The sequence below is a fragment of the Malus domestica genome, chromosome 12 (assembly GCF_042453785.1).
Source record: "Malus domestica chromosome 12, GDT2T_hap1".
Taxonomy (NCBI): Eukaryota; Viridiplantae; Streptophyta; class Magnoliopsida; order Rosales; family Rosaceae; genus Malus; species Malus domestica.
Window position 1 is genome coordinate 17,441,910 of NC_091672.1, and position 72,089 is coordinate 17,513,998.

The 72,089-nt window shown below is 36.0% G+C and overlaps 4 protein-coding genes and 1 long non-coding RNA gene across 6 annotated transcripts; 2 read left to right on the forward strand and 3 right to left on the reverse strand.

Annotated features, from left to right (window-relative positions):
* Positions 1-3,225: 3,225 nt before the first annotated feature.
* LOC103430308 (uncharacterized) lies at positions 3,226-5,129 on the reverse strand. Its single transcript, XM_008368443.4, has one exon. The coding sequence runs from the start codon at positions 4,993-4,995 to the stop codon at positions 3,610-3,612; it is 1,386 nt and encodes a 461-aa protein (XP_008366665.3). The 5' UTR covers positions 4,996-5,129; the 3' UTR covers positions 3,226-3,609.
* Positions 5,130-14,633: 9,504 nt separating this feature from the next.
* On the reverse strand, positions 14,634-17,701 carry LOC103430312 (adenosine kinase 2). 2 transcript variants are annotated; one of them, XM_008368450.4, is made up of 12 exons: positions 17,389-17,701; positions 17,094-17,147; positions 16,711-16,757; positions 16,570-16,601; positions 16,383-16,484; positions 16,088-16,155; positions 15,865-15,941; positions 15,674-15,771; positions 15,510-15,580; positions 15,358-15,424; positions 15,073-15,256; positions 14,634-14,940 (listed from the first exon to the last, which is right to left on the reverse strand). In XM_008368450.4, the coding sequence occupies exons 1-12, from the start codon at positions 17,487-17,489 to the stop codon at positions 14,798-14,800; spliced, it is 1,044 nt and encodes a 347-aa protein (XP_008366672.2). In that variant the 5' UTR covers positions 17,490-17,701; the 3' UTR covers positions 14,634-14,797. The 2 variants fall into 2 exon arrangements, with proteins under 2 accessions (XP_008366672.2, XP_008366671.2); XM_008368449.4 differs by having other exon boundaries at positions 15,510-15,598; positions 17,389-17,672.
* Positions 17,702-34,069: 16,368 nt separating this feature from the next.
* LOC103429587 (isocitrate dehydrogenase [NAD] catalytic subunit 5, mitochondrial-like) lies at positions 34,070-37,293 on the reverse strand. The gene is made up of 7 exons (XM_029090823.2): positions 36,963-37,293; positions 36,111-36,431; positions 35,865-36,026; positions 35,702-35,776; positions 35,305-35,414; positions 35,148-35,220; positions 34,070-34,548 (listed from the first exon to the last, which is right to left on the reverse strand). Exons 1-7 carry the CDS (start codon positions 37,155-37,157, stop codon positions 34,357-34,359), a joined length of 1,128 nt encoding a protein of 375 aa, XP_028946656.1. The 5' UTR covers positions 37,158-37,293; the 3' UTR covers positions 34,070-34,356.
* Positions 37,294-41,034: 3,741 nt separating this feature from the next.
* Positions 41,035-42,370, forward strand: LOC108174856 (uncharacterized). Its single transcript, XM_017336390.3, has 2 exons — positions 41,035-41,184; positions 41,575-42,370. Exon 2 carries the CDS (start codon positions 41,594-41,596, stop codon positions 42,152-42,154), a length of 561 nt encoding a protein of 186 aa, XP_017191879.1. The 5' UTR covers positions 41,035-41,184; positions 41,575-41,593; the 3' UTR covers positions 42,155-42,370.
* A 2,205-nt stretch (positions 42,371-44,575) lies between these two features.
* On the forward strand, positions 44,576-45,084 carry LOC139190071 (uncharacterized). The gene is made up of 2 exons (XR_011574060.1): positions 44,576-44,715; positions 44,963-45,084. It is a non-coding gene; the product is annotated as an uncharacterized lncRNA (long non-coding RNA).
* The last annotated feature ends 27,005 nt before the right edge of the window (positions 45,085-72,089 follow it).

The following is a 72,089-nucleotide window of genomic DNA, read 5'->3' on the forward strand; positions in this document are numbered from 1 at the left end:
GCAGTCTGCAGATGAGTTTTTAGTTTCGGCAGATTTATATATTAAATTTAGAAAAAAATTTATTTTATTTTAAATTGGAGAACAAGTGAGTGGGATCGCTACTTTGTCCAAGAAGCTTATCCCAACCTACTTTCATATCTTATCTTTTCCTCTCACAATTTGTGGGGTCTTAACTTTGAGAACTTCAAAAAATCACTCTCAAGCACCATGCTTTCTTGTGAAGAACAAAAGGGCAAAAAAGTCTGCTGCCAAATGTGCCATGTTTTATAGATTATAATCTTTGAGTTGAGATGCATGTTCGTACAATTTCGTATCAAGGTGCATGACTATAAAGTAAGTGTAGGGTACAGCACGGTACAGCAAAGAATATACCGTTACACTTATATGATCACACTGACTACTTAATCTGTATATTTACAATAAAGTGTTGATAATATGTCAATAAAATTTGTTGGTTATCAGTATTTTATAACACATATGGATAACTTAATAAATATTGACATACTATTATCGTGATCTATTACCAGTACTTCAAAATAGTTATTTTATATATTTTTGATTTTTTTTATGTGCACTAAGAATGATTGAAGAACAATTTTTTAGAGTGCAAATAACATATCCAGCTGATCATAGCAAATATGGAAATTTGAAAGAAAAAGAACATCATCTCTTAGAAGTTGCCCCATGATATTGATCACAATTATCGCATCTCAGCTTTCCTCATATCTAACCTATCATTTCAACCCTTTAATGCTCCAAAATAGTGCTTCCTCTCCACACCTATATATACCTTTCATCTTTGTACTAACACTACCACCTCACCTATTTCAACTCTCTCTCTCTCTCTCTCTCTCTCTCTCTCTCTCTCTCTCTCTTATTGTTTGTGTGGGTATAAATAGCAACAAAAAAAAAAAAAATGTTGAAGGGGAAGTTTGTAAGGGTGTGTGCTAACAAGTGGAGGAAGATAGGGAGTAGAGAAAACACACCTTCTTCCTCATGCTGTGAAAACTGCTGCCAATGGGCTCTCTGGCCTTCCATGCAAGAAGAAAACTCAATCCCCAAAGATGTCCCAAAGGGTCACTTAGTAATCTATGTTGGTCAAAACCACAAGAGGTTTGTGATCAAAATCACCGTGCTTAACCACCCTCTCTTCAAGGCATTGCTCGATCAAGCTCGAGAAGAATACGATTACAATGCTGATTCAAAGCTCTACATCCCGTGCGACGAGAGCCTCTTCCTCGACGTTGTTCGCTGTGCTAGCTCGCCGGATGACCATCGAAGGATTCCTCTGTGTCTTTGAGAATTCAAGTGAATGTACTAACAGAGAACACTCTGGTATTTAATTGATTCATGATAAATCGGGAGAGAGATATAGCCTTATTTTATATATGTAGAGTTCTAAGACATCAGTATTATCCTAATTTGTAGAGTTCTTCTTCCTCTTGCTGTTTTATAAGCTTGGAAGCAGAGTACTGGACCACTGCTCAAAATTTATGAGCTAAACTCCCACTTCGACTTCCATTAATATGACAATTTTAAGGGAAAATCGTTATCAGCACTCTAAATTAGTCATCCTGCAGTCTTCACGAAGGAGCATTGACAAAGTGTTTTAGACCCCCTCCTTCCTCTATAGTTCATTGTTTCACTAGTTATTCCTCTGGTTAGCAGTGTGGGATCTACAGATCTAGTGAGAGCATACAGTCATTGTTTTGTATTTGGGGCTGCAGAATTCTCCAAACTTTGACAAAAAATTTAATAAAAATAAATTATAATTACCAAAATCCTGGTTTCCAAGTTTCCCAACTAACCAAGGTCTTGTTGCCAGCAAGTGATCCTTTACCATAATGGTGAAAAGGATTTGTATCCTTGCATGGTGGCTGGGTTTAAACTTTGTCAGCTCTCTAATCTAACATTTAATCTAACAAATCTATCGTTTGACAAAAAAAAAAAAAAAAGCCAAACTAAGGTCTTATTGCCATGAAATTCCAAAAAGGAATGCTGCCAATTAGGAAATGCACAAATAAGCCAAGGACAATTTAAACCTAGAAAACTGATCACTTGTTCAAACATAAAATCTATCCAATTCAACAGTGGAAGATGGAAGAAATTTCAAAGCACCGCAATGATCAGGTTACATTCGAACTTCTCGACATCTTAGACAAGATTGTCCAACAAACAGATTCGAAATCTTGCTTCTCCTAAGGAAGCTGCAATAGTTAGTACCTTGAAATTTCAAAGACCTCATAAAACGATTAGACTTGCCCTCTTCAATGCCAGTGTCTTTTTATACATAAAACAGGCATTAGAAACCTCGAATTATATTCCGACCGAAAAAGAAGAAAAGAAACTTCAAGTTATATGTTCATAAACTATTTTCACCAACATTTCGAGCACCAGACCTCTCAAACTGTTTAACTCAACTTTGCATTTTTTGAGCGACTTAAACTGCGTGCCGAATTCGCATAGCCTTGACATATGCAGCTTGAAATGCAAGATGAATAACAAACGAGCACATTCAAGATAGGAAAAATAAGCTTGCAGTGATCTAAAGGATCTAACACCAAAGTCAGGGGGTCCTAATCCTGTCTAAATAACGGTCTTTCTTGTAAATAATGCATGTATATATATATGGCAATATTATCAATGACTCTACACACAAAGCTTTCAGAATTTTCATTTTCCACAGCATCCACCATCCCTAAGAAAGTCGCAAGGAAAGCAGGGGAACTCTAATATCTACATATACATGGTGATCTCCAATTGTGGCCGGTCAAGTTTATTCCAACATGAATTCTCCATCCTTGAACAAGACCAGAAATGAATCCTTGCATCTTATCAAAATTTTCACTGCTTAAATACTTCTTAAGAGTAAAAATACATTAAACCAACAATCGGCATGTCCGACACAAACCCTATTCAATCAGTATAAACCATATCAAAAGTACATAGTATTCAGAGTCTACCGCTGAAAAAGGTCCTCGATAACTTATACGCATTTCATATCATTGTTGTAGCAAACTAACCCTAGACTCGTCTACCTGCACAGCATACCTCAAGAATACCCAAAGATATACACTCCCAAAGGTCATCTACTTTTCTCATCACATTTGTATCACAGCAAGAGAAACATTAATACATCCATATATGGTGGTCCATAAAAGTAAATTAAGGCACATTCAGATATCCTGTGCAATGTGTATAACAAAAATGAAAAAAAATGGTATCTTTAAAAAGAATTTCTTCCATAATAAAGCGACAGAAAGATCAATACTACAACAATCTAAGTCAGTCTCACACTGACGACTCTGATTTCTTTCATTATCATCATCAAAAGTAACATACAATGCAGAGAATTAAAACAATGATTGCAACGTCATTTACACATGAAGTATTCTTGTGCAAGGCAATACACAGATTGTATACTGCCTTGAGGTAAAGTACATGCAACAACATCTGTCTAGCAAACTACACCAAACAATGGCAGTGCGGAATATCAGGGAATCCAAAGCAGGAACACGGAGCACTGAAAGATTACCAGTAATGTAGTGTTACAATCGAAGTCTGCAAGAAAAACTGCAAGCCAATACTGCCAAGTATCATCTAAGGCCCTCAATCTAGGGCTCCAATCCTCTCCCCCTGAGAACTAGCATCTCTACTCCTCGCCCTCGCTGCAAAGTAAAATATGAGCCAAGCCACCATAAAGTAAACTTCCACAGTCGACTGAAAGAGCTTGGCAAACGATCTTCCACAAATTCGAGTTAAAGCCCATCTTACAGATCCCCCACAAAATATAGATTCTAAACACTTAATTTGGATAGCTTGGCTCAACATTGACAACATTAAATGACAGCCTTCCTTGACAATCTCTCTCCCACTCTTCCTTGAATCCACTATGGCAACCCATGCATCGACAGAAAATACGAATGCCACCAATGTATCCAAGAAGTACCACATAAACAAAAACCCAGTAATCTCCTTCTCATAACCTCGAATCCAGGGAGGCATAACCGAAAAAGGCATCAACTTTAACCTGATAAATAGCTTGAAAAAAGAGTACTGGTCCTCAATTTCGCTGAAATACCACAATCCCAGAAGCTGAGTGAGAGCATCTCTCACCGCCCACCTCATGAGAATGAACCCAGAGAGCCTCTTGATGCCCAATCTGGACCCATCCCAAACCAGACCAATAAACGAAGTAAACCGCCCGATCAGATCATTCACAACTGTGGTAAAAACAATGCCAAGAACCCATGAATACGTTACAAGAAACCCTAGAATTACCCAACCGTAAGCTGCGGATAAGAAACTCACAAGGAAGAACAACGTCGCCACGTCCTGGCGACCTAGCTCCAATCCCTTGATGAAGAATTGCAAATCGACAGCCCGATTGTCCATGTCTTCATCGCCGCCTTTCTCTTCTCGGTCCTTGCTATCTCCGTCGCTATCTCTGTCTCTAGCACTATCATCGGAAATGGTGAATTTCTCGGCCTTGAACGTGAGGCCGGAGCGCACAATTTCAGAAACCCTAGTCCCGTAAGTTCCATTAAACCCTAATTTGGAGGTGGAGTGAGAGGAGGAGGAGAAAATGAGGATGGGGGCGATCCGATTGGGGCCGAAGAGGGAGCGGGCGTCGTCGTCATCACCGGAGAAGAAATCCTCGTCTAAGGTTCCGACCCGGGTGAGGTGGAGAAATGGGCGGTGTCGGCGGCGGAGAGTGATTGGAGAAGGGGACTCGGCCGGAGATCGGGGAGACCGGTGGTTGGGATTTCCGGCGCCAGCGAGATCGAGGCGGGAGAGGAGGGATTTGAGAGAAGGGTCGCGGTCGACGAAGGATGTGAGGAGGTGGGTCCCATTTTCGATGACCGTACGGAAGGAGAAGATGAGGAGGGAGAGGAAGACGAAGGTGAAGAGGTTGCCGGCGAACGACGTCGTGGCTTGTCGGAGGAGCTGGGAGGTGCTGCGGAGGTGGTTCAACCGTGGATGCTGATCGCTCATCGCGGTTTTTTTTCTTTTTTTCCAGTATTTCTCGGCGTTTTTATTTTTTGTTTTTGTTGTTCGTTGTCGTGGTGGTGACTCGGTGAGGAAAGAGAGCGGGGCGATTGGTGTGTTTTAGTTTTACAACACCGATGCAAACGCGTCCTGTTGTAGATGGCATTACACGCGCTACAAAGTGGAAAATTTTATTTTAATCCTTGGAAAATTTTATTAAAATCTAATTTCCCTCTATTGATGTAAAAAATAAAATTGACTGTAAAATAGTTTTTGTTGTAACAATATTTCCTAATTTTTTGGACGATGATTATTCAGTTTAGTTGGTAAACTTTTGGGGTGCTTTTGTTGCACCGGACTATTTCGGACTCGATTAGCTTTAAGAACTAAGCTGGACTAGCTTAGACTAGACTAAACTGGATTATCTTTGTGAAACGTTTGATGTAGTGTCGGACTAAAAAGTAGGATAATGAAAATAATAATTATTAATTCTGTTATTTTTTTTTTCATTTTCTGTTTCTTGTTCTAGAACACACTCCCTGGACTAAGAAACCTCTCTCTTCCCTCAGCATTTTTTCCTTCCAAATTCCACAACTCTGGACTAAGAATCTCTCTTCCCTCTCCTTTTTTTTTTGTCCAAATTCCACAACTTTCTCCCTCCATTCCAATCAATAAAGCTTCAAAATCACAAAACGCAACACAATCACGAAATTCAATTGAAATCAAAATCAAAATCGCAGCTGAATCTCCTGTATTCACGACGGTGATGCTTTGATTCCGATCCCGACTCAAGTCTGGGTTGCATGTCACACCCCGATCCCAACGTACATCGCAAATCGACAAATGGCAAAGGAAAAATAACATTCGTTGAATATGACATACCATACGGAATGAAATACTTTAACTGAAACCCAAACTAAAAAGAAGGTGGGTAAGTTCTTCACAAGATATTTACAAATATGTACATCCCAAAAAGAAGCATAATCTTTGCTTTACTAAGAACAACCCCTATGGGTTTGCTCTCCAGTGCGAGAGAATAAACTAATTGCTTTCTAGTGGAAGAGGGTAAACTAATTGCTCTCTAGTGCAAGAGGGTAAACTAAATCCCTGACACCCATTTGGGTAAGCTCTCAAGTGCGAGAAGGCCACATAGTTCAAAAGATCGAATGCTTGAAGATCAACTAAGCAACAAATGGTTATGGGGGCAGTAGCCACTTTTACACTTAACAGTTTGCTCATCTGGCACTTCATCTTTAACAACTCTAATCTTGGCAACTTCATCCTTGACTGCTCCATCTATGGCAGTTGAAAAATCAAACTCAAGCAGTTTCCTCATTTTCAGCAGGCATCCTAGACGTGGCAACCCAAACAATTGCCTATTCCACGCCACTTCCTCGACCCATGCCAAACCAATCATTAGCTTCAATCAAGTCGAGCTGCTCAAGCAATGGCCCCTGCCACATCACCTCCTTGGCTCATGCCAAGCCGACTCCTGGCCCTTGCCAGCCTATGTGCCCACCACCCTGACGTTGCCCCGTGGCAGCACCACCCAAGAAGAAGACAAGAAGAAATTAAGTTTTTATTACATTGGTGCGGCACGAAGAAGACGAAGAAAACAACAAAAGATGGTCCTTTGCACGAGCAAGATGTAGAAGATTGCTAGAGGAGGGGGAACAAATATCCTCTAAGCTCTCTCTCTCTCTTGTAGGATAGAATAAATCACTCTCCAAAGTTGATTTAATAACCCACTTAAGGTGGACTTAAATAGGTTTTAAGAGAAATTTATTTCCCTTTCCTAGAAGGATCTAATTTCATATTAAAGAGGGAATCTATATCAAAACAGGAAGCAGTCCTAAGTTTCTTAGAGCAAGAAGATCTCTACACCTGCTGCTATTTCTTATGAGCAGCCCAGTAGGTGTGGGGGCATTTGTTGAGCAAAAAATAATCACAAAACGACACATGAATTTTTGATAAAAAGGACAAAGTTACCCCTAAGACACACCGGTTCTTCTATGCGCGAGCAGTGGACAATCATTCTTTAATCAAGCCAAGAATGTCCAAAAAAGGTAACCAATTCCAAATTATCTCATCCATCCTCATCTTAGGTAATTACTTCATAACCTACAAATTATTTCATATAAATGGAGATTAATTGGCTAATTAATGGATTAATTTCTAATTAATCCATTAATCACCAATTAAATCATCCATTTTCACACAAAAAACCTCTAAGGGCCGGCCACCTCCATTCCCTTGTTGTAAAGGTGACTGGATGGCTGGCCACTAATCCACTAGTTTGCATTTCACTATGTTGCTCGTGATTTGCTTCTATAAAAGCAAGTCTTATGGAACACAACACACAAGAAGATAAGAAGTGAGAGACACACAGAAGAGGAAGAGAGAAAAGAGAGGAAGAGGAGAGGAGATAATAGAGAGAGTTATTTATGTACTCTTATTATTCCAAATTATAATGAAAGCACCACTGTTGCCCCAAGGATGTACTCCAGTCACACTGATTGTAGAGGAACCTCGTAAATTTTGTGTCTTGTTTATTTATTCCACTGCACACACCGTCAATTTTACAACGTGTTATCAGCACGAGAAGCTTTCATGTCAGTGGAAAACATCGCGCCACAAATCATGTTCACCTCTTTCAGCTAGAATCTCGTAGATAAGAAATCTTTTCATTTCATGTTCAGATCTCATTACAATTGATTTTCTTGAAAGCAACTATATATGTTGTTGCATGACTGTATATCATCTTTTGCAGAAGCAAAAGAGTACAAACTCAAAATTCGTAGAGAATTTGACAGTCATGTAAACAGCCTCAGAACTCCAACTTGTGGACCTCGGATTGAAATACTTTCTTCTTGAAAGTTGTTTGTCCGCTCAGTATCTACAACATATCAAAATTTTAGAAAACTTTAACCGTGTTATCATTGCAGATGTTTGAAATACAAAACCAGTTTCCAATTTCCGCAGAGAACTGGACAGCCACCTTATGAGTACCACAACTCCATTTTTGTAGGTCAAATCAAAATTGTTTCTTCACAAAAGTTGTTCGGTATCCTCTTATCCATATCATACTAAAATTTGAGCTAAATCTAATGGTTTGATCTTCTCATAAGTTGCAGACACTCTTGACTCCAAAACTTATGGGAACCGTTTCGACTTTTTTCGAAACTCACGGAGGAGGAACACCAATTGGAACTTATTGTTACTATTATTTCCTAAGTAACCAAAATAACTTCAGAACTGTGAAAACAAAAATAAAAAGCAAAATGGGGTCAAAGCCTTGAAAATATATGTTGCACCATGTGAAAGAAAACAAAAGACAAAGTTGTTTTTTTGGAATTGTGCAGCATGTGAGAAAAGAAAAGGTTTTGAAGCTTGGTGCTGACAAAAAGAAAGAAAAAAAATTAATTAACAAATAAAAGGGACAAAAGGAAGTGGCAAAATAAAAGGTTCTGATACTATTTATTTATGTAAATGGTGTTGGCTTACAATCATTTCACAAGTTCTATCTATTTAAAACAATTTATTCACAGTGGGTAGAATTATTACCCTTTGCTTTAAAGCTTTGATATTTATGTGAATGGTGCTGAATCAAAGTCATTGTCACAAGCTTTATTTACTTTAAAGCAATTTATTTACCATGGACGGTTTTATCACCTATTGCTTTAAGTTTTGATTTATGTGAATGGTGTTGAATTAAAGCCCTTGTCACAAGCTTTATTTACTTAAATGCAATTTATTCATTATGGTTGGAATTACCGCATATTGCTTTAATTTATTTATTGTACTTATCTTGTGTTACAATGAGTATATATAGGACCTGAAGTTCCTTGATCAGATCAGAATCTGCAGTTTCTTGATCTTCATCATATAAAATGATTGGACCCAAAGTTCCATCACTCAAAAAGATCAGGTATGAAGTCTCTTGATCTTGAAGATCAGGACATGAAATTCCTTGATGAGTAGCGTAAGTTTGAAGTGCCGCAGTGCCTCAACTTAATTGTAATAAAAGTCATAAAAGTCTCAATCTACAGACTATTAAATAAGGACCAGAAGTTCTTTATGTCCATACTCAAAATGGTTTAGCAGAAGCATTTATTAAGCAGATGAAATTGATTACCCACGCTCTGCTCATGAAAAAGAAATTACAAGATGGGAACATGTCATTTTACATAATTCATTATTTAGTTCGGTTAAGACCAGTTGCTAACCATCAATATTTCTTAGCACAACTCGTGTTTGGGCACCAGCCAAACGTTACACATTTACGAGTTTTTGGTTGTGTTATCTATGTGCCTATTGCACTGCCACAATATATTAAAATGAGGCATCAACACAAACTGGGAATTTATGTTGGATTTGATTCACCATTTATCATTCAATACCTAGAACCCTTGACTGGGGATATGTTTACCGCATGGTTTGCGGACTGTCATTTTGATAAGACAATTTCCCCGCTGTTAGGGGGAGAAAATATCATTCCAGAAGAATGATGAGAAAAGACCGTTCCAGAAGAACGAAGAGAATTTGTCATATTTTGATTCACAAAGCAATCAATAAGAAAATGAAATAGGAATAATTGAATGATGCAACAAAAGTGATGAAATCATATATACTTACTGCAAATGTGCCTACAAGAATTGATGTCCCTGTTGAAAAAAAAAATAATATGGCAGCAAATGATTTATCTGTTGCACGCCTAAAGCGTGGTAAACCCTCAGACTCAAAAGGTTCAGTCATTTGAAAGAAGAAGAATATGGCATTACTGAACTATTGCATTCCTGTAACATAATTGTTGCATGCCAGAAGCATGACAGTTGCCGCATGAATACATGGTCCAAAAGGACAATCTGTAGACATGGGAATTTTGATGTCTCATGCATGAAGCATGATAGACGTATAGGTTCCAATGACTCAACTCCCAGAAGTGGAGATTAAAACCCAAGCTCTATAACGCTCAAGAAGAGGTTATGATCTACATTCTCTAAATTACGACTATCCTAGAAGAGATAGTGTAATTCCCTTGAAGAGGCAATGGATATCCAAAAGAAATGAAAAGCTTTTATGCATGCGCATGCACATGAGAATATGGGATCATAGATTGATGATAACCAATAGTAATTTTGGTTTTTACAAGTAGCTACTAAATTCATCAATGAGCTGTGTTGATATTAAGTCTCGTTCTTTTTCGTCAACAAAATTATTGGCCAAAATGGAGAAAGGCAATTCCATTACAATTTTGTAAGAAAGTGAAGAAATGAACCTATATATATATATATATACACACATACATACATATATATATACATACATACATACATACATACATACATACATACATACATACATATATATATATATATTTGAATAGAATACAAATAGCCAAAAAGATGTTGAACCAAGGAGGTTACATATGGACATTTGTAATACAGTGAATTACACTCACATGATATGACATAAGGTTACTAATTGAAACCTAAAATTATACTCTTGTAAACGAGTTCATATGAATGGAGAATTATATACGAAGGGTTGTGCGTCGCCCACATCATATCTCCATAAGTAAATCCCTCAAGTATACATCGGAGCAAATTGCTCTGTATAAATTCCAAAGGAAAATGTGTCATGAAGTGTAGAAAATCCCTGAAGGATTCAAATTGCTTGAAGTAAGCCCCCGAAGGGTAAAGCATAAATTATGTACTCAATACCAATGGATGGTATAAATTGCCTTAGTGAGTACTATCATTATGATATTGTTGCAACATACTAAAATCTCTTGCAAGAGTCAATGACATTAAATTAGAACTCTTGAAGAGTTGATGATATTAAATTGGGACTCCTGAAGAGTCAAGAAAGATTATAAAGTGTTGAGAGAAATATTGTCTCGAGCTGCAGATCGAACAATCTACCAACACGAATCTTATCCATGATGTCTATGATATTAAAAGAACCATATGGATTGAAGATTATGAGTTGAATACTCAAATGATGTAGACACTAAGAAAGATCATTTATCTTTGTGAGGGTAAAGATAAATGAATGTTTGGTCCAAAAGTACCACATCTTAGTGAAGCATATGCTTTATTGTATTTGGCACAATACACTTAATGAAATAAAGCTTATCTATTAATATCTCCGAGAAATTACAGGTATGTGTATACACATGAGTTAAAACAAATAAACAGGATGGAGCCTTCACAAAGGTTGCTCATGTGAAGCCTCAGTACTCGGAAGTACCCCATAATGAGGAGGCACTGGAGATTGATCATATGGCACCCTAGTACTCAACAAAACGCCAGAAGGGGAAGACATCAGTTGCTTTCGAAATCTAACAACGAACCTTTGGTGATCACTTTGAGTCCGACTTTCGGATTCTTGCAGCTGGTCGAGCTTTCTTTTCATGCTCGTAGAGTAATTATTTGCAAGCATGTGTAACACTCTATTCTCGTGTTTGAGCCCTCTGATATCTTGTTTAATACTTGTCACCTCAGCCATTAATAATTCAACTTGGCGAGTTTGAGCAAGTAGGTGTTGGCCCATACTGGAAACAGAGCCATCACATTGAACATTGAGAGCCAAAGAGTCTTGAACGACCGACTCATCAGACAATTTTGAAATGATTCTTTTATCCTTTAGAGTGAGAAGATTCCTAGCTACCACAGTAGCGGTTATGTTATTCTTCATCACAGAGTCCCCAACTGTAAAAGGACTATTAGAAGATAAGAAGGACGGGCGCCATATGTTATCCTGACGCTGCTCGTCTGTATCACTCCTAAGCCTCAAATCTAAGCAAATGCTAGATGGACAAGCCATTTTAAAAAATGATGAAAAAAAAAAGGTCAAATAAAATCTCAGAAGTGCAAGAAGGGGAAAATTTCTACAGGCAACAACTTTCTGAGCATACTCTTGAACACAATTGATGTCTTTATAAAAGAAGAGGCAACAAAGCTACTTGTTCAGAAATCGAAGAGGCTCCGCTCTTCGAATTTCAAAAGCCAGATTTTCCTAAATAAAGTTCGTTGGCATTTTCAGATGCAATCTCAGCTTTTTCTGCTATCGCGTGCAACTTTGTCAAAGATCTATGACAAAGCTGAAAACGTGTAAATCTTACTGTTCTAATTACACCACAGTTGCTGACAAGAGTAAAGGCACATCACCACTGCCTGCTATTGGGGAAATCCCTATATATGTCGACCTTCATCGTCCATGGCAAGGCACACATCCAAAACTCCTAACTTTCTCTCATCTCCGAGAATGCATCTTCAACAAATCATCTCGAAATACTCAGTTTTCTTCCTCTTCAAGAATACCTCTTCAAACAAATCACACCAGTGCAAGAGTATCTCATATCTTCAAGGACAAGAGTAAGAGTATCTCATATTATGCAATCTCCCTGTCCTTTCCTTTGTCCTTGTTCTTACCTACAAAGGCAAGGATAAAGAAAGCAATATGTCAGAACCTCCACTCAAACTCCCGGTAAGGAACCGACTGCCTGGAACCTTTCCTGATTGCTTACCTAGTATTGCTCTCGAGTAGCCATCTTCAACTGTTGTTGGAGCTGGGTCTCCAGTCACCAAAAAGTGATGAACCATCCAAATGCAAGGGTTGCATTCCACTCTTGCATCAGAAGGCAAATACTGCAAGAGAATATGCCACACATGCATAGGAGAAACCAGGGAAAATACTACTTAAGCAAGGGGAGCAAGTAAGGTAAGTGAAAATGATACATTGAAGCATGTGGAGACAAGCGCAACAAACACGTGTTGATTCATCCCCAACAAAGCCGAAGATCACTTGCCACGTGAAGCTCCTCACTGTACAACTTCATTCAAAATCAAGCTTCGAAGGTCCTTGAAGAAATCACAAGTTTGATTCAAGATCAAGTGTCCACCACCCTTGAATTAAATTTAGCTCTAGATAAAAGAAGTAAATACAGACCTTTAGAGGCCCTCCAGCTTAGTTCAAGAACAAGCCTGTGGAAGTTAACAACAAGTAAAGTACCTCGTTCGGCAACTATTTTTGCTAAGAGACTGAAGCGGAATGATAAACAATCAGCCTAAATGATTTGAGATCAGGGGGAGATACTCATCAGGAGGAGCATCCAAAACAGATCAAGATTTTAACGAGTCAATCGAAGACTTGTGACCATCCAAGGGGCAGTGTTGTAAAGGTGACTGGATGGCTATCCACTAATCCACTAATTTGCATTTCACTATGTTGCTCGTGATTTGCTTCTATAAATGCAAGTCTTATGGAACAATACACACAAGAAGATAAGAAGTGAGAGACACACGGAAAAGGAAGAGAGAAAAGAGAGGAAAATGAGAGGAGATAATAGAAAGGGTTATTTCTGTACTTTTATTATTCCAAATTATAATGAAAGCACCATTGCTGCCCCGAGGATGTACTCCAGTCACACTGACTGTAAAGGAACATCGTAAATTTTGTGTCTTGTTTATTTATTCCACTGCACACACCGTCGATTTTATAACATCCCTATATATATGACCCTATTTTTTCTAAAAAAAGAGTTCCACTCTTGCAAAACTTCCAAAAACTTTTCTCTCTAAATTCTAACTTTGGTATCGGAGGTTTTTCAGCCAAAGCCCCCCATTTATCGTGGGTGCGTGAGGCTCTTGGCATCTAAGGTGTTAATTGTTTTGTAGGTGCAATTTTGTCCAAGAAGAAGAATGCGGAAATTTGCATCCACAATGGATATATTTAATGTTGATGCACAAAATCGAGTCGCCTTTGGCAAACTGTAAATCAAACAAATACACAAGAATGTACAGTGATTCACCTTGAGTTTGGGCTACATCCATGTTGGTGTAGCTTCCTATTCCACTATTTAAATGTAGGTTAAATTGTACGTGGAGACTTCTTGTCTTTGAGAGAGTGAAGTAGCTAAAGTTTGGAATGAGAGGCTCTCCTAGAAAGAGAGTGTGGGAGCCTATTTATAGGACAAACTTTTCCCTCCCCTTTTATATAGTCCATGAGCCAAATAATAGCGTGGCAAAGAAAGTGATAAAAAAAACCCCAAGGACTTATCCTCGTTCGGTTTTGCAGCCTACATCTATTTCCGAGACAGCAAAAAAATTCCATTAGTAACAAAGAAGAATACAAGAGTGTTCAAGTTCTCACAAACACGAGTCCCAAATACACTCAAATTCGCTCACACAAATGAGCCAACAAGATATTGAAAGGAAAATGTTAGAGAGACCATCTTTTTATACCACATTTTGTAAATCACACGACATGACAATAAAGACTTCATGGTTTAAAGAAATTAGAAAAGAAGACCAACCGTCAGCAATCATATCATGTGGGTTACATTTCTTCACCTTCAAAGATTTTGCAAACCATAGAGGCCGACGAGAACCCCCCCCCCCCCCCCCAAAAAAAAAAATCACACAGCACCGTTCAAACAATCAAAGTTCCCTTAGAAAGGATGCTTTGCAAACTGTTGATTGTCTAGAATCAACTGTTTTAGTATGTCTTTGGTTGGACGACTTCCAATTCGAACTATTTGAACTATCTATGACCAACATCAGATGTTCAAACCTGCTACTGGACAGACATCAAGCAGAACTGCAAAACTACATTTAATTTTCTACTAACACTATTTAACATGTATAAACTTTTAAGTTTTAATCCCCCCTTGTTCAAAGGGGGTGCAGGATCAAAATCTGATTCCAAATAAGCAAATACAACGATAGAACCTTGGCAATCAATAGACATCCTCAGCAATCAAAATTTAAATAATACTTAGTAGAGAACAAAGGGAATGAATAACTTAATTGAAATCAGGCTTCTCCGGGTAGGTGCAGCCAGACCTCTGGATGACAACATTTGCAGCATAGTTGCCAGCTTTCACGCAGTCTTCAATGGCTTTCTCTTGAACCAATTGAGATAGAAAACCTCCAACGAATGCATCCCCTATATAAAAAATAATACAATAGATTAGTAAATAACTCGCAATGGACTGTTTCCAATTGTTGGTGTGTTACTAGATGTTTTCAAATGTATTAATTTTACGATACATGCTACAAATTGTCACAGAACACGTACCCGCTCCATTGGTATCAACCAATTTCTCTTTGGGCAACTTGTCCACTGGGAACTTTTTCACTTTGCCATCCTCAGCAACAACCACGGGATCTGCGCCCTGAGTAATAACAGTAATCCTCTTGTGTGTCCCTGACGCTTTGGGCCATTGGGAGATCTTTAGAGCTATTTGCTCGACATCATCAATCTGTGAATTCAACCAGTCAAAATAAATACCAACATATGAATGTAAACCATTTCCAAAACATAGAATAACAGTAATCCTCATGCGGTAATAGGCTTTGTTACCTCCCAGCCATGAACTTTCGAGAAGGTTCTTGCTTCCGTCTCATTTCCAAAAACATAGTCCACATACCTACATTTCAATAAGGAAAGTCATGCCCTAAGTATGTACTTATTACTTGATTATTATGCCTTTCAAAACAAAATGAAAAGCTTACGGTAAAGCTTTATCCTGAGCATCCTTGAAAAACTCACAGATAAATGGAGCAGAAAGGTTCATTGAAAAAACCTGCAGGTAACGGGAATTCTGAAGACTCTGTCTAGCAAACGCTATTGAAAGCAGCAAAAAGACGACAATTCGAAGAAATAACATTTCAAATACCTTGTTATTTGCAGCAGCGTGTTCAGCAACAAGCTGGATGGAGTCTGGGGATACAGTTAGAAAAAAACCAGCAATGTAGATGTATTTGGCCTTCTCAACTGTCCAAACAAGAATCAGTGAATCAAGTCACAAGAATGAAGTAATTTACTACATAAATGAAGTACAAGCCTAAACACAGCTTGAAAGAGTACCCAGTGCCCAATTTTCGGGTTTCTTTAAATGCTCAAATTTGTAGCAGTTAGCGGCTGACAAGTTGGCAATAAGGGACCTACATATACACACGGTAGAATTGTTGTCAGTCCAATAGGTTGAGAATTATGAGTGTACATTTCAAACTATATCAACAGTTAACGGATGACTAGCAAATTGGAAAGCAAAATTTGAAATTTCAAAAAATGCTTGACATAAACTGACCTTTCACCACCAACAACACAGACAGCACAAGTTCCCGTTGGTGCAGTCTCATCCACATAATAGTGAACCTGATTAAGAAAAGCAACTGGTGTAGCGATATTGGGCAGTAAAGGTGGAAATGCAATTTAGAAGGAAAAACACTACTTTACTTTTTCAATCCACAACTTAAAAGAACATAAAGAATATAAAATCCGTCATTTTTTTTTATGGCTGATAAAAATTCCTATCTTTGTATGCCTACATAGTAATATATTATATAATGAATAAAGCAAGAGCGATATAAGAAGAAACTTGCATTAACACCAGCAAGTTTTGAGTTCTTCTTCATCTCTTCACCATACTTGTCCTTTCCAATGGAACCCATATAACTTGTTGCACCAGGTACTTGAAGCATCCACTGCAGAAGGTAGAGAGATATACGTTCAATGGTGATACCAATTGATTAAGGATAAAAATGATCAAATGAGAAATTCAGCAAGCACCTGAGCAACTCGAATGGAATTCTGAGTAGCACCTGCATAATTCAAAAGTTAAACTCAACTTATTGTCGTAGTAATCACAAATTTAGCACATCTACAACAATATTTATTTGAAAACCAGACAAAATACAATCAGCGTTCTACCTCCAGCAATGTACTCCACGTTGTACTTGGAAGACATTTCGTCGTACCTGAGACAAACATTGTGTATGAACTATGTTTAGCCACAAACAATTGTTTTGCGGTCAGACAGAAGCGTGGAGGACTTATCTTCATTAATGGAACTACATCTATTTGACAACACTGTGTATGAACATAATCCTTTTATGGTTGTTACTCAGATAAATTAGGCATTAAACTTTAGCACATTTTAAAGTGTCGGTGCAGTTTAACCAAAGCACAATCCAATATCCCTCACTTTGAACAGGAGATTAAGTAAAAAAAAAACAATTACCCACAAGACCTCTACAGACTCGTATTTATGCAAGAAAAGTAGAAATTCGAAAGGCGAAAACTAAATCACTTACATGGGCAGGTGCTTGTCCTCTGCAAGAATCGCATTGTTGGGCTTGAGGTCATATCTGTGACACAAAAAGCAAACAAAATCAATCCCACCACACCAAATTATGTGTTCTTGTAGCTCACAGTACAGTGAACCAAAGCGTAGAGTATAAACTAATCTACACACTTGAGCTAGAAAGCCCAAATATTGCTTAGGCAATAGATCAAACATCTGGCGGGCAACATAAAGGTTCATGCATCAGAGTTTTGTGCAAAAGAAAGAAAAAAAGAGCAAAAGGGGTTTGAGAGAATGCGACGTGCTTCTGCAAGAACTCCTCGTCGACGACGGCGGAGATGTCTAGCAGTGGGTTTCCCATCCCCAACAGAATTCCCTCGGACGCCATTGAGAGAGAGAGCTGCATCTGGAGCTTAAGAAACAGTAGCACTTACAAAGATGGAGAAATCAGATCAGATCTATGAAGGTTGGTATTGGGATGGAACCAAATGTGTATGTTTATAGCTACGAGTGGCTGTGACTACGGTGCTGCGGTGAAGTAGGTTAGTGGGTCTCTCGCAATTTTACCAAACCCAGTGGGCTCATTTGGGAAAGGGCAAAAGGTTGATCCCACTATTTGTAGTCAATGGTGTTTTAATCTTATGAAATATCTCCGTCACTTAGAACTACGATCTGATGTTATTCTTCTTCGTTTGTAAGTAAGAGGTATTAAGTTTGATTCTCATCAAAGGCGAATTTGAACCATATTATTGTTAGCACATTGTAAAGCTAAGCCCACATTCTTAGTATATATGATATCGTTTGTTACAAAAATAAAATAAAATCTTATGAAACATCCCCAATTATGTTTTTATTCTTTTTTTTCAAGTTTAGGTGGTACCAAATAATACCCAGTGTAGTCGTATTTATCTTTTTAATGTTGAATATAACTCAAATTTGAGTCGCTGCTCTCTATGACCACGAAAAGTATGCGACATAATTAGAAGAGAATGCTTTTTGGAATTGTACTGTCTCTATTCATATCTCAAGGAGGAACTTATAAGATGGTACAATCATATCAATAAGGAAAGAACTAATTTACATGAAATCATGCTAAACTAAGAATCCCGAGATTATAGGAATATACAAAAGTAAACACTCCCCCTCAAGTTGGTGAATATATGTTGCACATGTCTAACTTGTGTAATAAAACTTGAAAACTTCTGACTTCAAACAGTCTTTGTGAAAATATCTGCTAATTGATCTTCCATATTCTTATTGCCAGTACCTCAATTATTTTCCCTTCAAATTTTTCTTTAATGAAGAATTGATCAACTTCAACATGCATTGTTCTATAATGTTGTACAAGATTATGGGCAATGCCATAGGCAATTTTACTATCACAAAATAGTTTCATGGGATGATCATACTTTATACCCAAATCGCTTAACAAAAGTTTAAACCACAAAATTTCACAAATCCCCAAAGTCAATACCTTTGTATTCAACTTCTGCACTGGAACGGGCAACCACATTTTGTTTCTTACTTCTTCATGTAACCAAACCTCCAATGAATGTAAAGTAACCAGATATTGAGTGCATATCATCCACCGAACCTGCCCAATTTGCATCAGTATAACTTCAACTCTAAGATGGTTATTCCTTTTTAAAAAAAATTCCTTTGCCTAGACTTCCCTTCAGATCTCGCAAAATCCTCATTACTGCATTCATATGTTATTCTCCAGGATCATGCTTGTATTGACTTACCACACTCAAGGCATAAGCAATGTCTGGTCTTGTGTGTGCTCAGTACATTAAACAACCTACTAACTTTTGGTATCTCCCTTTGTCAACCGATACTTGATTAGGATCAACACTAAACTTCAACCCTTTCTCCGATGGTGTAGCTACTGGCTGACAAGCTGACATGTCAGTTTCATGCAGTAAATCAATAATATACTTCCTTTGAGACAAGAAAATCCTAGAACTGCTTCTTGATACCTCAATCCCTAGAAAATATTTCAAGGATCCAAGGTCCCTCATCTCAAATTTTGTAGACAGGTATCTTTGCAAGGCTACACTATTTTCCAGATCTTTCCATTTTACCACCATATCATCTACTACACAATAAGCGCAGTTAGCTTCCCATTTTATCTTTCAGAAGCAAAGTATGATCGGAGTTACTTTGTCCGTAACCAAAGGCTCTCATAGACTTTGTGAATCTTCCAAACTATGCTCGAGGGGACTGCTTCAAACCATACACGGATTTCTTCAACCTGCACACCTTTCTTTCGTACTTATTTGGAATGTTACATCCTGGTGGAAGATCCATATAAATCTGTTTTATCAAATCCCCATGCAAGAGGGAATTCTTCACGTCAAACTGTTGTAAGGGCCAATTAAGATTTGTAGCCGAGAAAACAAAAAACAAACTGTGTTGATCTTGGCCACAGGAGCAAATGTATTTGTACAGTCGATTCTATATTTTTTTACTGTACCTTACGCTACCAATCTTGCCTTAAAGCGATCCACCATCCCATTAGCTTTATACTTCACAGTATAAACCCATTTTCATCCCACAACTTTCTTGCCAGCTCGCAAGTTTGTGATCTCCTAGGTAGCATTCTTCTTTAAAGACTTCAACTCTTTATTCATTGCTACTTGCCAACATGGATCAACTAAAGCCTTCTGCACACTGTTAGGAATAGATACAATAGATAAATGATGCACAAATGACTTATTTGATTATGATAGGTGACTTGTAGATGCATAATTGCTTAACAGGTATAACACATTAGACTTAGGGTTGAGAATACCTCGGTTGACATAGTCAGGAAGACGATGTAGTGGTGGTGCGTTCGGGATCAAAGAAAATTAATTATAATTATTGGGGCTCAAGGGTGGCGAGACTGACTATGAGATGGCTGGCGGCACTTAGCTATTTGGCAGTGAGGTTTCTTGCATTGGCTCATTCCTTTCAAGGTTTTCAACATTATTTTCATGTGAATGATCACCACCTGTCTCCAAGATATTGCCACTTAATTCAAAGTCATTCACATCAGTATTTTATTATGAATGATCACCACTTATTTCCAAGACATCACCATTTGAATCTAAATCATTCACAATATTTGTATTCGGAATAGTATAATCAAGAGTTTGAACTTCTGTTTGATTCTTCCCTTGAAATGAAGACTCAGGATTGCCAAAGTACATATCAGTCTCATGAAATGCAACATCCATAGTGACAAACAACTTTTTCGACGGAGGGTGATAATATCGATATCTTTTTTTATTTGAGGCATATCCTATAAACACACATTGCAGGGCCCGAGGTTCAAGCTTACTCCTTTATTGTTTATGGAGATGAACGAATGCCACACTGCCAAACACGTGAGGTGGAAGATTAGGGACTGCATAAGCTTCAACATGTCAGGATAGAGCTTGTTGTGGCGTCTGAAAATCAACTGATCAAGATGGAACATTATTAATGAGATACGTGGCTGAGGTAAAAGCTTTTCCCTAATAAGATAAGGGAAGATGCGCCTCTAGCAAGGAAGCATGAACAACCTTCAAAAGCTGACGATTCTTTCTTTCTGCAACCCCATTTTGTTGTGGAGTAGATGGACATGTGGTTTAATGAACAATACCATGATGATCAAGAAAGACACGAAGTTCAGAGTTCACATACTCGCTGCCAATATCACTCTTGAGAACCTATATTTGTGACTTATACTGTACTTGCACCATTTTGTGGAATTGTTGAAACAAAAAAGGAACTTCACTTTTGGACTTCATTAAACAAACCCAAGTCATACGTGTGGAATCATCAATAAAAGTAACAAGTCATACATGTGGAATCATCAATAAAAGTAACAAACCAATAAGCACCACCAAATGTAGTAGCTTTATAGGGTCCCTAAACATCAGAATAAATTATCATAAATAAAACTCAACTTTTATTCAAATGTGACGAAAACGAAATATGATGACTTATAGACAGTTCACAAACACAACATTAAAGCTAGACACATCATGCTTAACAAATAGGCTAGGACACAACCTCTGTAAATACCCGAAAGAAGCATGTCCAAGGCGACAATGCCACAACCAAACCTCCGAAACTTTATTTCCCCTCATCTTGAGATCCTTCCATGGCAAGTGCTTGAGTCAACATTCGGGTACTGTTCGTTGTCAGCTCCAAGTAATAGAGCCTCCCCTTTCTAACACCATAACCAATCATCTTGCGAGTCCGAATGTCTTTAAAAACATAAAAAGAAGACCAAAAAATCACAAGACAATGTATGACTATGGTTATTTAAGCAACAGATAACAAATTATAATCAAGGGAATGAACAAGTAGTAAGACATCAAGATTAAGGGTATCAAAAAGGGAGACAACACCTTCCCCAGTAATGGGGACAACATTACTGTGACAGCCAATCCCTAATTTTACGATTTTATTAATTTTTAAAAGAGTGAATTGATGAAAATGCCCCTACTGGCGAGATTGTTGATTTTCGTTGACCGTCATTTAGTGACGCGTGCAAGTTACTATTTTATCGTACTCTCAAAGTTCTCGACGAGATGATCTCGTAAGCATAATCTGAATCGAAGCCAGAGTTACGATAAGGGTTTTACGGAACTACAAATCCAAAAAGTACTTTTGTAAAGATTACTATTTATTATTTTATATATCTCTCATAGTTATTATATTATTATTTTAATATTAATTGAGAGAAAGGAATGAAAGAAGAATGATGGACGGAGGAAAAAAAGGAGAAAAAAGAGAAAAAAAAGGGTTGCTACCCAATCAAAGGAGATAATGGAGAAAAGAGAGAGAGGATGGTGGATGCCTAATCACAAAAAAGAGAAGGAGATAGTGACCAACCAGAGAAGAGAGAAATGAGAAGAAATGAGAGAGTTAAGGAGCACCGGATCACCCTTGACCTGGTTCCTCCAGCCGACCCGATTTTGAAACACCCAAATGCCGATTCTGCTGTTTTCTCGACGAGATGATCATCGCCACTACCTAAAACCAACTCCACAACCTTCCTTCTTCAAGTTCCACCAAAAACCCGACCGTTTTTTGTCTCAGTTTCGTGGGGATAGCATCGACGACACCGTGGGGGAGATCGGCGGAAATCCGCCATTTTTGAAGGTGATTCCTTCGACCACCACCACCATTAGCCTCCTCATGAACCCAGGAACAAGTCCCAAGCCTTGGTTGGTGCGGCAGAGCACCAAAGATGACAAATAGAAGTGCAACCTTTATAGGGTTTCAGGCGGTTCGTGGTAATTTCAGGCCACTTCCCGGCCGAATTGGACTTTGGCTTAGGTATAAAAGTTGTTCCTCTCATCAAGATCTTCATTTTTGTAAAATTTAGGAATTTTTGGAGTTGTTCGATTTTCTGGCAAATCGGGGCGGCCGACTGCCACGTGCAGCAGCATGTGCAGCGGTGCATGGCTAGTGGGCCGATGCTACCTTTTTAAGTTAAATTCGAAGTTCTAATTTTAATTTGATAACTGCTTGTTATAATTCGATAGTTTGAACCTAGTATGGAATACTATGCCACTTGATCATTTTATGATTCGATGATCCGATCATTGGATCGTCACCAAACTTTAATACATTATAGTACATAATAATTAAGGTCCAAATTGAATTTCTAAGTTTGTAAAACAAACGTTGATAGCAACCTAATTTTAGCAATTGGTGGAGATCCGACTATTGGATCGTAAAGAAGTTTTAGCATGTTGTTATAGAAGCATAGTGTGAATTTTGGGAAGTTACGGATTGGAAATCCATGGGCGGATGTTCCAGATTGACTTGTATAGGGTTGTGGACCCTTATTAGCATATTTCTACGCCCCAATTCCAAATTCACGCTCTGTTTTTCCAAATTTAATTGTTTTAGTGGAGTTTTCCTAATGGGTCCTAATATTATGCTTAGTTGTGATTATTATCGGTGACTTCGGCTATTCTAGTTCGAACAGGTTTGACTCAACGACATTATCTGTGAGTGGGTCTTTACTTTTAATATTATATATCTATTTAGTTTCCAATTATACATTTGAAATAGAATCTCCTACGCATGCCTAGATTAGACTAATGCATAAGAATTAGCGAAATAACGGAAAATTTTGAAATTATCAAAAATCCTATGGGATGCACATGTATGTGCACTTTTATGGGGTTTTGATTTTGGCCATGAGTAATATCGTATTTATTACTATTATGTTGACTTGAATTATGGAATTAGTATGGCATGACTATATTGGTGTTATTTGCTCATCGTTTGCTACACCGGTGTTGGTACTCACTCGGGCCAGGGCTAGTCTTTCACGTGTATGTGCACATCGCACCGTATGCTCACTTTGGATCCATTGTAGGTGCCAGTCCTGTCGTAAAAGTTGCAATAGGCAATTCCGACTCGTATGTGCTGCACATAGCACCAGACTTCACGTGATTGTAGTACTAGAGCGTATATTATGATTACACCCAGTCATGTTCATGTCAGAATAGCTCTGCATGAACTCGTGTGTTAGCATGTGTCAATGAGCACTCATTATGATATGTATGTTTGCTTATGCGAGATTATGTGATTACGGATGTCTTGCATATTGATGAAGTATTGTGTCGTATTGAATTCTTGGGATTTTACGGGCTATGGTAAGTATTTTCATACTATACGTAGTATGTATATTTTGAAAACTATACTTATTTTACGGCGAGGGGTTATTAATGTTTTCAGAAAGGTTTTTATAAAGCTTTATTTTTAGGCACACTCACCCTTGTTTTTCACCCATCTAGGTTTTATTGCTAAGCTTACATGTCGACGAGGATTCTTGGCAAATCTTGGTGTAGACGATTACCTTCGATGGTATAATTCTCACTCGATTGTACTGTACTATACTGTACTTATGCTCTGTCATCACGTGTGAAATGGATTCATTCCCCGTCACAGCGCACTCTTATATTTAGGCACTTTTACGTTTAAATTTATTCACATTTTCCACTACACTACACTTTATGGCTTCGTCACCTTCCAGGTGTCAGCCATCAAAGCTCGATTTAGATTTCCAAGTGGACATTCCGGGTCGGGGTGTCAATTACTGTTGGCAACACTCACGAACATGGACAAAGCTAGAAATCTATATGAATAGAGGCATCTTCAAACAACAAAGTCACGAATTAAAAAGACTTAAGAATTTACTAAACAAAACACTTATATATTAATCCATAAGATTTTTCATACAATATATAACAATAGCACTTGACACATTTTCTTAATTACCAATACCATTAAATATCTCTCTATAAAAATAATCATGTTATTATTCATCTATTGATCTCCCATCCAATTTTCAATTGATTCTTCAAAAACTTCATAGCCATTATGTGCATCCTTTTTATTTATAAAAAAATAAAATAAAATAATAAAAAAAACTGAGTGGGGCCATCCGCTCCGCTCCCTCTGAGCCCAACGTGTCTCCATCCATGCTCACGAAAGTTTTGGTGGGCGATTTTAAGGCTTGTACATGTTTAGAATCACAAGTCATATGTTTAGTAGCACCATAATCAATTATCCATGTATTATTCATAACAAATGTAAAAACTTGAAAAGCCTTACAAGTTACAATTGATCATACTCTCATGTCTTGTTCGGTTGGATTGATTCAAATGGACACAAACCTCTGATGTAATTGCACTAAGTAGTTGGGTGCAACGCGGGAGAATGATGGATAAGGCCCAAATTTGCAATCAAATCAGGCCATTTCCAATCAGGCCAGCCAAAGGGCTATAGGCCAAAACATGATCCATTTGACACAAAACTCATCTCCAATGGAGGGTTGGCAAAAACAATTTGGGATCTACAAGGCCAAAATCCAGCCAGCTAGCCTGAAAAGTCAACAACCCACTTACTAGCTAACGTTGTATAAAGATTCTATGCTCAGTACATAGACAGAAGAGTATTGCGAATAGGAAATTATGTAATATTGACGATGTTGCCTGAAAGGTAGTATATGAGCGCGATCAGGGCGTTAATCGGTTAATTTATGTGTATTTCCTAATGAGGGGTATGATGGTAATGTTGCACCCTTGTGAATTTGTTACTTGCTTATTGAGACAACAGTCAATTGCTGGTATTGCTGGCTGCAAACCGTAGTATCGATAACTTATTCGTTGGATTTGTTAAGCAAGTGGACAAGTAAGCCCGTTTACGTTAGTATTGTTATTTATTTATTTATTGCTTGGGCTTGACCCAAAGATACTACACGCATATTATCGGAGTACATGACACTACGAATGCGTAGGTGAAATTTTTCTATGTTCGGTTTTAATTTCAATACAACTATTTTAATTCTACATTATTGTATATAGGTATTTTTTTTAAGTTGTTATATATTTATTTTTGACTTTATGTTTTTATACAAGTATTGCATTATAGTATTGTACTGAAGAAGAATGAAATTTTGAGTTTAGAGGCATGAAAGAGGAATCATTACAATCCGATCGCGACGGAATGATATTCTCTTTTATGCAACCATTGTAGCTTGATTTTTTCTATATATATTTTCTTTCTATCTTTGAGTATTTTATGTATAACAACTTATTTCAAATTTTGGGGACAAATTTTTTTAAGGTGGGTAGATTGTAACAACTCATCCCTAATTTTATGATTTTATTAATTTTAAAAGAGTGAATTGGCAAAAATACCCCTAGAGGCAAGATTGTTGACTTTCGTTGACCGTTACTTCGTGACACGTATGAGCAATTATTTTATTGTATTCTCGAAGTACTCAACGGTACGAACACGTAGATGCAAGCGGAATTGAATTCAGAGTTACAACAAAAATTTTACGAAACTATGAACCAGAAAGGCAAATTGGTAATTTCACGTTGCGTAGGACATATTTTCTGTCTTTCCTTTTGTAGCCTTGTTTTGTGAGCCATGTGGGGCCCACACCATTCCTCTTCCTCTCTCCAGTGTCTCTTCCTATATTTCTGGGACCTCTCTTTTGCTGCCACCTCATTTTTCTTCTTCATCTCTTTAACTCTCTCTTCTCCACCACTCCCTCTCCTTTGTAAAGCCGAGGAGACCATACAACCTTCCCATTTCCGACGAACTCCAAACTCCCATCACAATCTCACCGTCTCAATGTCTCACAAAACCAGGAAATGAGGGTGGAAAACCCCTAAACTCCCTTAAACCTCTCATTTTTCTCTTTGTACAAAAATGCACAGCGGCACCACCTCGCTGTACTGCAGCGAGCCTCACAACCAAACCACCTCCACATCACTCCCTTCACTACTTATTTGTATGGCCAAAATCAAAGGAAATAGCTTTGAGCTCACTATCTTTCCCTCGTTTCTCTCTCCTTTGTAAGCTAATGGAACCACCGTCGGTGCCATGTTTCCCGGCGAGCTTTTTGAACTTCCAACCAAGGTAAGCCTCGGGTCATCTCCGTCCTTCCTCCTTTGTGATTTAGAAACAATGTTAAGATGTTGGATGTCTAAATTGGTGAGGTTTGATACGGAAACATGACTGGGAGGAAAGAGTTCCCTGAATTCCAGCGAAATCTGTGACCATTTGGTCATTTTCAGATGTTATTTTCGGCCATCTTCGGTTATGAGTCGGTCCCATGTAGGTATATATCGATTCCCCTTATTCCCAGCTTCACATCTATATATAAATTACTGTTTATGGTTAAGATTTGAGCTAGTTTAAAGCTCTAAAAGTTGGCCATGCAACCTGCAAATTTGCAAGCTTCACAAGGAAGGCGAGTACCAGTGTACCAACAGGTGCGTGGGGAGCCACCGCGAGTGGCGTGTGGCTTTTAATGCAGTCACCTTGTGGTGGCTCGTGGAGGAACCCAAGGTTCCTTTTTAGGTTTCTTGACGTGTTGAATTTGAATCCGCTCTCCATTTTCCGAAATTCCATTGTTTTAAAATAGTTCCTTTATTAGCCGTACTTTGTACTAAAACCCGTATATACATTAGTACGTTAAATATTTATGTAAATGGTTTCATTTTTAGGTGAAGTGCATCAACAACATGATTTGTGAGTGGGTATTTTCTTTTATATAGTATATATATTTGTTTAGTTTTCACATATATATTTAATAATGAATTTTCTACGTGATTGCCAAAATTAAATTAACGTTTATAAGAAAGGTCGTAATGCTGAGAATTATGAAATTATTCTTAATCCAGCAGGATGCACATGTATGTGTACTATTATGGAATGCCTTAATTGTTGTACTTTTATGCGCAAACGGAAACGAATTATAACAAAGTACCAAATATCAAAGTCGTAGAAGAAAGCTAAAACAAACAATCTCAAACTAACACAAGAGATTTACGTGGTTCGGCGTAAAGCCTACTCCATGGGCGTAGCACGGAAAGGAATTTCACTAAACAAACGGAGATTACAAAAGAGTGTTTAAACTCTCACAACCCAAATCCCACAAATTACAAACCCTAAACCAAACGAGTAGAGAACTCAAAACAAAAGGAGAAGATTCTCCCAAATTGCTCTCTAACTCACAAATTGACTCTCACCAAATTGCCACACGAATGAGTCACACAAAATACACTAACCCTAAGGTCCTATTTATAGTGCATAGGACTTAGGTTACAATAGGAATCCTAATAGGAAATAAATCCAAATCCTAATCAAATAGGTAATTAACAAAATCTCTCCACCAAGGAAACTAACTAAGAAGTCAAAACTAAACCCAAATAGGACACCAAAACCAAATAGGTAACACAAACCTAATTTATTGCATCATCCTAATTTTGAGCCAAAAACCCAACATTAATTATATTTGCAGCCACAAATATTGCTATGTTGACTAGAATTATCGATTTACCGTTGCATGATCATATTTATGTTATCTGCTCATTGTGTGCTACACTCGTGTTAATACTTGCCTAGGCTAGGGCCAGTCTTTCACATAGATGTTCATATCGCATCATACGCTTACTTTGGATTCATTGTAGGTGTCAGTCATATCCTAGATTGCTATAGGAAATTAGGACTCGTATGTGATGCACATAGCGCTAATCTTCACGTGATTGTAGTACTAGAGCGTAAATCATTGTTACACCTAGTCTTGTTCATGTGAAAATTCCTCAGCATGAACTCGTGTATTAGCATATGTCGATGAGCACTCGATATGATATGTTTGCTTATGCGAGATTATGTGATTACAGACGTGATGTGTTTATTTACAAAATACGGTAATGTATTGAATTATTGAGATACTGCAGGTTATGGTAAGTATTTTCATACTATACATAGTGTGTATATTTTGGAAATTATACTTGTTTTATGGCGAGGGGTTTTACGTTTTGAATTTTTTTTACAAAACTTTATTTTTAGGCCCACTCACCCTTGTTTTTCGCCCTCCAGGTTTTAATGGCAAAGCTTTTGTGTTGACGAGGATTCTTGGAATATGTTGGTATAGGAGTGTACCTTCAATGGTATAATTCTTATCCTACTTTTATTATACTTTACTTTTGCTCTGACATCACGTGTGAAATGAGTCCAATCCCACTCATAAGCACACTCTTATATTTAGGTGCTTTTAGGTTTAAATTTATTCCCATTTTCCACACCACTACATTTTATGGCTTCGTCATCCTTTGGATGCCGACCAGCACAGCTCTATTTGGAGTCCAAGTGTACATCTCGGGTTGGGGGTGTGTCATTCTATTCACCTTAAACACTATTTTAATATTTAAGTTGTTGTAATCTCTAGTATTTAAGTTGTTGTACTTTTTGTATTTAAGGTGTTGTATTTCAATGAAGTTGTATTAAAATTAAAATATTTAATAACAAGAAACTTAAAACATTTAACAAATAACAACACAATCTCCACTCTAAGGAAAAGTGACACTCAAAATATGTCCGAAAATCTTATTTTAATATGGTAGTTTAATTCAATTATTCTATAAAATTAAATAACAATCTTTAAATAATAAATTATTGAGGGGGCTAAAAAATTGCCCCCTTCGATTGAACATGATATATAAATATGGCTTGATATTGTTCATTAAAAAATAATTTTTTGCAAGCTATAATCTAGACGGGTCTTAAAAACCCCATTGAATTGGAGATGGCCTCAAGCCCTGGCAATGAGCCTATACTGGCCAAAAAACAAATCAAATATTTTCTTTTCTCCTTTTCTTTTCTTCCTATTTTTCCTTTGTTTTTCCTTTGTTTTTCTTTTTCCCTTTTCTTTTTCTTTGTTCTTCTTTCTTTTTCTTTCTTCTTCTGTGAGAATGCGTGCAAGCCGATGGGTCTCGGTTCATGCTTTCTGGCTTGCTGGGCGTGACGGCGATGTGGGTTCAGGTGACAACTTGGGTTCGTCGGATCGAGTTCTTCAAGTTGTGGATCGGGATTTCTAGCAACACGGATTGAGGCTATGCATGGGTCGTCGGGTCTCGAGCAAGGCCGACCCAGGCCCAGTGCGGGCAAGGCGATCGTCTGGGGCCTAAAAAAATTTGGGGCACCAAAATTATTAGGGTGGTATATTTATATATGTTTTCATAAGAGTATAAATTTATAAAATTTGGTTTGATGACAAAGAAATTTAACTAGAAGTGGTGGTTTTGTCATTTGGAAATAATAAATAGGTCTTGGGTTCAAAACACTACCTGTGCTTATTTACTTTCTAATTTTTACAAATTTCTTTTCATAAGAGTATAAATTTATAAAATTTGGTTAAATGATCAAGAAGTTTAATTAGAAGCAATGGTTTTTGTTGTTGAAAATTAACAAGATTTTCTAAGTTCGAAATGCTATATGCTTGTTTATTCTTTACAATTTTTATGAATATTTGTTTGGTTGTTAATTTATTTTTAGTAACTAGCTAGTAGCTATGTAGGTTGCTATTTTTAAATATTCATTTGAAATTCAAGTCTAATCTTCTATAAAGAGTAATACGTAGACCAAATTAGAGCAAATTTGTAAATCATATGACGTGTCATCAAAGGGTTTAATTTAGTGCTCATTCATTATTTATACATATTAATTAAAGACTCGAAAACATCATTATTTTTTTAGTCTCATATTGACAAGATTAGTAAATAAGAAAAAACACCTCACGATTTATACAAAAACATTTTAACAGTTCATATGGAAAACAAAACTCATCGTCTATCTACATATAAGCTTGGAGTTTTTTGGTTTCCTTCTTTGGATACAAAATAAATTAGTCTTTATGTGTTTCTAAATTATTGAGTTTGAACTGCTTTTCTAAATATAATTTTATCGATGTCTTACATGTGAAAATAAATAATTTTCTTATATGAAGTTATGGCACATTTTTTTGCATTGCCCTGGGCCTAAAAAATCTTTGGACCGGCCCTGGTCTTGAGTTGGGTGGAAGGTGGTGCGATAGCAAGTGGCAGCATGGTGTGGGCACAAGTTTGTCATCTGATGATAGTGCAAGATTTTTGGGTTCCCGTCGATCGTCAGGACGCAGCAAATCTTTCACAACTTCAGATTAGAAGCAAAAGTGAACGGGTATGGTTGTCACCTAGTACAATGAAACAACACAGTGGGTTCAGGTCAATAACGATGGCCTCGCTCACTGGCGGACAACACATTGCACAGAGAGTGGTGGGCTAATGATTATGCACCCACAAGATTTTCGAAATTTTTCTTAACCTGGCTCTAATACCAAGAAGATAATGCTTTTTACAATTGTATATTGTGTGTTTATTCATCTCTCAAGGAGAAGCTTTTAAGATGATACAATCATATCAATAAGGAAAGAACTAATTTACATAAAATCATGCTAAACCAGGAATCCAAGATTATAGACATATACAAAAGTCAACATAATTTAACTTTTGAGTTGGAACATGACAAATCAAAGAGGTCGTCACTTAATACTACAGTCTAGTGATATTCCTCTTCTCTTGTAAGTGAGAGATCTTAAGTTCGATTTTCGCCAAAAACGAATTTGAACCATTATTATGGCTAGCCCATTATAAAACTTAGTCCACTCAGTTTTAATTCGACAAAAAAAGACAAATCAAAGAGGTCAAAAGGGTAATCTGAAGAAAAAAACTAACTTCGGTAACTTTTACATTTTATAAAAAATTTGTAGGCAAAAAAAAAAAGAAAAAAAGAGAACTCTCCACTGAGATACATAAGAAAAACGTTCATACGCTCATCTTTAAGTGTTTGGACAATTTTTTACTTTTTAAAACAAATCAACAGGCGCACAATGAAGATATGCCACAATTATCAAGTGGGGACAACTGCTACTAATACACAATTTGGTATTATCTAACATCCAGTGGAATTGTTGATTAAGCATATCATGTTTGAATGTGGATGTGTTAAATACTTAACGAAGGTCATTATTATTATTGAACCGAACCCCTTAAGCATTAAAAAACAGAATATCATTTGGGCCCGTTTGTTTTGCTTCACTAGGTTTCACTGGACTAGACTTGACTAGCATTTAGTCTAGTCCAATGTTTGTTAGCATGCAGGGCTAAGATTAATGAGATTAGCCCAAACTCATCTGGACTAGCAACATAACTAGAGGTTCTTAGCTAGAGTCCCCAAAAACCATGGAACTAGCTAAGACTTGCTTCGTTCCTCTGTCGCTTGTTTGCTTCCCTTCGCCAACTCCACCGGAAAATGAGTTTGATTTTCCCAAAAAGAAGCTCGATGACTTCGCCGTTGAATCACCGCATGCCTGCCACACATACATTGAAAAAGCCTGGACTTTCACACCCTCTGCCGTTGAATCGTCGACTCAACTCACCAACTCCCCCAGCAGGTCTCAAATCGTTGGGCTCCAACTCCAAGAAGAGTCTGGATCGACCGGATCTGGGGCCTGAGAAGATGACAGTGAATTGACAAAAAAGCAAAAAAACAAAAACAAAATCGCTCAAGACTTTAGGTCCTTCTTTAAGCTCAAGTGCAAGAGAATTAGAGCAAATTTCTTCATTTTCTGTGACTTGAGATAGGAGGCAAAGAAGGAGAAGGTAGTGAAAGAGGAATAGGGGGGACTGAGAAAAATGAGAAAGAAAAAGAGGTTGATGGACAAAGAGGTTTTTAGAATTTGAATAAAATATTAATAAAATATGAATTGATAATATAATATTAGAATTTATTATTATTCTGTTTTTTAATCCGACATTACACCAAACGCTTTACTAAATTAGTCCAACTTAATTTAGTCTAAGCCAGTCTAGATTAGCCCCAGAAGCTACTCCAGTCTGAAATAGTCTAGTGCAACAAACGCACCCTGTAAGTTTTAAATAGGTACAACGTGTGCCCCCAGAAAATGGTCTCCATCCGGACTCTCCACTTTAAATGCAACTAGCATGCAAAATTGCAAACTACAATCTTTATAAAATCATGGCTTACTTTAGCTACCGCTGCTTAGAACTTGATTTTAATCTCATTTTGTTCTCTATAACTTAAAAATCATCACTTTATTTTCTAGTACTAAAAAATTGTTCCACTTTGACTTGTGGACTCTCTCTTTTCTCCATGTAACTCAAAAGTCGCCCCCTAGAACATATGTAAAATCCACCACCCAATAAGACTATGCCACATGTTCCAATGAATTTGATTGTAAATTTCTACTATTCGTTAACTTTCAACAATCCGAAAATATTAAGTTTAAAGAAAAAAAAAATTAAGAGTTGGACTTTTTTGTTGTTATTATGCTTGAGTTGCAGAGAATTAATAGACTTAAGACAATGTGATGCGAATTTTGAGCTTTATATGGTAGAATGACGATTTTTAAGTTTCAAAATAGAGTTCCGAAGTGCAAGATGGAGCAAATTTTCAAAGAGCAATATGGCGACTTTTGAACTACAGGAGAGTAAAGTGAGATTAAAATCGAATTCTAAAGGGAGTAGCTAAAAGTAGAATCCGGATCCTTGCCGGATCCTCTTTGTGAGGATCCCAGGGATCTGTGAATCATATCCGTTTATCGTACATTGCGGGGTCATAAATTATTATATTTTTATTTAAAATTAAATACAAGTAGTACCTGGCAAAAACTGATTGCACGATGTACGATGAACGGATACGATTTACAAATTCTCAGAATCCTCAGCAAAAGGATTAAAAAAGGATCCTGTTGGGTAAAAGTAAGCATAAAATCATCCATTGACACTTTTAGAGGGTGTATTGTATGCACAATTTCAAACAGCAAGTTTGAATACTAATCCATCTAAGAAAGACAAAATTGTAGCAATGGTCCCTCAACTTTAATTCAATTGAAGTAATGGTTTCTTAACTAAATATCCATATCATTGGTCCCTTACCTCATCAAAATGTGCAGCTATGGTCATTTTTGTTAACTCCGTCATAATTATGTCAAAATGAGTTATGTTGGAAGGACCATTGCTATAATTGAGTTAAAGTTGAGGGATCATTGCTTCAATTGGGTTAAAGTTGATGGACCATTTCTCTATATGGGTTAAAGTTGAGGGACCATTGCTATAATTTTTCTAATTTGGTATTCCATATTTGCCTCTTGATTTAGACTCATGTGCGTGGTACATGACTCATTTTGACGGAAGTTCTAACATAATTGAATAAAATGACCATATGTGCACATTTTGAGGAGTTAATAGACTAATGGTCATGAATTTTAAGTTGGAAGACCATTACACCAATTAAGTTACAATTGAGAGACCATTGCTACAATTTTTTTCTCTAAGAAATGATAGACAAGTGATTAGGCTTTTCCTCTTCAATCCTAAGTTCCAGGTTCAAACCTCCTCCTCCGTTAGTTTTGAAAACGATATATTTACATTAAGAGGGTGAGAAATAAATTGATTGCGGACTCACTATTCTCGAAATTTAAACTTATAATTTCTCACATACAAGTAAAAAAAAAAAAATATTACTAGACAATAATACTAAGTGTTCCCTTCCTGTTAGTTTAAATTAGTAGTATTAAAAATAATAACAATAAATGAATTATGAGATTAAGTTGAGGGGAGAGAGCAAAAATAAAACATACCATCGTGGTAATTATTTAATGTATAGGAGAAAGCCCCTAGAACATAACAAGTTTATTTTGAAAAATATTGTATAAGATGAATATGTGAAATATCAAAATATGTTGATTTCACCACTTTTGCCCTTTATATCTCTCCACGACTGGGCAAATCTCTTTTGGATCATCGAAGCAAAGGGATATTATTCCCCTTAAAAAACAACTGAAAAAACCAAATAGGGGTCGCAACAATCTGTTGACTACAAATCCAAAAATGCAAATCCTACTGAGCCGCGTCCTTTCAAAGATGATCGATGATTGCCTGCGTAAAGTCAGAAGTTGATGAAGAGCCACCAAGGTCAGCAGTTCGGAACTTCCCCTCAGAAATTGTGCCGAGGATCGCATTTTGGATCCGATCAGCTTTATCATGGAGCTCCAAATGGCGTAGCATTGTAACAGCACTCAGAAGCAGGGCAGTTGGGTTGGCCAAATTCTACGAAATTTCAATCAAATAATGAATTAGGAGGAAACGTATTGATAAAAGATAATTCTACGGGAGAGCTTCATAAGTAATGAAACAAATCGCAATAAAATGTAATCAATGATTTGAATCCTAGAATGGCTTTCATTATCATGGTACACCACGACATAACTCTGAGCAACAAATTTCAGAGCTTGCCTCCAATCCACTCATGGGACCAGATGTGCCAAACACCGCCAGAGTACCCAAAAGGATAAGAGGCCTTTCGGAATCTTGGTAGTGTAAAAAACAAATCTATGCAGAATCTCAGGCAGAAGGCAACAGAAGAAAAGCGTCCAAAGCATTCAATTTCATGCAACTTTTGTTACAAGGAAAGACAATTCCTCCCATCCAAGGGCCACACCAAGTTTGTTTCTATGTTAATCCTCTTAAGGACGGCTACATCTACAGTTAGTAAATACCAAACTATGGGATTGAAGTTGGGACAGATGAGAAGATCCTCTCCCTGAAGAAAAAGACACTCGGGCCTAACACAAAGCGTTTTCCTTAACTGCGGAGAATGGATTTATATATAAAGTAAATTGAACGTCTAAAGGTTCAGGAATGCCAACCTTTCCAGCAATATCAGGTGCTGAACCATGTACAGCTTCAGCAAGGGCTATGCCTCCCTCACCAATATTGCAGCTGTAAAAGCAAGGCAAACGATGTCAGATGATTTGTTATTCTTATTACAAAAGGGAAAGAAAAAAATGCATATATACAACATACCTTGGTGTTAACCCCAAACCACCTATCAACCCAGCACAAAGATCACTAATAATATCACCATAGAGGTTAGGCATCACTAACACATCAAAAAGTGCTGGATTCTTCACAAGCTGCATAAAACAAAATCACTAGTTAGCATTGCCTTACTTTTATCATTAGATAGTGTTGTGTTGACTTAGTTCTATTCTTTTTTTTTTTCCAAAGAAAAATCCAAAACTACATGTTTAATGTGATTTTTTCAAAATTCTCAATGTATTGTTGCTAAAAAGCTGCGAGGCACATCATAAATGTTCCCTTAGATCAAGGACTATGTTGCATCAGTTGACACCAAGTACCAAGTTACGCATGCACACAAATAGTATTTCCATAAAACTTGAATCAAGAAATTTATTCATACCATCATACAGCAATTATCGATGACGACTTCCTCATATTTGATTTCAGGGTACTTCTCTGCAACCTCACGACAACACTGAAACAATGACCAAACCAGTTTTGATATGAGCATACTTTAAAAGTGATAAAAAGCAATAAAACTTGTGCATTAACAATTGGCGAACCTTAAGAAAAAGACCATCAGTTTTCTGCATAATGTTTGCTTTGTGAATTGCAGAGACTCTATCTCTTCCATGGGACTTAGCATAATGAAAAGCATACTCAGCCACCCTCAAGCTTGCCTGACGGGTGATGATCTTGAGGCTCTCGACAACACCTCTCACCACCTACCACCAAAACAAAGAACCAAATCAAACTTATGTAAATTGAAAATCTGACTATATTCATCCGCTTATTCTTTAAACACTTACTTGATGTTCAAGTCCACTATACTCTCCCTCTGTATTTTCACGAATAGTGATAAGATCGACATTGTCATATCGAGTTTTGTAGCCAGGGAGGCTGTAACAAGGCCTGACATTTGCATACAAATTAAGTTCCTTCCTTAGAGTAAGGTTCAATGAACGATGACCCTTCCCAATTGGTGTGGCCATTGGACCTTTCAAGCCTACCCCATTTTTCCGCACTGACTCTAAACTTTCCCATGTTAGGAAACTCTGTGTTCTAGGATCGATTTCAGTCCCAACGTAATGTTCTTCCCATTCAATTGGCACGTCAGCTTCTCTGAACACCTGCACCAGTGCAAATTGCGAACTGTATCAACACTTCAAACCAAAACAGAGTAAAATACAATCAACGGCCCTTGCACACTGAATAGTTATTCTCCGAGGACACTGTACTAAGCACACACATTGCCTTTTCGCACTTGAACTATCTATTTTTGGGAAATGTAATCACATTTTTACGATGTGTAGCTAGCTCCTGAATTCGCATTTGCGAAAATGAATAAACACATCAACAAACAAAAACAATTCGGCTGGAAACTTTCACAACAGATCATATCATCCAAATACAAAACCGTTTTGAATAAACGACAAATATACATAATCGATCAACCAAAATAATAATGTTATGTTAATTCCATTCTAATATTCCATGAAAGATATACTTTCCAATAGATTTCTAAACCCTAAATTTAAAGTTGATTTGACTTGTGAGCGTGTGTATTGTGTAACACAAAATTATACATACAATCTTGACGGAAAAGAAACGGAGTTTAAACGGAAATTTGATAAGAAGGAGGCGATGGATCTGATAAGGACCTGTTTGACGGACTCGGCGATCTCGGGACCGATACCGTCGCCGGGGAAGAGGGTGGCTCGGATCGGAGTGGAAGCGGAGGAGAAAACCCTAGCTGCCTGAGATAACGGGGATGATGACGACAGCAAGCTATGGCCAGGGTTCACGGCGCCGGAGAGGAAGTGGCTGGAGGCGCGCCTCAATAGGTGGGAAGCCATTGTCGCTGATTGTGTGTAATTTGGCGATCGGAAAAGAATAAGTCCCGACTTTTGGTCGTCTTCTTATAAGTTATAACCAAATGACCAGTCTGAGTGGAGGAATATGTCTGTTTTTTTTTTTTTTTTGATATAGATATACAAGTAGATATTTTTTTAATGTGTCGGAACCCTTCTTGGCATTTTAAGTGCCTACAATTAGTTTAAAAAAAAAATTACAATCAATTGTAATATGGCGTTTGATGTACTGGTAGTGTTCTCCACACACCAAATTTTTTTTTCATATATAACAATATATTTAGGGGAAATTTAAAAAAATAACCAAAATTAGAACTCTATATAGAATTATAGTCATCCTTTTAAATTTATGATAATTATAGCCAAAATTTAATATAAAAGTACTAATACACCCTTATGATTAAAACTTTTTAGAAAACAAATCCAAAGAAATTCAAAGCCTCACTTCAGCAATCTAGACAATTCTAGCCCTCTCAAAAAGCTCAAAAGCTCAGCCAATTTCTGATGAGAAGTTTTATTAAGCTCTTGGTTATTTTTCCATCTAATATTAACAGTTACTTTTGTAAAGTTTTCAAAAATCCTAGTCTTTGTCATCTTCTTCCCATCCCAGCAAAACCCAAAGGTTGGAGCCTCATGCAACGTTACAATTTGTTTTTCGAAGACAATCATATCATTTATTCAAGGTAACCACTAAGCAGTAAGCTCTCCCCCTTTCTTTCCCTCTTGCATTTCTCTTTGTTGAAGATCAAATTGGATTTAAGTACATGTTAAAATTAAATTGGGCTCTAATCTGTAACAAGATTTATAGAAAAAGGATTGTGCTTTTTGTAGATCAACTGTTTGCAGAGTTGATTTCCAGAAGAAAAGGTGTTGGAATCAGATAACACCAAAACGGGTTTTGTGGTTACCGCTCTAATCTTTGCAATGGGGGGGGGGGGGCATAATTGCTTCCCTCATTGTTAAAATGGTATATTAGTATTTTTATATCAACTTTTGGTTCTAATTATAATAAATTAAAAGGATGGCTATAATTGATTGCAATCTCGTTAAATATTTAGATTCGAACATAAGACTTAACACTTTAAGTGAATAAGAATATCACTATACTATAACACTGAATGATGCTTTTGTTATTATTTTTTGTTTTATCCTTTCATTCAATCAGAATATAAAAAAATTACACGTTGATATGGTAGAAACTAACACACAAATTAAACTCTATAAATTATGCAATTGTAGTATGAGTAAGTAGGGATCGTTCTATTCCGAGGATTAGAAGGGATGCTAATCAATACAAATTAAACTTATAAAACTGAAAACTAAGTTAAATTAACATCAAAACAATGACTGGGGGATTTTGGACGAATTTAATTAAAACAAAAGTAATGGCAGCAAGTAAATTAAGTTATGAATGAAATATGGATGAAATGATAGCTAAAAGATTCTTCTCCACACATGAAACATATGCATACAAATCGATTTCCAGTTATTCTTCCTACAAACCATGAATGACAATGCCCCAAATTAATTGTAAACCAAATTATTATTCTCAAGTTCCCTAACTATGAAAAACATGATAAAGATACATCTCAAAGATCATTAAGTTCTGTGAAAATATAAGCATTCACAAAGCATTCGTAACTATGAAAAGTATGATACTCCTACCATGGATTTACTTAACTCAATCATAACTAGTGACTTTTACTACTTACAAATATAAGTTCATAACGATTAGGTGAAATTCCCTTATATTTTAGCATCAAATCCTGCATGCAAACTAAGTATGCATCCTTAATAAACATACAAGAATAAGTTTTCTATAAAGCCGATAAGTAAATCACATTCATGTTTTATGAAACAATAACTGGATGTAATCAATTTATATAAAACATATGATCATGGCTTCGAATTCACCTCTAGCTAAAAAGAAACTTAGTTACATATGTTCATCATAGCTGAAAACAATCTAAAATAAACATTGAAACTTAAAACAAAGATAGAAAGAACTCTGAAAACTCCAGCAACTTCAATGGATGAATGGCAGGCACGGCGCACCCTAAATCGCTACAGGAATTTCATATATATATGGGATAACGACTGAATCCAAGGAGGAAAGGGATTAGGCATTTTGAATTATTTTAGAACTCTAAGAATCAGGTAGAAAGTGTTGGAATGTGATTAGGATTCCTCATTGATGTTGGAGATAAGATAAAATAATGTTGGATAAAATAGGATAATATAATGTTCCTCTCCAACTAGGATTGATTCCTCTTTCTTGTGTAATTCCTTGCCTTCCAAGCCTCAACTTTAATTTCTACAGATTTTAGCACATGTTTAACACCATTTAAACACCAAAAATGTCCAACCCATATGCTATCCACGCCTGCTATCCAATCCAAGTCCAAAACTATTCCAAATTGCTCCATTTTGCCGTTTATTGTCATCTTTATCAACTGGACCTACAATAATACGAAAATAACTTAAATTACTACAATAAATAGAAATTAACTAAGTAAATGCAAAGAACTAAGATAAAAAAAGTCGCATAAATATGCTCCCATCACACGTGTTCTAAACCTATTTTACTGACAAGGGAGAATCTACGGCACAAAAGAGAGTTGGTGAATTCTGTTATGTGATTTTCACCACTTTGTGCCTTTATTTATGGTGATAGGGGGGAGAGAAACTAGCTCTCTAAGTAATACAAGTTGTACAAGGAGAGATATACAAGATCTCATATGAATCCTATACATAATCTATTAAGATTTATACAATCTCACTCCTAAATAAATATAAATATTCAAGTATATGATGTATCAGGTCTTAATGATGATTAGAAGTAGTTGATGAAATCGTCGTCACAATAAATAAACGAATGTCTCAAATAGGAAACTAATTTGAAAAGTACGTCTCACAAACTAACTGTGGTAAAACTCAAAGTGAGACAAAACACATTTGGTTGCATGAATTTACTGTAATAATTGTTTATGATCGTGATGCCCTATTTACTTCTAAATTTAAGAGTTTTTTTTTTTTTTCAACAAGTTAAGGGTATTCTACTACTTTAAGTGTTTTTCATCTTCAAATAAACGGACAACCAGAGATAACTATCCAAACATTTGAGGACATGTTGAGAGCCAATGTAATGCAATTTCAAGACAATTATCAGCATTTGATGGAATTTGCTTACAACAGTTTCCATGCAACCCTTAATTATGGTACCTTTTTGATGCTCTGTATAGGAAATCTTTGAAATTCATATGACTGCTAGCTTTTGGGAAAGAACGGATATGGTGAGGGCTTTCAATTTTTGACAATAACATCCAAAAGTTTGAAATCCCATAGTTCTTGGTAGACGTTCTTTATGTATACAAGGACGAGAAGAGAGAAAGAGAGAAGAAGAGAAGGGAAAGGAAGAAAAGGTTTGGCCAGCGATGAGGAGAATGCCAACACGTGCAACGATGAGTTTGGTTGTTGCTGACTAAATGTTGAAAATAGGAATATTTTTGGGATAGTAGTTAGACTTTTTTACATTTTATGGGGTGGTAATATAAGGTAGGTGAAAAAATAAGAGAAAAATCGGAGAGGGAGGGAATATCGATGATCCGAATCGTCTATTTTTTTGAGTTGCATCTTATTAATCATTCTTGCAAAATATTAGTCCAATTAGAAATATTTGAGATTAATTGGGTTAAAAGAAATTAACGAATACATTGTTGTATAATTTTATTATGATAATTAAATAGACAATTATAGTTTCAGATTTAATTACATTTGTATAAAATTAATCTATAAAACAAAATAAATAATTTAAATTATTAAGGTTCAATAATTCCCATTTTTTTTCAAAAAAATGGGAATCCTCTGCAAAAAGGGCCTGTGTATTTTGATCTGAGAAAAGAAAGGGATCAAAACCGTATACTGCGCTAGTACTATATATACGAAAAGAACAGAAACGAAGCTCTCTCCGTCTCGGTCTCATATCCGATCCGACGACGAACCGAGCAACCAGGTACTCGGTTTGCTTGAATATATTTGTTGTAATTAATTAATTTAATTTAGTTAGTTAGGGTTTGGCTGCTCTCTCAGTTTGCTTCTATTTTTGTAGTTTAATTTTAATTTAGGGTTTGGTTCCACCAGCTAACATGGATGATGAACCGATTTTTTTGGGGTTTCTGAAACAGGGTCAGTTTTGGTGTTTGAATTAATGTTCTAAGTTTCAGTTTTGGGTTTGAATTAATTCTCTAAATTTCAGTTTTGGGTTTGAATTCATTCTCTAAATTTCAGTTTTGGGGTTTGAATTAAGGTTCTAATTATTATTATGAGATCCATGAAGCAATTTCAGTTCTTAGGGTTTGATTGGCAAAGAATTGTATGATTAATACTGTGATTGGTATATCAGTGCATTGCAGAGGTAATCGATGGAGGCTGCTGGTGATATCAGTGCTCGCAAGGGAGTTACGGTTGGTGCTGTGTCCGCCCTTGTTTCCCAATATAACAAACTATCAGTGTGTAACACCTCGGAGCATCTCATAAGTACTAGAAACTCTACGGGCAAGGAGGTGGACGAGGAAGCACATCAACCGAGCTATAAGGCTAAGAAGAAGAACAGATATCTGGCTGCCAAAAAGCCGGCCTATCGTTCACCAAACAAGAAAAAGGCGGCCTATCAATTTCCCGTTATGCCACTATGGCCATGGCCAGTTGCTGACGACATGCCTGTTGATGAAACCCCCTTTCCCGAATGTCTCTACCTTTGGACTGATGGTGATGGTCGCAAGGTTGCATTATCTGATGAGCCTTTTGACTTGGAAGATTTTTATGCTGGTCTAGAGAAGGCCGATGCCAGGATGAAGGAGTACCTGATCTGGAGGGAGGAGGAGAGGGAGAAGGAGAAGGAGAAGGAGGAGGCTAAGTGCAGAAAGACGCGAGGAACGAGGCTAGGAAAAAGGCGGCCTATCATTCGCGGTCTGGCGAAGTGACCCTACCCTTGAAGACGTAGGAGGAGATTGTGTAACTTTTATGGATCGACACAAGGCCTTGTCAAGGAGTTAGTCACTTCTAGCTAAGATATGTAATCATCAGGTGTTTTTACTCGTGCGTTTTGTATTTCCTGAACGATTTGTAATGTTGACTTTAAGTGTAGCATCTGATGCCTCTAATATTTACTTATGTTTGGCTTTTGGCAAGCAGACTTAGCCCTAGTTTGGGAGTGAGGTGCTTAAAAAAAAAGCACCCATGAAAAAAAGCTGTGAGGGTTTTAGGTGTTTGGTAAACTGAAAAAAAAGGGCTTATTTTGGAAGCTGCTGTGAGAATAAGCTGAAATCAAAGGAAAAAGCTGAAGCTGCTATTTGCAGCTTTGGAAAACTGGCTTTTTTTCAAAGCACATCGAGCTACAATGCTCCTTTAATGAAAAGACCCACTATCAGACTGCCTTTTTTTCCAAAAGCACTTTTACAAAAAAGTTTACCAAACACTCTGCTGCTTTATTTCACAGCCGCTTATTCTCACAGCACAGCCGCTTATTCTCGCAGCAGCTTTTTTTCAAAGCACAGCAATACCAAACCAGCCCTTATTGTTTTGCGTTTTGAGTTTTGAGTGCATAGCCAATTTCAGTAGAAATGAATCGTGATTTCTTGGATTTAATCGATTGCACTACTAATGCAGTAGCCAGTTATCTGTCAATTAAAATCGTTTGACATGTGCACGACACTCTTTAGAGAGTAATACAGTTACTCGTCCATAAGCTCTTACTACGCAAGTTACGTGACTTAAATTGTTGAAAAATTAAACATAATAGCTTCCAATCGAATAGCACGATTGTAATCGGAAAGTTTTTTAATCACTTTCTCTTCAAAACCTCTTGGAATGCTACATTAAAGGTAACAAGTATTTCATTAATAAAATAAAACAAGGAATATCATCCATAACAAATACATTTTCATGATTACAAACCCAACAAAAACACAATACACTTGCTATCTACATATATAACCACCACATCTAACCAAACAGAAAGATAACACTCACAAGGAGATTCCATTCGGATGACCATATGAGTACTTGAAGGCTTCCTCTATCCTCATTAACAGCCACACAACACTTTCTTGGTATAGTTCGACTGGTGGCCTAGAATATTGTCAAAACAATGTTCGATCTCGAGGCCGAGATAATATCGAGTTTTCCCAAAGTTTTTTAATCTCAATTTTTGACTTGAGGTGCGCGACAGTTTTTTTCTGGCTCTTGAGGAGTCCTGTTGAGAATTATGTTATCGACATAAACTTTAACTATTGTAAATTCGAAAAGTGACTTGTTGATAAACATGCAGAGACATATTTTGTTATACGCAAAAACCCTCGCTCTACGCAAAACACTTCTCACACACCCGAGAAGAATACTAACTATCCTAACCCTCCCTCAGTTTGGATAAGTAAATATCATTGTGTTGAGAACCGGGCGATATCTTTAGTTTGGATAAGTAAACAACACTGAAGTCATAGAATCTAGCAACATAAAAGCACCTTCGATTTTGACAAGTAAACAACAATGCTTCTGGGTGGTTGATTATATACCAAAGTCTCTGGAGGTGAAGAGCTCTCAACTTTTTCGCCCAAAAATGTAACTTCAATAACTTCCAAGTGAAATGAGGTGTTCTATAATTAGTTACTCTCAGATGCATTTCATAATTCGACGTTCAGACGACAGACCAACGTTCACTACTATAAAGACACATACCATTTTACCGTAAAAAAGAATAGAGAAAAACTAATTTAGGAACCAAATGGATTACTCAAATACAATTGGAAATCCGAAGAGGCCTTGGAAAAGATTCCTTAAAAGGTAAAAACAAGAAACTAATAATGTTGAGTTTTGCGTGCGGAATACGAAAAATGTAATAATCCATACCATTAATGGTTTCCCACTTCCCAGTCCAGTCCCAGTCCCATCCACTGTACCGTCTTCTCCGTCATAAACGACGCCGTGGGTTGAGGGTCACACTTTAAACCCGACCCGCCGCCTCTTATCACCACCGCCAGAGCCACCGCAAGAAAATGAGCAAGAGGGTGTCCGGTCCCAAGCTGAGGCGTATGTATTGGGGTTTGGGTCGACTTCGGTCGATTTTCATGGCGACGGCGACAATTGACATTGCTAATTTGCAAGTGTTTGTAGAGGTATTTATTTATTGCTCCTCCTCGATTCTCATGCTAAATTGCTATTTGCTAAATTTTAGTTTAAAGTATGAAACTTTTTCATGTTTTCCTTCCTGTAATCTCTCTCTCAGCAACAATTAATTTAATATTATCAATAAAAGTTGTTTTGGTGTAGGGAATTGATGAGAGAGAGAGAGAGAGGGAGGGAGGGAGAGAGAGAGAGGGAGAGGGGTTGAAAGCTTGAAGCTTTTTAAAAAGCAGATGGGGCACCTTTCGCGAGTCATAATGTACATAAACGTCAACCACTACCTATTTTCCTTGAGCTCGTCTGAGGCCCGTTTATCTCTAGGGTTACAATTCATTGATTTCCTTGGCGGGAAAAGCTCTCTGTGGTGAGGGTCCTATTAGCAGTGCACCTTCACAATCTTACCCTTTGTTGCATTGCATTGCATATATGTTCGTACTTTCTTTGTCCATTTATGTTTTGTCATAAAGAAATCTGACTTCCACAGTGAAAGTGGAAATTATTTTTATGAAATGTTTTTAAACTTGCAGAAGAAAAAGTCTTCTTCATTTCTTTGTATTTTGTGAATTAAATTTCATCAATAAATACTATAATTGTCTTACCTCCCCGCACAGGATATCTGCAAACAGTTCAACTTGAGCTGAGAAAGTCCTTAGCTTGGAGGCATTGCCAGATCCTATATTACATGTTTGAGAACGGTTGATCGTTTTTTAAGCAAACCATGAGGCAGTAAAAGTAATTCAGCTTCGAATCTCTCTTGGGTACCACCAATGACATCGAGTGAAGAACAGGCCGCCCTGGTGAATTTTTTCCTAGTGCTACCTTGCTCTGTTTATCTGCTTTTCCACGTAATTGTGTCCAAGAAGATGCTGCTTTAGTTGCTGTAGGGTATTGAATGCTTTAAATTTACTAAAGAATTACGAAAAAGGGTTGGTGAAGGTATGGAATCTCAATCTCATAATACGCATGCGTTAGTAATGATGCCGAGCATCACTTTGATTGTATTAATACGTGATGTTTCCTTACATGGCTGGCAATGGCGATGCCGAATATGCAGGTTGGCGGGCGGGTGGACGTTGAGAATAGAATTTTGTTACAGTGGCTGTACTCGACGGACGGAGGCTGCAGCTGGTGGTGGTTGAAGCTGTGTGTGCGTGCGTTGTCAATGATGTATAACAGAAACACAGATTGAATTAGTTGCTTAGGAATCTTGCTATCTGTGACTATACACAAACACAGTACGTGTTGAGCCAAAATCATGCATCCATCTTGCATTAACAACAGACGGCAGAGGCTTGAACGGAACAAAATGTTGCAAATAACCAAAATCAAAGTATATCCAAACTGCCACTACAGCGGTTGTTTTTAACCAAGAAAACATGCCTCCGATCCCATTTCATTATGGAAGGAAAAAAAAATGAAATAAAAATACAGCATTTATAAATTTATGTGGGTTGATTATTATAATCTCAGAATGTTTTACAAGTATAATTGAACATAAAATAATGGAAGATCCCTTTATATCTATATATATCTATATCTATATATATAAAGTGAGAAGGATAAAAAGGTGAAACATTCAAAATACCAAAAATTGTCCTTCAAGAATTCTAAAAATTACAATTGAAGCATAAGCATTTAAAGCAATTCACCACATTTTAATTTTGAATGAATTTAAAATTTAAAATTTTCACGGGAAAAAAAAAACTACCATGTTAGTGGGTGGATTCATGGTTTTGCCTCAATTTTTTTTTTGAATAATTTTTGAATAAAAATATAAAATAGTTACTTAAAAAAAATAAAAGACATAATATAATATAAAAGGGTCAATTGCCACACGCGTATGCGTGGCAAGAGGCTAGTATATAAATAAAGTGAGAATCCCAAATAGGTGAAGCTTTTAATATTCCAATTATGTCCTCACTTTGATAAAGAAAATAATTAACAACTACCCAACAAAATAGGGACAAAATAGTAATATTGTACAATTTAGAAATCAAACGTGGAAGAGACAAATTCCACCACGTTTGCAAATCAGTTTTTTCTCAAATTGTTAGATTTCCTTGCCGAGGAGGATAGGCGGAGGCCATTCCATCAGTTTATATCTCAAACTGCTGATATCCCAACATAGGCCATTGGTAAAGGTTACGGTACTGAAGAAGCAGAAAAAAGACGTGTGTATGTATAGCGCAATAAGTCATATGGTTTCAATCTTTGTCCAAAGTGTGCAATTTGGGATGATGGATGATGAATTCCAGATGGTTGCACTTATTATTTAAAGTTACTTCTTGCTTCCTCTTTAGTTTTCTTATCATTTTGATATATACGTTCTCTACAATTGTTGTTTGTAGTTTGACTGTTTATTTCTACTCTTCAATGTTGTACATATGTATTTTGTCAATAGTGATTGATGCATTCATTACTGTTTTCCACAAAGAGTTTGCACTCTCTCTTCCAAACGTTAGTGACATTGGTAATTAATTTTAGCAACAAAAATACATTGAAGCCATCGCCATGGATCTGGGGATTGGTGGTACGTGATCGGAGATTGAAAACCCTAGAAACTGGGATGTTGACGTGTAGGGTTGAGTTGAGGAAAAGTAACCGAAACCTGAATGGGCAAACGAAAACATTTGGTACTTCAAGTGTAGGTTGGTTTTCTTCTCTCTCATCTTTTTTTTCTTTCTGTTCTTCTTCCTTTTCCAGCAAATTTTCTTATATCTATAGGCCACGATTGCTTATAAAGTATTACAATCATAGGGTTTTGCACAAAAAGAGAGGAGAGGCTGACACTTGATGGGTTTCTCTTATTAAGTTTTCATTCGTTTATCCTTTTTTTTTGTTTATTAATTTTATTGACGCAAGTTTTTTCATTAGGGATAGAAATTTGGGTAATAATATGCTACTGTGATGTATCTTGCAAGGCTAAAGACGCTTCTATGCATGTTTGAAGGAATAATATGAGTTTGTCAAACACTACTATGGTTATACAGGTTCGATTTTTCCCAATTTGTTGTCTTTTATCTATCGCTTTATTGTGTTTACTTCCAATATCATACTTGGAATCTCAATTCAGCATTCCAAATTGAGGAAGAGTAAACATATAGAATATTTTCATTTACCTTATTCTCTATTCTTTAAGTTTGATCTATATTTAAAAAAGTGGGTTGAAAAACATAAGTAAAATCATGTGTGGTAGTTCCCTTCTAAGAGTGTCAATATTAGCATGGATGTTGGCAATGGCCACAGCTCAAGTCGTGGCTTGAACGAAGAGGTGAAGAAAATGAGGGAGGAGTGGATGAATAAAGAAGAAGAACACAGGAAGTATGTGGAGTTGGTTCAGTAAGATTATGCTGCCAAGCTTGATGATTTAGAGGCTCATATTAGGTCAGTTTTAATATCAAATTAGCATTAAAAAAAATAAAGAAGAAGAAATATTGAATATATGTTGCTAGGTTTATTTTAGGGAGTTTTAATGAAAATGGTATGGATCAAGATTATTTTAACCAAAAACCAACCTAAGATATTGTTTAATCAAAAGCTCCTCAAATTTAATGATAAGGACAAAGAACATAAATTATACACACGCTGGATTACAAAGCCCAACACGCTCAAATATAACTTTCCATAATTGCCCCTAACGGAACAAAACTTAGCCCGTTAAAAACTTCAACAGATCTACAATCCTGCCCTACGTTCTAACCAGCTGTCATAAATGCAGAACCACTAATTCAAGCCATAACTTCCATTTCGATGTTCTGTTTCGCAAAACACAAGGGTCCTTTCAAATGCCAAAAATCTACAAAAAAAAGTTCAAATTCAACTTCAAGAAAGAGAAATTTCCATTACCAATTGTTCATCCATGACATAAGAAGACTGGCTCAACAATGAGGGACCACGTTGCGAGGCTGCTGGTAGTTAAGCGTATCATCTCTATTGTTGATGAACTCTGGCGAACAAAATCGCACAACAATAGAGATGAAGAAGAAGAGTTTCTCTCTCTTCATTCCCACCCAACGTAATCTCACCCTTTCATAAGTAATTTTCTATTAAATTACTTTCCACTGAAACTGGTACAGCTAGCATCCCAGTGCTCAACCTGGAATTTGGTGTCGCCCATCCCGATCTAATTGATGGTGAAGTGGTTGGCCTTCCTGTGTTCTTCTCCAGCGTGAGAGAGAGAGAGAGAGAAAGAGAGAGAGAGAGAGGGTAACAGATAGGTGAGGGGAAGGGATGAATAGGTGTGGGTGGGGCGAAAGGTTCCAGAATTTGGGTTGTTTGTTAGTTATTTATTTATTTATTTATCTTTTGTTAATTTAGTTTTATTTATAGTTTGGAGAATAAGATTTAAAGATTTAAATATGATATTCAAGGTGTCATATGTTACTAGGTTGGGAACACCAGGTGAAATGTGTACCTAGCTCCTAGAAAAATTTCTCCCAACCTAGTGTTCCCTCCCTTTTTTATTTATTTATTTTTCTAAATTGTTGTTCAAATGCTTTTTACTTGCATGTTTTACACTTTTTTTTTAAATTAACAACAAATTCATATGATTTTTTAAAGATATTTCGTAAAGTACTACAGAATTCTAATTATTTAAACTTTTATCTCATTCTATCAAATTCAACAAAGTAATAAAGATAAATAATAAATTTACTTACATTCACTTAGGCCCCCGCCTAGGCCGGGGAGGCCTAGTCCGCCACCCGACTAGTGCCTAGAGTCTTTTACAACCATGAGAAATAGTGTATTTTCTTCAGTTTCATAAATAGTGTGTAATTTTGCGATAGTTCCAACAATAGTGTGCATTATTTTTTGTTCAAATCCAGAATCAGTGTGAGTTATTTTGTTCTAGTTCAAAAAATAGTGTTTATTTTGTTACTTTCATAAATAGTGTGAGTTTTTTGGATCACTTTTAGAAATTGTTTAGGTTATTATGTTGTAGTTTTAGAAATAGTGTGGATTCTTATGATGTAGTTCTAGAAATAGTGGGGATTCTTATGTTGTAGTTCTAAAAATAGTTTAGATTATATTAGTAATCTTAAGCTCAATTGGTTAAGATTTCAGAAAAATATACTTTCTCTCCCTAACTCCCAAAGTCCCAAGTAACGTCAAATAAACACAAACCAATCCCATCATTATTAATATTATTAATAATATATGGATGCGCTAGCACTGAACACTAACTATTTTTTAAACTGAACACTGGTACATCTCTATTTATAATTGAACACTGACCATTTCTAGAACTGAACACGGGTACTATAACTATTTCTTAAACTGAACACTAGTACTATCACTATTTCTTAAATTAAACATTGATTATTTCTTAAACTGAACACTGACTATTTCTATAACTGAACACGAGTATTATCATTATTTTTTAAACTGAACACTGGTACTATCACTATTTCGTAAACTGAACATTGACTATTTCGTAAACTGAATACTGACTATTTCTATAACTGAACACGAGTATTATCATTATTTCTTAAACTGAACACTAGTACTATCACTATTTCTTAAATTAAACACTGATTATTTCTTAAATTGAATACTGACTATTTCTATAACTGAACACGAGTATTATCATTATTTCTTAAACTGAACACTGGTACTATCACTATTTGTTAAACTGAATGCTGACTATTTTGTAAACTGAACATTGACTATTTCGTAAACTGAACCGACTATTTCTTAAACTGAACTAACTATTTTTTAAACTAAACACTGACTATTTTTTAAACAGAACACCCACTATTTCTAGAATTGAACATGTGTATTATCATTATTTCTTAAATTGAACACTGATACTATCACTATTTCATAAAAAAGAGGAAGATACAAGGGCGTCTGCAAATTCAAGATGAAATATGAAGAGAGACAAAGAACTTGACATTAAAAAAAAAAAAGATTAACTTTCAATGTTTATCGATATTTTGTTCCCTATTAATATGGGACTGTGTACAAGGGCTTCAACCCAATCAAAATTTCACCCACAAGAATGGTTGATGACTTTTCAGTCAACCTGCTATGTGAATCAAGGTCAGACTAAAACATGTTCTACAGAAATGTATAAAATGGGTTTTCATAAATCATAATTCGTCCTCCAAGAGATCGATTTCTCTCTTAAACCTAATGAATTGCCTAAATGGCTCAATGATATACACAAGTGTGTACTTGAACATGAAACTCCACATGATGCACAAAAGAACACAGTTAGTCTTTGAAACTGCAAAGCAACCTACTACCATCCAGCGGACATGCGATTTCTTCCCCTTCCTCTTTGAGCATGTGCTTCTCTTCCACTACAACATGCATTGCCAGATCAAATTCCATCAAAGTGCCAATCTAAGATACACAAATTCACACAGATTTCAATACCAATTTTTTCATCACTTTCTCATCAACCAAACAGAGAAATAAAAAAAAATAGGAAAATTCAATTCGATTCAATTCAATTTACCTTACATAGAGAGAGAAGAGGTTGGTGAATTCTTTCTTCTCATTCTCACTAAAAAAAAAGAGGAAGAGCTAGATCAATGAATCAAGCTCAGATCACACAAAAATCAATTCATGAAAATCCAAAAAATTGGATTTTCTGTAAACAAGATCTGTGACGTAACAAGTAAGAAAATATTATAACCCAAGATCCAAGTCATTCCTTCCAACTAAACTTAAAATTGTGACACAATTCACTGAGACTCCCTGCAAACAAGAACAATCACCCTCCCATCCATCCTCCCTCCTATATCGTTGGTTAACCATTTCTCTCTCTCTCTCTCTTTCTCTCTCTCTCTCTTTCTTCCCTCTCTCTCCTCTCTGTCTGTCTGTCTGCAATTGTTATTAATTATATATCCTAACACTAAATGCATGAAAGACCAGGACTACAAGAGAATAAATAGTCTAGGAAAAGAAAAGGTAATTAGCCACTCTCACCCACAAAAACATGTCCATGTACGTTCACATAAATACTCGAAGAAAAACATTCTAAAAGTGGACTAGCTATTTAGTAACTTGAAACTTGATAAACGACTCAACATGTAATGTTAAAAAGGCATCCAAATCAGGTAGGTGGTTGGAATACCAACATATTGGTATTGGGATAATGAGGCCTTATCAAATCCCAAACTAGAAACACCCAAGCAAACCAAACCTTATCCCGAATTTGATTTGTACTAGAGGTATGAAACTAAACCTTCTCAAACAAAACAACCAAAGGCACACCAAATAAAGCAAGAATTTGCTCTTTTCCTCTGCTAATTTCAGTATTTCAAAACCAGAAAAACATCATTATGAGGATTATTCAAAAGAAGGAAGAGCAATCCAAGTTGCACAACCTAACAATTTGCTATTTTCCTCTTTTATTTTCCTGAACTATTTTCTTTACGAATGTACCAAAATCACATGCTCATTATAAAAAAAAAAAACAATGTAATGAGAATGCAGGAATGTAAGGAGAAAACTTGTTCTGAAATGGTCATATGGAAATATGTAAGCATAATTTGGCTATCAGTAGAATCCATACCTGAGTGACTACAGGTAAACTGAGAAAAGAAGGATGGGCTGACCTCTCTGGATGCTCTTCGATAAACTTCGTCTTAAGGGAATCATTCAGCACCTGAAGAAACTGGCAAACACAACTCGCTTTTGATTTTCGAACGCTCGATTCATCAACTACGAAAAAGCCAACAACCAAAATGCATAAAACACTCAAAAACCAAACGTGAAAACAACAATTCTAATATATTTTCCTATTTTTCTATAATTTTAGGGAAAGATATGTAAAAGCCACAATTTAAAGATAAAAGAGAAAGCTTGTGCAGTTGGTGTTGCAGTAGATCATTGGATTCATAGAAATCTCAAGCGTTCGAGAACTAATGATGTATGCAAAAGAAATTCAACTGCAAAGATTCAAAATCGTAAATTGAAAACAGGAATGAAACATCAACATGCAAATTTTTGAAAACAAAAACCAGATCGAAAGAGAAAGGTAATGTGTTATACTGACAGGGGAACTCGAGCTCCAGAGAATCAATGCTGAGAAGGTCGCCCATGCTTATCCGATTCGATCGATTCGATTGATTTGAAAAATGGTGGAACTCAAATTAAATTGAAAACAAAAATACATATTGGGTAGAGAGATCGAGAGAGAGAGGGAGAAAGAGATTCGATCGATTCGATTGAAAAATGGATGAATTGGAATTGAACTTGGAAATAAACGATAACAGATATTAGACGGAGAGATCGAAATAGGGAGGGGGAGATAAAGCTTGCCGTCAGGGGCAAAAGCGGAATGTTATTGCTTGGGCCATTCTTATTGGGCTGATTTAAAATTGAACTTTGTACTAACCATTGAATAAACTTGTAACATGGTTTTTGGTTAAAACTAAATGTTTTTAAGTCCTTTTGGTTAGTTTTCCTTTTATTTTATAGTTTCGATTTTTTTCCCTACAAGATTGATTTGGAACATCATGTTTAGGTTCACTCTGCTTATGTGTTTTTCTCTTTCAGGTATAGAGGTTTAAACAATATTAGTTCAAGACTAATAATATTGACCTCTCCATTATCCCATGGAAATAAAATTTGGGAGGATCAAGAAATGAATAAGGATTGAATTGTTAGGTCATTTTGTCTTATTTATTTGTTAATTTGATACTCCTAACAACATTTGAACGAGTTTAAGTTTTTTCCTTAATCAAGGTAGAAATTGCTATTTTTTTTATAGCTAACTATGATCTCCATGCTTATTGTTCTATGTGGGCTGTTACAAAACACTCTAGAGAGTGAGCCAATTTTATTCGACCTTGGATTGGTTAAAAGAAGAAGAGCATGTGTTTTTTGCAATAATCAAATTTCATTGAACTTGGAGAAATACTATTTGACCAACTAGGATTTTAGTTTGTTTGTAACTTAAGTTAAAACTGTAGTGACACTATTAATGTCTATAACCAGTGAATAACAATGGTAAACAACTAACACAATACATCTTTAGGGGCGCATAACGCCCATGATTAAAAAAAAAAGCCTCTCGCATGCGTGTGAGCACGTGCGGAGAGGCTAGTAAAAAATAAAAGAAAGAGAAAGATGAGGAGAGAAGAAGGAAAAAAGGAGACAAAGAAAAAGACAAAACCAACGGTAAAACCCAAAAACAAAACAAGTCCACCAAAGCCCCCTAACCCTAACAACAAGGTTTCTATCAGAGGAGAGGGAGGGCTCCGCCCTTGGCAATGATCTTTCTCTCTCTAAAGGTTTAGCTGATGTTTAACCTTCAGCTTTATTATCATTCGTTACCATGTACATCCTAAACAATTGTCATGTTTTTCGTTTTCAGTTTGCATAAAGTAATGATTTAAATGTTATTCATGCAATTGTCAAACAACATGGGATTTTGGATGCAAGTTCCTAACTAAAGTCCATGAACAATGGTAAGTAGATGCAAATATAAAAAGTGATGATGATGAAAACATTAAGTACTCGTAGCAAAATACAAAACAACTTAAATGTCAAAATATAAAACCTGCATCGCAATATGTACATTATTCACAATACCCATAAAGTCTATATGTCATTGTTTCTTTTGAAAAGAAAGTTTACATCTTGACATCAATGCTGCAATTTCCACTCATTTGTTCATGATTGATGCTTCAAAATTTCATTGCGAATCTACAAACGATAGTGAGAAAATTAAAAATCAAATAAAAAGAGTTAGTTGATACCAATTCTTTGTGTCTTTCTCAACTGAATCAAATGAATACATTGTATCTTCTAAACCTAGAAACATCCAAATAAGATTTCAAGCAAAGAGAATGGTGATACATGAAATACATAGTTATTCTGATTGTATATAGGAATGATGGATATGTATTCGTCCACAAAAATTTCAAAAAAAAAAAAAAAAAAAGGGAAAAGTACCAACTAATAGAACTGAAGGGAGCTAATGTATTTACCATGTATTCTTTATTTGTCCTTTTTTTTCTATTGCATTTATGTTGGCGCCTTCAACTGCATCATACAATCTCAGTTTCATATTGAGAAAAAGGGAGATATATATATCATCATATCCTTACAATACCAAAAATTACAGCTCACTACGTATTTGATTCTCTTTGAACACTTTATTTTACCAAAATCTGCTAAAGATGAGTTGATTAAAACTATAATTTGTTCTATTTTGTAGACATGTATGTTGAGTTGGTTAGATTTGGGATTCCAGTTATTGGCTGGAATTTGAATGTAGAATTGTTGGATAAGATCTAAGTCTTAATGATAATAAGGATCATGAGGCTCCCCTAATGTAGTGTTGATAAAGATAAACTAAGTTTATGAGGATACAAATAGAATAAATATTCATAGATAAGATACCTTAATGATGTTCAATGTCTTATGTCAAAATTTGCATTTTTCTGGATAGCTCTTTGCATGTATTGGATTGCAAACTTCACCTAAATAAGCAAAAAGAAAGTTCAAGGTCAGACGTTGTAACAATCATGACTTAGTATGCCGCTACAATTGATAAACAACAAAACTTCATTGCCCATATATGCGAGAATTAATGGCGACAATCAGAAAGACTTTAAGTAAAAGCAACATATTCCCTAATATGAACAAACAAAACTGCATTGCCCAATACATTGGAGAACTGATAGTGACCATCATAAAGGCTCTAATTAGAAAAGTATCATTTAAGTGTTGCGTCGTCCCATGTAAACTGGGACAACATTGAATTGGACCAGTAAAAGATTATTGATTTCACTTCAGAATAGTTAAAAAAACAAAAACTTATTTTTCTGAGTAATTATGCAATCAAACTCTTCTACTTACCTTCTTGCTCATCCATGGTATCACAAAGTGGAGCACCACTAGCAATGGATTAAACACTGCCCCAAACATCAAACGTCAAGGCATGCCTAACCAATGAGGTTGCACGCACATATCCTCACACATGTGGGTAACGACTCTATTGTGTAAATCACGAACACATTGTACATTATTCACAATACCCATAAAGTTTATATGTCATTGTTTCTTTTGAAAAGAAAGTTTACATCTTGACAACAATGTTGCAATGTGCACCCATTTGTTCATAATTGATGCTTCAAATTGTCATTGCGAATCTACGAATGATAGTGAGAAAATTAAAAATCACTTCCCTCCATTTGTAGTGTCATTGTTTATTACCAAGTAGGCACTGCAGAGATTATAACTTCCCTTCCCAACTTTTTACTAATCTTTGTCCACTTCATCTAATTATTTTAATGCCTTAATCTCTTGAATGCTTCTTCTTTGCTTTTTCATCCATTTCAGGTTTTAACACATTTTGTGATTGTGAAACAAGTATTGGATTGATTTTAGCAAGTGTGATTTTTGTTATCATTTGATCAAATTCGGACCTTTGTGTCGATCAAAGTCATTGTTGCTGGGTTAGCTGAGGTATGATTGCTAGCTTTTTCTCTTTGTGCAATACAAAATGTTTTGAGTTGTTATACGGACTTAAAATTTAGTAAGTACTTGCCGAAAGTCATGGGATTTTGAAATATCGATGTCTCGCTTGCTTATAAGCTTACAAATTTCTTTTTAGCTTAAACATCCAAGAATCAAGGTAGTCATTTTTCGCTGCGTACAATGTGCTCGTGATTTACACAATAGAGTCGTTCCCCACATGTGTGAGGATCTGTGCATGCAACCTCATTGGTTAGGCATGCCTTGACGTTTGATGTTTGGGGTAGTGTTTAATCCATTGCCAGTGGTGCTCCACTTTGTGATACCATGGATGAGCAAGAAAGTAAATAGAAGAGTTTGATTGCATAATTACTCAGAAAAATAAGTTTTTGTTTTTTTAACTATTCTGAAGTGAAATTAGTAATCTTCTACTGGTTCGGTTCAATGTTGTCCCAGTTTACATGGGATGATGCAACACTTAAATGATACTTTTCTAATTAGAGCCTTTATGATGGTCACTATCAGTTCTTAAATGTATTGGGCAATGCAGTTTTGTTTGTTCATATTAGAGAATAGGTTGCTTTTACTTAAAGCCTTTCTGATTGTCGCCATTAATTCTCGCACACATGGGCAATGAAGTTTTGCTGTTTATCAGTTGTAGCAGCATACTAAGTCATGATTGGTACAATGTCTGACCTTGAACTTTCTTTTTGCTTATTTAGGTGAAGTTTGCAATCCAATACATGCAAAGAGCTATCCAGAAAAATGCAAATTTTGACATAAGACCGTGAACATCATTAAGGTATCTTATCTATGAATGTTTATTCTATCTGTATCCTCATAAACTTAGTTTATCTTTATCGCTTTCCTCATAACACTACATTAGGGGAGCCTCATGATCCTTATTATCATTAAAAACAGATGTGTGATGCATATAATGATCCTTATTATCATTAAGACTTAGATCTTATCCAACAATTCTACATTCAAATTCCAGCCAATAACTGGAATCCCCAATCTAACCAACTCAACATACATGTCTACAAAAATAGAACAAATTATAGTTTTAATCAACTCATCTTTAGCAGATTTTGGTAAAATAAAGTGTTCAAAGAGAATCAAATATGTAGTGAGCTGTATTTTTTGGTATTGTAAGGATATGATGATATATATATATCTCTGTTTTTCTCAATATGAAACTGAGATTGTATGATGCGGTTGAAGACGCCAACATAAATGCAATAGAAAGAAGAGGGACAAATAAAGAATAGAGGGTAAATACATTAGCTCCCTTCGGTTTTGTTAGTTGGTACTTTTCTCCTTTTTTTATATTTTTTTTATGGACGAATACATATCCATCATTCCTATATACAATCAGAATAACTATGTATTTCGTGTATCACCATTCTCTTTGCTTGAGAATCTTATTTGGATGTTTCTAGGATTAGAAGATACAATGTATTCATTTGATTCAATTGAGAAAGACACAAAGAATTTGTATCAACTAATTCTTTTTATTTGATTTTTAATTTTCTCACTATCGTTTATAGATTCGCAATGAAAATTTGAAGCATCAATCATGAACAAATGGGTGGAAATTGCAGCCTTGATGTCAAGATGTAAACTTTCTTTTCAAAAGAACAATGACATATAGACTTTATAGGTATTGTGAATAATGTACATATTGTGATGTAGGTTTTATATTTTGACATTTAAGTTGTTTTGTATTTTGCTACGAGTACTTAATGTTTTCATCATCATCACTTTTTATATTTGCATCTACTTACCATTGTTCATGGACTTTAGTTAGGAACTTGCATCCAAAATCCCATGTTGTTTGACAATTGCATGAATAACATTTAAATCATTACTTTATGCAAAGTGAAAACAAAAAACATGATAACTTTTTAGGATGTACATGGTAAAGAAAAATAACAAAGCTGAAAGTTACCTTTAGAGAGAGAAAAACCATTGCCAAGTGCGGCGCCCTCCCTCTCCTTTGATAGAAACCTTGTTGTTAGGGTTAGTGGTCTTTGGTGGACTTGTTTTGTTTTTGGGTTTTAACGTTGGTTTTGTCTTTTTCTTTCTCTCCTTCTTTCCTTCTTCTCTCCTCCTCTTTCTATTTCTTTTATTTTTTACTAGCCTCTTCGCATGCGCTCACATGCATGCGAGAGGCTTTTTTTTTTAATCATGGGTGCTATGCACCCCTAAAGATGTATTGTGTTAGATGTTTACCATTGTTATTCACTGGTTATAGACGTTAATAGTGTCTCTACATTTTTAACTTAAGTTATAGACAAACTAAAATCCTCGTTGGTCAAATAGTATTTCTCCAAATTCAATGAAATTTGATTATTGCAAAAAACACATGCTCTTCTTCTTTTAACCAATCCAAGGTCGACTAAAATTGGCTCACTCTCTAGAGTGTTTTGTAACAGCCCACATAGAACAATAAGCGTGGAGGTCATAGTTAGCTATAAAAAAAATAGCAATTTCTACCTTCATTAAGGAAAAAACTTAAACTCGTTTAAATGTTGTTAGGAGTATCAAATTAACAAATAAATAAGACAAAATGACCTAACAATTCAATCCCTATTCATTTCTTGATCCTCATGGTGAGGTCAAAATTATTAGTCTTGAACTAATATTGTTTAAACCTCTATAGCTGAAAGAGAAAAACACAAACAGAGTGAACCTAAACATGATGTTCCAAATCAATCTTGCAGGGAAAAAAATAGAAACTATAAAATAAACCTAGCAACATATATTCAATATTTCTTCTTCTTTATTTTTTTTAAAGTTAATTTGATATTAAAATTGACCTAATCTGAGCCTCTAAATCATCAAGCTTGGCAGCATAATCTTACTAAACCAACTCCACAGACTTCCTGTGTTCTTCTTCTTTATTCGTCCACTCCTCCCTCATTTTCTTCACCTCTTTGTTCAAGCCACGACTTGAGATGTGGCCATTGCCAACATCCATGCTAATATTGACACTCTTAGAAGGGAACTACCACACATGATGTTACTTATGTTTTTCAACCCACTTTTTTAAATATATATATCAAACTTAAAGAATAGAGAACAAGGTAAATGCAAATATTCTATATGTTTACTCTTCCTCAATTTGGAATGCTGAATTGAGATTCCAAGTATGATATTGGAAGTAAACACAATAAAGCGATAGATAAAAGGCATCAAATTAACCAAGATAGTGAAGAACATGAATAATTAAGATTACAATTGGGAAAAATCGAACCTGTATAACCACAGTAGTGTTTGACAAACTCATATTATTCCTTCAAACATGCATAGAAGCGTCTTTAGCCTTGCAAGATACATCACAGTAGCATATTATTACCCAAATTTCTATCCCTAATGAAAAAACTTGTGTCAATAAAATTAATAAACAAAAAAAAAGGATAAACGAATGAAAACTCAATAAGAGAAACCCATCAAGTGTCAGCCTCTCCTCTCTTTTTGTGCAAAACCCTATGATTGTAATAATTTATAAGCAATCGTGGCCTATAGATATAAGAAAATTTGCTGGAAAAGGAAGAAGAACAGAAAGAAAAAAAAAATGAGAGAGAAGAAAACCAACCTACACTTGAAGTACCAAATGTTTTCGTTTGCCCGTTCAGGTTTCGCGTTACCTTTCCTCAACTCAACCCTACACGTCAACATCCCAGTTTCTAGGGTTTTCAATCCCCGATCACGTACCACCAATCCCCATATCCATGGCGATGGCTTCAATGTATTTTTGTTGCTAAAATTAATCACCAATGTCACTAACGTTTGGAAGAGTGCAAACTCTTTGTGGAAAACAATAATGAATGCATTAATCACTATTGATAAAATACATATGTACAACATTGAAGAGTAAAAATAAACAGTCAAACTACAAACAACAATTGTAGAGAACGTATATATCAAAATGATAAGAAAACTATAGAGGAAGCAAGAAGTAACTTTAAATAATATGTGCAACCATCTGGAATTCATCATCCATCATCACAAATTGCACACTTTGGACAAAGATTGAAACCGTATGACTTGTTGCGCTATACATACATACGTCTTTTTTCTGCTTCTTCAGTACCGTAACCTTTACCAATGGCCTCTGTTGGGATAGCTGCAGTTTGAGATATACACTGATGGAATGGCCTCCGCCTATCCTCCTCGGCAAGGAAATCTAACAGTTTGAGAAAAAACTAATTTGCAAACGTGGTGGAATTTGTCTCTTCGACGTTTGATTTCTAAATTGTACAATATTACTATTTTGTCCCTATTTTGTTGGGTAGTTAATTATTTTCTCTATCAAAGTGAGGACATAATTGGAATACTAAAAGCTTCACCTATTTGGGCTTCTCACTTTATATATACTAGCCTCTCTGCACGCACAAGACATTTTTGTATCACGGGCGCTACGCGCCCCTAAAGGTGTATTGTGTTATTCTTTTTCATTATAATTGTCAAGATATATTTTAAATGTATTGTGCAAAGAGGAACCTTTTCTTTACCAGGCACGTCCTAAAAAATTGTCAAGTTTTTCGTTTTCACTTTGCCTAAAGTAATGATTTAAATGTTATTCATGCAATTGCCAAACAACATGGGATTTTGGATGCAAGTTCCTACCTAAAGTTCATGAACAATAGTAAGTAGATGTAAATAAAAAAGGAGTAGATGAAAACATTAAGTACTTGTATACGAAACAACATAAATGTCAAAATTTAAAACCTACATCACAACATGTACATTATTCACAATACCCATAAAGTCTATATGTCACTGTTTCTTTTGAAAAGAAATTTTACATATTGACATCAATGCTACAATTTCCACCCATTTGTTCCTGATTGATGCTTCAAAGTTTCATTGCCAATCTACAAATGATAGTGAGAAAATTAAAAATAAAATAAAAAGAGTTTATCGATAAGTGAGAAATGCATACTGAAAGGTTATCGTTAATAAAATTGTTACCTATTAGGTATCACCATAATTAGCTGGAATGAAGCAAGACTTCTTTGTATACTACATTCCGTGTAAATACACCTTGTTGGCCTACTATAGAGCCATTTTTTACTAACACAATTGTGGTTGACTTTGAGACCCCCTGGATAAAGCCACATATAATTGTCCAGATTGATGCTTCAAATTTTCATTGTGTTAGTTGTTTCTTATTGTAATTGTCAAGATATATTTTTAATGTATTGTGCAAGGGAGAGACATTTTCTTTATTATGCACGTTCTAAAAACTAGTTATGAAAAAATACGTAATTCGTGTAATTTGAGGTTTTCCTTTGTTTCTCTATCAAAGTGCTGTCTACATGTGAAACAAAAGCTATGAAAGTATGCTAATGAACTATTTATGTTGCCTTATTTAATATAGGTTTTTTTGTGTTCTACATGTCCTTCATTTTTTCGTATTATTTTTTCTACATTGCAATTTTATTTGATTTATAAATACATTCAGTTATCTTTTAATTGGCTATATACTGCATGTGAGAGGCTTTATTAAACAACGGGCATCTTACACAAAGGTCATATTTAACACACGCTTAGAATAAAACTAAGAAAAATATTACTCTCTATCTTGATAGATTAAAAACATGTATTAGCATGTCCTAACATATGATTCTGTTTTGAGGGTCTAGTTTGTCAATATTTGAAAGACACTCTTGTGCTCTCTTCAAAACAATAGGCAAGACAACAATATTGTTGGGAACTTTATCTTTGTTCAATCACATCTTCTCGGTATCTCCATTAGCCGTTAAAACCTTCTCTATTAGAAGCAACTTGTCCTACAGCTGCATAATATGCTTATATTAAATGCTACAATAGCAACTGGAGTGTTGTCAAATGGCATGTAGGCATACTCAATTGAAGGTGAGGTTCTGATCATGACAGAGTGCAAGAAATCCTGCATCAGGTTCAACCGAAGCACCAATTAAAAGGCAAAAGCTATATAATAAATTTTAGCTGGTGTTTGTTCTAAAACTTTAATCCATCAGAACCACGAAGGAACCTAAAAAAAGTAGGAACAACCACATTAAAATATAAAAACGATAATTTTTCTTTTTTAATTTTTACCTATACATGCATAAAGCGTATGACTAATTTTATGTTATATCTACAAAGAGTAAAGCGAGTATAATTCATCTAACCAGAAGAGTTAGAAAAGGCAGCCAACCATGCAAAGAAGTTCTCTATAAAAAAGGAATGCAAAGAGAAGGATTTTTCGATGATAGACATCTTTTGCTCAGGCTTTCTCTTGTCAAACATTTTTTTTATAGAAATTGTTTACCAAGCATCATGATCATGATGGTTTTCTCAGGCATTTAATTAAACTATACACATTAAACAAAATATAAAATGTCAAACAAACCAAATATTGGACTTGCCGCTTCCAGTTGCCATGGAAATCAAGTAGTCACATACCTTCATAGCTTTTATCTGGATAACTTTCTTTCTGTATAGAGGACCCATAGCTGCTATCTGAAACATAAAAATTAAAATTAAAAAAAAAGAATAGAAAAAAAGGAGACTATTAAAACATGAAAATATAGAGCAGGGGACGAAGATAAAAGGTTTTTCCCCGAAAAATCTGACCATACCAATTTGATGTCAATTGTAAGTGGGTAGTGTACCAAAGAGAGACAAAAAGAAAATTGAAACACAGAGAGGAATTGAATTAAATTCCAATAAACTCCCAAACAATTATAGGGCATAGATGATAAATCAGTAAAAAGTGGAGAAAGGAAACCGGCTTCACCCACATAATCACCAGAGAGAAATACCCAATCCTTGTTCATAAAGCTGCAAGATAAGAAAACATAACTATGTGCTAATCTTAGAACCAAATTGTGTGACCCATTGAAAAAAACAAAAAGAATGAAAAGAGTGTAGTGTTCCAACAACTGCATGGAATTAGAGAAGAGCAAACCTGTAATTATCTTCAAATTTATGAGCGAGCAATGGCTTTTGTACCATCTTCTCTTCCTGCAAAACTTTTCAGATTTTTCTTTTCAGGTATCCTCAACCCACTCTGCACGTTCACGTTTATCTCTTCTTCCGCAAAACGGTTCCCGGTTAGACGCATAGCAGTTTTCGATCCATTCCCCATGAGGTTGATGCTCACCCCCCCCTTGAGGTTGATGCTCACCCCCCCCCCCCCCCCTTGATTGTTGTTAGCTTAGTTCAAAATTTCAAAATTTATATCTTAAATTAATTAAACTAGACTAATATAACGACTATCAATGATATAGTGCCGTCCTCTTTTTTTTCTTCTTTTTATTCCAAGGGATATTGTTGACTGCCTTCTCAAATCCTTCAATACTATGTGGCAGTTGGGTGGACATTCAAGTGGATAATTACCTCAACTAAAAAAATTTAGATTTTTCTTAATAAAAAAGTTGAAAAATAAATTAAACCCTAATTTAATTGTTTTAGAGTCCTTACGTTGCCTCTTCCTCCCTCCATTGCCATCTTTCTTGTCAATTCTTCCTTATTCTTTTTTCTTTTTTTTTATTCCTCAGATTGTCGTCCATGTCCATTCGTTCTTAGTGATGAATTATCAACACAAGCCAGCTTTGGTGATAACTTGGGGGATAATAGGCTGTACTCTCATGTCATTAACTATTGTTTGCTTAATTTTAATGAAAATGGGTATTGATGCATTATCTTATTTATCATATTTGAAGGAGAATATATAGGTTCAAAGTGAATTGGTTAGATATGATCCAAAAGGATGTTTGCAATCAAGGAGTAGAACATACATGTGTTGCTCATGCAGTCGCAGAGACAGTGGAGGCCGCCCTGGCTTACAACTATGGGGTTAGGCCAAGGGTGTCCGTGAGAGACTTGGCACTCAGTGTAGGTGCGCCCTACATATTTGAAGTAGAACCACACATTCGCAAGGACAATGGTTCGTCCTCTTCATGTGAAGAAATTGAGATGACAACTATTGTATTAGCTTATCGGTCTGCTGGTGAGTCTAGGCCAGTAGATTGCTTTCAGTTCATAAGTGAACACGGGATAATGTTGGAAAAATTTTGGCGAGTGGAAGAAGGGACACTTATCGAGCAAGATTGGGGGCCCAAAAATAAAAAACTACTCATGCATACCCACGCAAACACTCGACTAGAGAGAAGAGGAGTCAAAGTTGTGATCCATAGTTTTAAATGGTTCACCTTGCAAATCCCAATTGCACCCGGTATTCCTATGTCTAATCGAATGTGGGTGCCCGTTATCAATGTTAATCAGAGGGCTATTGAGTTGGAAATGATGAAGGCTCTTTAGACACATCCCGCCATTGTTCTCATTATCTCAATAGATCAGCGCTTTCGCAACTACAAGCACGAAGTCTACGTGCCGTTGCTGGATAAGCCTTGCGAGGCCCATACCCATGCTATGACACTTCTTGGGTGGGGAATATATGAAGAAAAGATCACCGGCTTTGGGATGAAGAAAAGGAAGAGGGATGAAGCTCCGAATGTGGCTGAATTTAGGCACATCGGCAATCCATGGGGCAATGATTGGGGTATATTGTAAAAGGAATGATGCTCCCTTATATCCACCACATTGCATTCCCAACATTTGACAAGGAGAGAAAAGTCTACGTAACCGCAGATGGCAATGTTACCAGCCACCAAGTTATCTCTGAAGCCAGTCAAGGGTAAAATAATTGACTTAATTGTTTTAAATTATAATAAAGTGCCCTGAAACCTTGAAGTTAATCTTTTATCGTTCAATTTATTTAAGAGGTGTGATATCCACACACCATTTTTTACTTCTCATACACCCTTCTAATTTTCGACCGTCGCATCGAATGAATTGAAGAAGATCAAAGGACAGAAATTAACAAAGGGTGTGTAAGAAGTAAAATGGGATGTGTGGATAGCACACCCCTTTATTTAATTATATGCATTATGCCTTAAATTCTATACGTAAGATAGTTGGGCAATACATGGCATTTAGGCTTGTTTGAGAGGCATTGGAGTTTGGAAATGAATAGAAGCAGCACATTTGTTTTGGTGATGTGGGGTTCTTTCTTAATTGGGTTTGAGCTTTTTAACTCTATCTCTTGATATACTAATGCGTATAATAATGTTAGATATGTTATATGTACACAGGACGGAGGCTCGTGCTGGTAATGCATATGAGGGAGCTAGATATGAGGCTAAGAGTAAAAGCGGAAAGCCGGCAAGTGGTGATAGTGCCTCCAGGAGAATGGAAACTACTACTAGTGTTGTTTCTTGTCTTATTTCTCATTATAATGGGTTGTCACTTGGTAGCAACAAAAGTGGAGGAGCATCTGATACTCGCAGTTAGTGCGGAAGTTGTTGGAAGGTAAGGGCCTATTTGGTATCTAACTTGAGAACGAAACTCAAAATTTTAATTTTTTTTAAAAAAAAAACATGTTTTGATTTAAAAATTTTAAATTCAAAACCTTGTTTGGTATGCATTTTCTCAAAACTAATCCAAACAGAAAAAGTCAAACGCCCAGCCCAAGCAATTACCCAACCACCGCATTCCTCCCATCCCCAGAGGCCAAAGACCAATTTCCCGACCACCGCATCCCTCACTTCCCTATCGGCGACTCCTTTGGCTATTTACCAACTCCTTGCTCCAAACTCATGCTGACATTAGCAGTCTCAAACCTGAGATACAATGACCATAGGGAAGATGTGGTGGCTACGGTGCTATGGTGGTGGCTATGGTGGATGCAAGTGAGAAGAGATAAGATTGAAGAGGCAACAGAGAAGAGAGGATTGAAGAGGAGGGAGAGATCGATTTGTCTTGGCCGGAAGGAGAAGGATAGAGGTGGTGGCTATGGTGGATATAAGCAGGAAGGGATTGGAAAGGCAATAGAGAAAAGAGGATTGAAGAGGCAAGAGGGAAAGGAGTACATCAAATGGGAAAGAGGAGAGAGAGGGAGAGAGACGGGAGTGATAATCCATAAAATAAAAAGTCTAAAAACACATTTTTTGTGTTTTCAACCAATAGCCCTTGTTTTCCGATATTTTTGAGTTATGGTTTTGAGAATTGTATTCAAATCCACTACCAAACAAAGATTTTAAATTTGTGATTCAAAACTTGTTTTTGAGTTAAAAACATTGGATCCAAATCAAATACCAAACAGGCGCTAAGTTTTCTTGTGTATTTTTAGTATTTGATAACTGAGTGAAAACAACATTTTCTTTTCTAATCCAGATGAGTCATATTTTGTTTTTGATATTTATGCAGTGTACAAAGGAAGGTCATCATCTAGTGGATCCTATGATGGCGGAGATATAGAATTTTAAAGAGCAACACATGTTTTGTTTTCCTTTAGCATCTGAAACTTATGATTATATATGTATTGACTTTCGATTTGATCCCAATTCCGTGGTTATGACTCTAGCTAGTTTATGTCGCATAATATTTGGATTTTATTGAGAAAGTAGAAAATAGGCAACAAATCGATAGATTGCATACAAAACGATAGATTGCATTCCTTCCCATGTGTTAATGAGTTATTGATATGTGTGTTTGATGCATTAGGGTAATATGTAATTGATTCAAGTTATTAGAATATGATGAGTATATAATTATTAACATTGTCTTACCCACTGCAGTCGAATGACTGTATCCTACAGTGGTAGGAAACTTTGAGTGTTTATATGTGTAGTTAATTGGTATATTGTGATGGATTTTTACTTATTCTTCAGATATCAAAGAGAAGTGTATATTGTGATGGATTTTTACTTATTCTTCAGATATCAAAGAGAAGTGCTTGCTAAAGTTTAAAATTACCGAAAGAAGTTGTGTTCAAGTTTGGGTTTAGTCAGTGAGTGCGAAAAAGGGTGAACAAGAATGTGGCCAAAGACTTTATGGTCTCGATTGGCAGTTCGGACTGTACTAATTATTTTAGTTGGATAAATAAATTGTCATTCAATAACAGTGACCAAATTAATCGGGCTTTTGGTGCAATATCGAACTAATAATCGTATTATTTATGATGTGTTTGATATTAAACCGGATAAGAGGACTTCAAATAAAAATTGATGATTAATTAAAAGGCTACTACATTATAAAGCAAGAACAATAACCAAATCATCATAAATTACAAATTTCAAAAACCCAAATTTCAATCAACCCAACGAACCTCAGTTGCGTGAGAATTGCTGAGGAGGCACTTCAAGCCAATGAGAGCAGCGAAGAGCACTCCACCAATGCTAACGTCTCTTATAAGTTATAAACTACGCCATCCGGCAACAAGGCTTTGAGCTCGGTAGAAGTTTCAATGCTTTCTTAGAAACCGACGACAATTGGCTTCCTGCTGCCCTGAGAAATTTGCATGTGGGGTAGGTGTCATGCCCCAAACTCGGAGTTGGAAAATAAATAGAGAGTTTTCATGAAAAGGGCTTGAGCTAAGTTTATTTTGACAAAAAATTATGCTATAACTTTATTTAAGGAAAAAAAAACTTATTTTAATGAAATCCTTAAATTTTAATAAAGAAGACAAAAAAACTTAAATTTGAATGAAAATGACACAATTTTAATATATATATATATATAATAAAAATAAAAATAAAAATTGACGTGCATGCGGCCATCACAGACACTGTTTATGAAAGTGAACAATACTACACTGTTTAAGAAACTTAACGGTACTACACTAGTTATGAAATTGAACGGTACTATACTATTTATGAAACTGAACACTATTTATGAAACTGACCGATACTACACTATTTATGAAACTAAACAGTATTACATTATTTATTGGTCCAGATTCATAAATAGTGCATAGTTCTTGGTTCACTTTCATAAATAGTGCCTAGTTATCGGGTTCTATTTCAAAAATAGTATATAGTAGTTGGTATAGTTTCTTAAATAGTGTCTCATTCTTGATCCAATTTCATAAATAGTGTCTAGTTCTTGGTCCACTTTCATGTATAGTTCCTAGTTCTTGGTCCACTTTCATATATAGTGTATAGATCTTGGTCATGCTTCATAAATAGTGTCTAGTTATTGGTCCAGTTTCATAAATAATGTATAGTAATTGGTACAGTTTCATAAATAATGTATCTTTCTTGGTCTAGTTTTATAAATAATCTCTTGATCTTTTTTTTTTTTGTTTAGTTTTAGAAATAGTACCTTCTCCGGTTTCTCTGCATCCCTTGAGCAACAATCACCTTCATGATGGTGATGATGCCTATGACGCTCTTTATGAGATACTCAGTTGTTCCTCTCTTCTTTTCCACTTTCTCATCATGAGATACCCAAATCAAACCTAACCCTTGCTACAGCTTTGTAATTCACATAGAAATCAATCTCAACCCAACAACCATCACAGCTTCTTGGTCGGTATCAACAGTACAACTCCTGCTCACTGGAGAATTGAATTTTCTCTGAATCTCTTCAATTTCTTAGCTTTCTACACCACACTTAATTTTCTTCCATCATCACTTTACAAAACAAGAACTAAAAAATGTACCATATGATATGACTGACTTGCTCAGTCACTATATGCTTTTTGCGTTCGTTTTCAAACTGGCTGTAATTTCCTTTCTCCTTGAATAGGTGGATGTTGTGGTGTTTGTAGTAGTCCTTGAATAGTTGGAGTTGGACGTTGTGGTGTTAGGATCAGCAATCAATATAAAAAGCTAAAAATTAATCTTTATAATCAAGGTTTTTATCACATGTAGTCCCTTAAATTGACCCATACGATAAAAATAGTCCCTGAAAATAAAACTCGATAAATGTAGTCCTTGAATATGGGTAGCAAATCAAGTTGGTCACTCCATTAGAGCAACTCCAGCGTGAGGAAGGCCCCCTAGGGCAACTTACTATTGAATCCCCCCAGTGAACAGTAACTACCTTTTACATCTCCACCCCTAAACTGAACAGCCATGGCAATAGGCAATAAAATATCTGTATTTTTTATTTTATAAAATAATAAAAAATAATTTTTTTTTGTAATTTCTAATAGGATTTTAATCGGTCTCATTGTACCACGTGTCATTAAATAAGAAATTACAACTCAAAGTATTTGAGAAAATATAAAATTATGGTGTAAGTTGGAAGATACTAATAACATATTTATAGAAAAATTAAATCAAATTTTTTTAAATTTAAAAAAAAAATTCGGATTTTTTATTAATTTTTTACATTTTTAAAATTAATTTTTTACTTTTTTTAATTAATTTTTTTACATTTTTTAATTAATTATTTACATTATTTTAATTAATTTTTTACTTTTTTATTAATTTTATAACGTGGTTGACGTTAGCCTTGCATCAGCTGGCTTTTAGGCTCTCGAGCTGTGGATTCCCGCCTGGCCTGTCCACTGGGCCTCCCCCGAGCCCAATCGCCCGCATAGGCTGGAGCAAGGGAGGGAGGCTATTGGGTTTTTTGGGTTGCCTATCCACTGGGCTATAGCCTTCGGTGGAGTTGCTCTTACTATTCTGTCAAAATTTTCTGTTAATGTGTTAATGTAGTACACATATAGGTCCCACATGTTCATTAAGTACTGCCACGTAGGGTGGAATTTTTTGCCAAATTGCCATACCAACCGTACTATACCAAAGTTGTGCCAAAAAATTTGTACCATTGGTAATGGTACGATATTTGTACCGTACCATACATGTTCGGTACGGTAATGGTATTCAAAACTATTACCAGTGGTATACTGTACCGTACCACTACTATTAATATTATATCATTTATTTATTCATTTATATATATAATTAGGTATTATTATCATTATATATGCACTTTATATTTTTTTCCTAGTCATGTATCCAATCATCTCACTCTCTAACCTCTACTTTCCCAATAAAAAACACCTAAGCTTGCGCTGCAACTCTTCATCTTTTCACTCATCTAGCCATCGGCTTCATCTCTGTTGCTCCCATTCCAGCGACTCTCTCTCTCTCTCTTCGTAGTCCATCTCATCTTCTCCTTCATCAAATTGGGATGTCTTTCTCCTTGGTTTTGTCTAACAAGTTAATTTTTGCACAATTTTAAAGAATGTAGAGATGGAATTTAGGAATCTTTGTACTATTTTTTTAGGAATGTTGGGTTCTTTCAACAATTCTTCCATCTAATTACTTTTTGTTTCTTAAATGAATCTCTATAAAATTCTCATAATTATATAAAAAAGTTTTAGAAAGCCAAAGAGAGTGACCAAAACACGTTTGGGCCTTGAATTGAGTTGAAAAAAAAAATCAAATTTTGGCCCAAAATAAAATAGTAATTATCATTACCATACCATTCCATCTGAACTATTTGACATGCCGAAATTTGGTATACCAAAAGTTTGGCACGATAATGGTAATAGATTTTGGCATACCAAAAACTTGGTATGGTAATTGGTACATGGGCTTTGGTACCAATACCACCCCTCCTACCACGTACACTGAAAAATAAAAAAATTAACTATAAAAATGATAACAATACATAAAAAAAATTAACAATAATTATGTGGGAGGATAAAATCCGGTTTCGACTCATGGGCCAATACCAATCATCCTAAGGAGAAAGTGTTGTGCAAGGTAAAAAGCTCACAAGAAATATACGGATGCAAGGGAACGTGCCTAGATAACTACCCCACTACGAAGGAGAAGTGGGAAAGGGCGACAGGTCGTGGCACTTATTCCCAAAGCATGCAGTCATATGACGGATGACCACTAAGGAAGTCGGAAAGGAGGACTGGTCGTGGTGCTTGATCCTCAAGCATGCAATCCTATAAATAGGGAGATGAGCCAAAGAACAAGAGACGTGAAGGGAACCCGAGAGAATCCTAAGAATAGAAACCAATCAACTGACTTGAGGGTCGGAGTATCTTTTGCAGGTACCCACCCAGGCAAGCTGCGGAGGAAGATTATTTTGGGACACCTCGAAGAACGATTCGGCAAACGTGATGATTGCTGTCCACAAGTCTGTGGAGGTATTTCTTCTCGTAGAAAATCTCGCTCCAACAAATTATAACATGAAAAAAAAAAAGAATAAAGACATGATTGATTCGATTGCGGAACCATCATGATAATCAGGACATGGGCCTCTTTGCAAAGTTTCTTGTTCTTGCTATGTTTTTTTTTTTGTTTTTGGTTTTTTTTCTCCTCTCTTGTTCTTGCTATTAAACAAAGTTAGTAGATGAGTTTTTTTTTTTGTTAAAATCTAAAGTTTTAAAGTCATTTACATTAGTTTTTCTAAATAAATAACCCTGCTCCTGGTGAGCAAATAAAAGTTAAAATAAATAGAAGGAACTTTAGAAACGGGGTGGAAAAATAAATTCTTCTTATAAATAAAAATCTTTGAATTCTTTAAAAGGCTAAATAAATAAAGGCATAAAATTTCTATTCTTTCATCTATCTCATCCCATCTACCATTTCGATTGTTTAGTTCGTAAACCTGTACAACAATAGAGGGATGAGCTTCAATAGCTCAGTGGGGACATAATCTTATCACATTTGATAACAATATTAAATTAAGTGTCATAGCATCGTATAATCAAGTATCAAGTCATCATTAATAACATCTTCGTCTATACCTGCTAATCTGTAAAAGTCTACTGTGTTTCCTCTACCTAGACTTCAAGCTTAGCTTTTACTTTCTCACCATGTCCAAACGTTGTACACCAAACTCTTGAGCAATTGTTTCAAAAAAAAAAAAACTCTTGAGCTGATTTCAAGGCTTTGATTTTTTTCCCTTTGAGTCAGAACTGATTTCATTCTAATTTTTTTATGTTTCTCTAACTCTTATGCATGAGTGCTAGCATTTTAGAATCGGAACTAACAGTTAGAGACTGAGACATCCAAAGATACTAACTTGATTTTTCAAGGCCTTCTGTTTAGCTCTGTTGTTCTCGTCTCCTCCTCTGTTGAGACTGAGACATCCAAAGATAATAAGAAAGGTTAATTAATTATTAATTAGTGCATGCAGTTTTCTTTATGTATGCTAGCTAGTTAAATATTAGTTTACGCTTTGGTAGATAAGGCCATTTCCAACCGAATGCTGACCAGATGACTCGTTTTAGCCATCTGGCCATCCAAGAAATTAATATTTTAATGAACAGTACATGGCCATATTTGTCTCCATCTCCAACCGAGAGCCAAAGGGCCATATGACTCGTTTTAGCCCTATCACAAAAAACCGTCTCCAACTAAGGATCAAAGGGTCATAGGGCCAAACATAATTTATTATTTAAAAACTATAACTTAAATTCAAATCCAACGGCTAAGTGACGTCAGCTAGCCGTTGGATTTGAATTTTTTTTTTGCTATAAATGGGATAGATGTTGGGTTATAATTC

Bases quoted from the DNA above. Each gene is read 5' to 3' on its own strand.
- LOC103430312 (XM_008368449.4), bottom strand. From the start codon at position 17,489: ATGCAGCTCTCTCTCTCAATGGCGTCCGAGGGAATTCTGTTGGGGATG. The intron at 16,156-16,382 runs GCAAGTTTCTTC...TTTCTTAATCAG, and splicing joins CAAAACTTGCTGGTGTTAAT to GTTCACTATTATGTGGATGA. The intron at 15,772-15,864 runs GTACTCTTTCAA...TTGTTTGGACAG, and splicing joins ACCCGAAAATTGGGCACTGG to TTGAGAAGGCCAAATACATC.
- LOC103430308 (XM_008368443.4), bottom strand. From the start codon at position 4,995: ATGAGCGATCAGCATCCACGGTTGAACCACCTCCGCAGCACCTCCCAG.
- LOC103429587 (XM_029090823.2), bottom strand. From the start codon at position 37,157: ATGGCTTCCCACCTATTGAGGCGCGCCTCCAGCCACTTCCTCTCCGGC. The intron at 36,432-36,962 runs GTCCTTATCAGA...GCACTGGTGCAG, and splicing joins TCGCCGAGTCCGTCAAACAG to GTGTTCAGAGAAGCTGACGT. The intron at 35,415-35,701 runs GTATGAATAAAT...TGTTTTATGCAG, and splicing joins TCGATAATTGCTGTATGATG to CTTGTGAAGAATCCAGCACT.
- LOC108174856 (XM_017336390.3), top strand. From the start codon at position 41,594: ATGGAGGCTGCTGGTGATATCAGTGCTCGCAAGGGAGTTACGGTTGGT.